Source organism: Colius striatus, chromosome 13 (genome assembly GCF_028858725.1).
Source record: "Colius striatus isolate bColStr4 chromosome 13, bColStr4.1.hap1, whole genome shotgun sequence".
Lineage (NCBI taxonomy): Eukaryota > Metazoa > Chordata > Aves > Coliiformes > Coliidae > Colius > Colius striatus.
In genome coordinates this window covers 22,053,694-22,114,641 of record NC_084771.1, presented here as the reverse complement: position 1 = coordinate 22,114,641, position 60,948 = coordinate 22,053,694, and the positions used below count along the sequence as shown (strand labels likewise).

Sequence of the window (60,948 nt, the reverse complement as noted above, 5' to 3'; positions counted from 1 at the left end):
CCGATTCAGAGTCTGTGAGGATGTTTATCTCCTTTCCCCTCCAATAACCTCAGAGACTTAATACAAAACAAATTTAAAAGATTCAGGAATGGAAGCCACTTAGAAAACTCAAGGGATTTTAATGACCAAATGAAGAAGGAACTACTTGTTATATTGAAGTAGCAAACAAGTATTTGGCTATCAAAGCACAAGCTAAAGAATTTAAAGAAGCCACAAACATTAGTAAGCCCAACATACAGAACTTTGATTAAGAAGGCATTTTACACACAAGAGTTTATCAACACAAAACTGTTTAATATTTAATAAATGACACAAAATACCTAGATAACAGACTCACTCTCTGAAAGGACATGTATTTACATTATTTACCAACTTAAGAAAGACTCTCTGTACCCATATCAGACTTATGAAACATAAAAAAGGTTTTGCTGCTTTTTGCATCGAAGGATGCAAGGGTGATACATGCCCTGTTTGCAAGTCTGCATAAACTATATCTTTTTGATGCAGTGAAAAAGCACAATTTCTTATTCTGGTAGCCGAGGGAAGAGGCTTCTGAAAAGTAACAGGGTTAGGTTCCCCCTCCCCTCCAGACATACTCTGAAGATCTGTTATACAAAAAGTATATTACATTTTTGAATGCTGCTGTACTCTTACAATTTTAGTGTAACGTTTCAAAGAAAATACTCTTCCTACTGTATGAAATCACTAAAAAAGTGGTATTTGAATGTTTCTTTAGATGTTTTTTTTTTCCTAAAGAAAGCATTAGGGCAAATGATATGTCTAGGAAAAAATGGAAGGCTGACAAAAAAAAAAAGAGCAGAGACCAAAATATGAAGAACAGCTAAAGCAACTGAACAATTTGCTAGCATTTGTTTGTCTTTATTAACTATTTACTTTGGCACCTTTGTGTAAACTATAGAACAAAACGACGTTTACAACACATTTGCAATTACAGCATTTAAACAAAATGGTCACTTTTTAAACCAGCCAAGACAAAAAAATAGTCCATTTATGGGTATAAAGATTACAAAACCTAAAATATATATTTCTAAGAATAAACTGCAATTTCTTATGAACAAGGTGCTATAAACTGCATGCAAGAGTAAAGGTTAAAAATGTGTGGCCAAACAGACAAACTGTGTTCTAGCCAGATGAGCTGTGGTCCAAGCCCACTTTAGTTCTTTTCCTACAGAGATATATATGGCTCAATAGGCAGGCACATGATCCCAGCAAGAAGTTGCAGTTGTACGGCTGGACAGTAGATCTTGGCTGCAGCTTTATCATTGACCAGGAATGAGTGAGACCTTAGTAGAAGAGATGAACAAGCTCTTGGGGAAAACCCGTGAAGATACAAGGAGAAGCCTTCTGCCCTCTCTCACCCTCTCTCTCGGCCTAGCCAGGGTTCTCAAAAGTCCATTCTTTGGGTTGCTTTAACTAGATTGCCACTGCGGGTCTGCCCCAGATCGTGGAAGTCTGATGTGACTTGAGGACATTTTCTGTATAGTATTTGATGCATGTAAGTTACTGAAATGGATGGGATAAAAATTAAATAAACCTTCAGACCTTTCTGGTTAGTCTGACTGAATGAACACACTTGTCTAATGAGGGAGGATTTTACCAGAGTAGGTACATGTTTAAAAACCATGTAGTGGTGTTAGATTTCTGTGCTAAAACAGACTGAATGGAACCAGTTCAATACTGATACTCATCATCTCCTGTCTCCCAAAGGCTTAGGTTTTATGCTCCTTCTCCAAAACACCTTTTTCTAAGGGATCTTTTGTTGGTTAAACTTACAAACACATGTAAGAAAAAGGAACACTGAATGCAAAATACACAGAAGGTTTTGAGAAGGAGGGAGGGCACATTTTTTCCTCCCCTGTGGATCCCTATTTAAAATACTACTTAAAGATTTGCAGGAGCAGTCTTCAAGTTTCTTACCAGATAACTCTACTGTTAGTATTTTCCTTACAGAAGAAAGGGTCGTCCTGGATGCCTCTCAGTGACTATGCTGCAATAGTGTCAGAGGATAAGGTAGGTTTTCTGCAGGTCAAAGAGCTGTATGATGGTTAGAAAAGGGTAACAGCAAATAATTTAGTCGGAGGAAAAAAACCCCCATCTGCTTCATCTGTCAGCTAAGGACTACATATAAAATAACTTGGGAGAAAACACAGATGGATAAAATATGGAATTAAATAGGTCAAAAAAGCAGCACGGATGGGATGTGTCAGATAAAAAAATACATACACATACACACACTCTCCCCCTCTCGCACATGCACATCCCTGAACGTGGGATCACAGTGATAAAAGTTGTAGATCATAGAGAGCTAAGTTACATTGCCATTAAAGAAAAGTAACATCTTGCTTTCAAGAAGTATCTGGTATTTCCCAGGACTATCAGTGCCTGAAAGAGGATGAGTTTTCTCATTGTGCTCTGCAACACAGCCTGTCTGGGTGAGGAAGAACTGTTATGTGGAGGAGTTACCTTTTCTGCTGACACCTTTTGTTTTCCGTATATTCCCGTCACATGCTGCTACAGCAATAAAACAATGCATTTTGTTGAAACAAAGCTCTACATTCAAGTGACTTATTCTCCCATGTCTTAAAAGATGCAAAGAATGCTCTCTGGTCATCTAAGAAAATATATTTTAGATGCCTGGGAGCAATATTTAACTTTCTATTATGAGAGGTAGGCTTCTGGGTTCTAGGAGGCCTGCCACATCTAGGGCTGAGTTCTTAAAGCTTTAAGTTAAAGCAATCCAAAGCAGGGTAGTCGTAGAAGAGCTGCCCTGTCTAAACCTTGAGGTTAGTTCAAGTTTAGAATGTTGCAAAGCAAAACAAGTATTAAAATCCATTTCTAATTTTTGTTCTTACGGCTTTACCACAAGAACAGTGTGGCTTTTCATGCTTTTCATAGATACCTGGAAATAGATTCTCCTTCCTAGAGTATTGCTGCCAAGAGGTGAAGGCCTCCTACCCATGACTAGTAAAAACTGTCACTTTTTCCATTATGGCTGTTTTATGCTTCAAATTTCCAAAGGTGAACACTAAGTCTTACAGGCAAGCCATATAAATCTAATCTGCACTTGTTTTGTTGTAGCAGTTATTGAAGAATGGTGTTTGTATATACAGTATATATACCCACACTGCAAGCTTTATATATTGTTTTATATTGGTACCATTTTGTCCTAACTGCAACCAAGAATATTTTCCATTAGATCAGCAATAAGCATAGCTTGGCTTATTCCCCATTTTCCCCTCCCTCAAGGGAAAAAATCCAAGTGTGGGTATCAACCAAACCAATGGTATGTTAGTAACTGAAATACATTCTGTACAGTAAATTAAAAGTTTGCATGCAGTTTAAGCATTTTAAAGGCTATTTTCTTATATTAATTAACCTTCTGTTTCCATTTAAAAGTGTGAAAGACATCTGTCATATCAAGGGACTCCTCTTCAGACCCAGAGACAAATGGAATCACAAAGACCAGGTACTTCCTTTCAGCTTTCGGCACATCTTACTAAATAACATGCAAAGAGTTCAACAGCATTCTTCTTAAAATGTAAATAGTACTCTTTAAATGGGCATGTTAACCACTGAAAGAAGTCCACTCTACTATACGTTTCCATTACACTGCTTTCATTCAATCATCGGTAGTATAAAAAGTCAATTAACGGGATCGACAGGCTAGTTTATCCACTGGCAACTGTGTATGACACCAAGTGTGCAGTAAAACAAAGGCCAACATATGTTTACGCAATATAGTTGTACTGATTCGGGTTTTCTTTATCTCTTTCCATGTAGTCCCTGTCAATTAAGGATTCTATTCTCTTCTTAAGGTCAGCAGGCTGTAAAATAAAGCAGATGTCAGCATTATTACTACTTTGCAGTCAATGTTTCCCATTTCTTTCTTCCTACTTAAGCCAAATGTCCACACTGTTGAAGATGGCTGAGGAAACACAGAAAGCATAGCTTAAAAAAATATCCCTTAAAGCATTAAAGCTTCTAATCAGTTATACCTTGCAGATATTAAAGAGAAAGTTACAAAATTAACTTGTCATCTGCAGCTAAGCTTAGACCTTTCCCAACAAGGAAGACGCTGCTGTTTTAACTGAACTCTGTTTTAAAGAACTGCAATTCATGTATTACCTACCAAAGCGTTTCTGAGTTCTGCCTAGTAAAAGATGGTAGAAGTTTCACTTTATGTTGATGCAAGTGAACTTTGCAGCAGTTGAGGTGCCCTGTGATTTTCTTGGGTGAAGGACTTCATGAAAATGCCTCTTGATAAAGTGCGAGGGAAAGCATTTAAATCATCCATTATAATCCTGCAAAGCCCAACTGCAGTTTATGCAACGCTTAAGGCCTGCACTGACTTAACACGGTAACAAAATGAGGCAGCAGTACTTTTATTTTACCTTTCCATTGATAGAAACCACTGTATACTTGAACTCCAAAACATGCATCACTGTCTACTTAAAAATCCATTTCCATTTGTACCCAATAAGTAAGCTATTCATTTTATATTGCAGCTGTGGGCTTCTTTGGCTTTGAGACAGTATCTCATTTTCATTAGACATGAATATATATGTGTGTGTATATCTGTATTAACCAATATGGTGTGTATCTATATTAACCAATATAATCTGTCTGGAAAAAGCATTATACATTTACTGGTTACTAATTTATTAAAAAGTATCAACTCAATTAAGAATCAAAACCAATTTTGTATTACATATCCAAGCCATTCTCCCTTTGTCCTCAAGAACACATTGCCAGAACACTTAAATGCATGAAAAACAGGGTACAAGAGCTGCCTTCACAGTTACTGCTAACAGACTCAGGGTCTAAAAGCCTTTGGTAATGGGCTTTATGAACTTACTAAAAGCCTGAGAGAATATTCAGATAAGGATTGCAACTGACACTTAAACATTCCTTAAAGTGCGTATCTGTCCTTCCCAAGAGGAACAAGATGCATGTTTTAGACAGAAACACTGCTTAAGTGAAGAAATACAAAAAGAATATAAAGTTTTAAAAGAAAAGTCAGTACTACACCTTTACTGGGAATTTCAGCTGGTTGTAGACCTCTGACACAAGCAGGTTGTGACTCAGTGTCTTGCGCATCTTCATGATTCGTACAATTGCAGCGTCAATCTGGTATTGCCGGTCCTGGAATACTCTCTCTGTAGTGCTTGCCTGTTCCTCTACCTGCAGATCCATTTAGAAAAGTTTTAGAGAGAACACTAGAACCGTGAAAACAATTCTTCTTTGCTACTAAGACAATTCTCAGTGTAAGAGTAAAGTGCCCACTGGGAAATATTTGACACAGATCCTTTATGAAGGCCGACTGTCTGTTAAAACACTGGTACGAGGAATTCAAATCTTTGCTTACATTTTACATTGGATGGCTGTCAGAAGATTCACTGTGAATTTGATTTGTGCTCACAAACCACTCAGTAAAGCTCCACGAAATGGAGCTATTAGAACTTTTCTTAAACCACCTTATTTACAGAGCTCTAGCATCACTGCTGTCTAAGTTAGCACAGGAGCACACATTTAAGTCAGCATTGTCAGGTATGTGTATCATCCAAATAACACATAACTTTTACATAGATATCAGCAGGCTTGTTACAACCAGGAGGAAAAAAGTCCTGTAAATGGGCAGGCAACAGGATACTTCACCCAAGGATCTAAAACCCAAGAGGATTAAAAAGGAATATACCGTTTCTTTCATCTGAATTTGGTTGATCTTTATCCTGAAGAGTTTATGTCTGAAATCATCATTACATGTGAATTTATCACCGTCTTCCACATCTTTGCCTTTGGGGCTTTTAGTCAGTACTCTGGCTTTGCCACAAGCCAGAGATTGAAGTGTCCTTCTCAGCTCTCCATCCTCTGAAGCAGAAACAAGTTGTTTAGGTTTTTTTAGCGAGAACACTTGGAAGCAGTCAGTTGTTTTCAATACCAACCTATCCCAGTGGCTTGCTTTATCTCCTCTAAACTGAACTCCTCTCCTTCATTAAACATGAGCAGCACCAATGTCTGGAACAAGGAGACCTGAAGTTCTTTTTTGCCCTGTTGCAAGGGAAATTAAGAGGCATCACTAGGCTGTTGGGTTTTTTTTGGGGACACAAACGTAAACAACGGGGGCACAGACACATAGGAGACGGACACACAATGATGCAGGGACTGAACAAGATCAATTCTTTCACATAAAATGTGAAATATGAAAGAATAAGTTACTAGTCACCTTGTGTTTACTGTGAAATGCAAAAATGGAAGTTTTGACTGTTATATCCAGTACCAAAACTCAACAAGATATTAATCAACTTACTCGAGACAGATCTCAAAGTGCTGAATATTTAAAACTACAATTTCTAAGACCTTTAAGTCACTGTGTACCAAACATTAGTTTCAGAAGCACAGGATTAGGAGGTACAGCATCTTTGAAATAACAAGGTTTGATAATACCTGTTTTACCATTAACATTTTTCTGAAAAATACAATTGGTAAGGATTCCTGTTCCAAGAGACATTTTCTTGGAATGTGTTTGTGCTTATGAAGAAGTTCTGAAAAGGAATAACCAGAAGCCCTTTAAAAACAGTTCTGTTCTTGTACAATTCTAAACTTTTCTTTATTTCCGTAGTGAAAAGCTTGCTGTAAACGTGCTTAATGATGGCATCTACAGAACATGGCCTTGTTTTCTTGTCCAACAGAAAAATCACTGTCATTTTTAATGTGGAACTAAATCCACTGGATATTTTCCCCAAGCAGTAGCCTACAACTTTTTTTCCACCGATACAGAAATCGGATGTATCTTCTTAGACCTTAATACATCTATTTCAAAAACTACCAACTCCAAAAATTATACCAAGAGGTCAAAAGTTAAAAGTAATTGCAAAAACAGTGCTAAGTTTTCCATTAGAACACAAAAAAAGCTTCGTGATAGATCCCTAAGGTACAACAGTCTTGTAATCAGCAAAGAAACAAGAATGAGAGAAACAATACACTTACCTCTTTAAATTCTGCTTTTAGTACACAGTGTCCTAATGTTGACTGCCACTGAAGTTTCCTGCCACTGTGTTTTCCTAAATAAAAGGTCTTGAAAATCTCCTGCAGTTTTACCATCTAAAAAAAATCCAAAACAGAAAAACCACAAACACTAAAACACTGTGTCTACTTTAAAAGCATCCTTCCTTCCTTCACAGTCAAATTAGTCTTAAAGGCTTAGAGATATGAAGGGAATTGCAAGAAAAGCAAACAACAGATATTTCTGCATTTCTTTCTAGGTACTATATGCATATGTAAACCCAAGTTGCCAGTTCGTATCAAGATGCATTACTGATAGGCTGATACTTGGTATAATACATCTATATTCATTACCTCTGGGGGCAAATGGACCTCCATAGGCACGTAGGTTGGCCAGTAACCCATAGTCAGAATATTCACCGTCAGTTCAATGTTGCCAGGTACATTCTGATTTTGCATATACTGCAGAAAGAAACAAAGTAAATTGAAATAAAAGAGTATTTCTTAAATGTATGTCAAGTAGAACTGAAAAGTTACTTAAAAGAGGCATTACTAGAGCACAGATGACAAGAGACCTCATGTAACCTTTGCCATATGAACTGCAAGTTGCATACAAGAAAATGAAGGTGTTGTGAAGGCACTTCCACACAGGAAGAACACAGCAGAAGTGTTTATAGCAGGCTGATGTGAAGATGTACCTAATTACAGCTGAATGGAAGGAATAATGTTAAAAATGTCTTCTAATCAAAACATTGCCACTAGAACTAATGGGCAAAAACTGAGAAGCCAGTCTATCAGAATATAGTAGTATTAAAACTGTTTTATGACCAGTGTTAGAGTGTTTTATAACTTCAGAATTCTTCTTTTATTACTGTGTTTGTGGGTTTTTGTTGTTTGTTTAAAACAAGCTTCTTGTTGCAGGTTTTTTGCTTTGTTGTTCAGGAAAACCATTAATTAGTTTAGTAAAAGTTTCAAAAGCACAGAATTAAGTGACGGATTCCAGCTGATTCTCTGTAGAGACCGTTTCCCAGTTGGGCTGTTGCGCACCACCTATACAGTCTTTTCCCTTGTAAAGAAAGAACATAACAGACAACTGGAACCATTCAAAAGTTTAACCTGGTTTACAACTGAAGACATCCTGCACCCTTATGTTAGGCTTTCTGAAAATAACTCATTCAAAAAGTGAGTAAATAAAGGATCCGTGGCAGGCTTTCCTGCAGTACCTGTTTAAATTGTATCATTATGTCTTTTGAAAGCTCCATATCTTTAAACATTCCTTCAAGTTTACTGGTGAAAGCAGCTCCACATTCTGTAAAAGAGAAAACGTAAATCTTAAAGATTGTGTTTATTTTCAGCACCACAGAGTAACTGTTTTGAAAATCAGAACATGCTTAGAAGCAAGATGACCTATTTCAGCCTATGTTCTTACATAAACACCTGGATTCTAAGATACAGAATAAGGTTATGAACAAGAAGAGGGAAATGTTTTGATGTGGCTGCTATTTGCAATGTAATTGTTTATCTATGTGGATATGACTGTTCATCCTAGGACTCCACTGGCAACCTGTCAATCAGACAGCAATTCTAATCTCTACCAGCTGCCTGCCAAACAGGCTCTTAACAGGAGAACAAGATCAAGTTCCAACTCTACTGAAAGACTCCATCCTATGAAACAATGAAGAGCAGACTTGAAGACTGCTAGCTGGCAGCTTCGTGTGTCAGACCTTATAAGGAATGAATAACAAGCAGAAGCCATCCTCAAGTTCTGAGCCCATCAGCAATTTATTCAGCAGGGAATTCCCATCAGCAGGGAATTCCACCAAGGACGAGATACACTGTGCATCTGAAGTTCCTGGTTTTTGCCTATTGCTGCTAAAGTACAAAACTAAAAGCAAATGAGTCCCTCAAAACCCACCAGCCATTCAAGACTTGCACATGAGGTGTTTGCCCTCATGTAAAGGGGAAATACAAACAGCATTTCTGGGAAGGTCTGATAAAATGACTATTTTTAAAAGAAAGCAAGTTGACAGATATTTACCATGCTTCAGCTTGGAAAGCATAGATTTTTCAGCATCTACTGATGCACTCTTCCCAACTAGTAGTCTCTTTGCTAGATCTTTTTTATAGAAGGCCTCAAAGACATCTTTTCCTGTAAGAGATGAGATTTAAGAGTGATCACAAATCATTGTTTGTTTTAAACAGACATTCCCTACAAGAGGCCCAATTCAAAGCCCAGTGAAACTAACAAGGGCCTTCAAATCTAGACTTCCACAGATATTTTGAGGCAAGTCTTTTTATACACAAACTAATTGAACAGCACTACACCAGCAAAAAGCAGAGAATTAACACTTGAAAATGCAGACTGCAAAAATTATTTCAAAGTGCATTTAAGTTACTGATCAAACAACTGTATCCCCAAAAACCCCAATACTCACCATATATGAATCTAAATATGATCATAATTTTATCCAACATTTTCTCAAGTTCTTCATCAGTAGCTTCTTTGTTGCCTGCACGAAGCTTTGAATCTACATATTTAGCTGAAAGTGTGGAGGAGTAGAGTTCAGCATATGCTTAGTATCACAACAAAACAATAATTTCATTTTTTAGATTAAAACAACCCCAATACTGTGAAATGTTTTGGAAATACAAAGGATCTCTGAAATCACCTTCAAATCAGTTTTACCACACCTCGCTTGATGTATTTTCATAGAAGCTAAAAGGTTCTAAAAACATTATAGTCTAGTTTCTTTTTTCAGCTAAGCAACTACTGCATCTTAATTTCATTACCACAGATAACATTAAAAATGTTTTTGCATATGTAAAGAAATCCTGGTCCACAAAGTAAACACTTACTATTGCTAGGGACTGACATGGCTGTAATAGAATCACAAAGATCAGAAGAAAAATATGCAAACCAGTTATTTAAATGTGTGGACTACGCTGCTGAACTGCTCCAGCAGATTACTGTTTAATTTCAAATGGTCTGGTAAGCACATTACAGTTAGTAAATTGATTTAAAAACAACCAAAACGGGCAGAAAGCATTACTCCACAAGCCAAACAGCACAACAGGTTGGAAAGCAGGTATTATTCACTGTGTGGGGAAATGATTAAGGAATTCAAAAGTGCAGAGCTCCAGGCTTGTAATGTACAAATGAGTAAACAAAGTTCTTTGTGAACTACAAAGGTTCTGTCCCCATAGCTTGAGATACAGCTCATCCTCCTCTCTAGTAACTTTGATCTATCAAAACATAGATATTGCTGTGGAGCCTCTAATAGCTCAGTGCACACGTGTTGGTGGCACAGCTATGTAGGCTTCTGAAAAAGTCAAATTATTAGCAGTATTCTCACATTTGGACACCAGTCAGCTGCTGGAATGCCTGTTCATTTCTCTATAGTCCAGCCAGTGAACTGATGAATACAGCTTATTCTTAAAAGTTCAGTGCCGTGCTATCAAGTCATTCACTTGCGTAATGCACAGCAGATCCCCAGTTTGACAGTGCATGGTGTACAATGTCTTGTAACACACAATTCCATCATATCCCATCTGTAAGCTGCATCAGCAACTCCCTCTTGTCCCCCACTCGAATTCTCACACAGGAAGAAATTGAAGAGAAATACCTATGAGTTCGGCTGGCTTGTTTGGTCTTTTGTTAATAAATGTTTCAAAGGCTTCTTTCATGGCATTTACAAACTTCTCATTCTTGAGAAAGCAAACATCAATAATGTGGTCAACTTTGTCTTTAAAATCAAGTAGCTCTTGGACCATGGTTTTGTCTTTTTCTGGATTAATTACTATGGTGCTACCAAATGCCTGCAAAATAAAACAATTAGCTTGAATAATGAATTTCAGTGGCAAGAGTTCTAAAAGCCTATGTTATCCCTGTAATGAATGCCTTGTTTCTAGCATTTGTATTCATTCCACTGACACAACAGAACTAACAGCATTATTAAGTATTTGCTAGATAATAATTTCCAGATCTTGTATGTTGATTCAAAACCAACTTGTGAATAAGTTAACAGATTCAGAACTTCTGTCTAAAGGAATAAATTTAGGCATGACAAAATGAAGACACTCTTTTTAAACACCCACATTCTCAGGTTTTGCACAGGTACAGCTCCCACTAAACTAATTTTTCTTTAACAGTACTCCTATGCCATTACAAAGCCTTCCTTCACAACAACCTTACTTTCTGGGAAAACATTTTCACTGAGTGGTAAGACAAAACATCCTAAGTGATATCTGAGTAGTTTTGGATCTCCAATTGTTTAGTGACTTAAACTACAACTCAAGACAGAAACAAGATAGAAATGTTCCACCTTAACACACAAACAAATCTATTGGACAAATATAGTTGTTGTCTTCCACAATTAACTACAAGGAAGACAAAACCTCCAAATTTATTGGGAGTTCACTAATTCAACTGAACATTCAATATTTTCTTGGGTAGAACCAGAACAGTCACTGTACTTTCCCTAACGCTGTTTCAAAAGCTGCCTATTAAATCTATGTTTATAAACAAACAGGCTTTAGCTCTTAGAGAAATGCAATAGTTCATAGAGAGGACTCAAATTTCTGTGTATAAATCCCACTGATACAATACTGGTATCTGTTCCAGAGTTCTAGGAACAGTACCTTTATGTACTCAATCCAGTGTTGCAAGAGAACCTGTACTCCACCTCTCACACGACTGAACAACTGATACAGAAGGGACAGGTCTTGAATTCGGTTTTCATCAAGAAGATGGTTTAAACCTGTAAATGAGAGAGTTTCAATATAAATTAAAGCCAGAGCAATTCAGAGAAAGCACAGCATATTATTAAAGTAATGGACCTTTTCAAAGCTAGTATTTTTTATCAAGCAACTAGTGGGTTATTTTTGGGGATTGTTTTTTTAAGCTACCTAATTTAACAGTAAAACACAGAATATCTACTTAATCTGACTCAGTTATTAAAAATCTTGTTATTGCACTTGATATCGTAGGCTACATGTACTTTAATTAACAGACTTAGCACAACATCTTTGTGTACTTCTGCTTTACTATCCACTCAAGATTTGAAAAGTTTGTGCTCTACTAATCTGCAGGAAAGTTTCCTTGGCAAAACAGAGCTCCAAGTCTCAATGCCATCTGTAAAATACATTTTGCAGATGTTTGAAGGCAAGCAGCTTCAAGAACTATCTTCACCTTTAACTTTTTAGCAGAGAAGGCCTGGTGCTCCACAGCAAGGTTCTAAGAAAGTAGATGGGTAAATATTGTAAACTTGATACTCTGCTCAATAAAGAGCCTGTTACAAGTGTGCAGGAAGATGCTCACATACCTGTTTAACCCAGGATCTGTCTAGTAAAGACGTCATAATTTTCTTTTGTTATTCAGCCACAATTATTGCTGCACCCATATCTATTTCCAGACCATCTCTCAGAGCAACAGAAGGTCACTTGACTCCACAGACTATTGCAGAACTGAAGCAACGTACTTCACTGCTCAAATTGTATTAAATTTTTAAAACAAGCTGCTTTTTGTGAGCAGCAAGTAATCAAGGTTTCCCTTTCGGTATACCAATAATTTGAGGACTACTCCTTTAACTCTGAGTCTTCAAAATGCTATTTAACACACTGAAGAGTCTCTCCTTCTAGTTTTCCTTTTGCTTTGGTGTATATCTAAAGACAACATTGCATCTCCTTACCTCTGACAAGGAGACTGGTACTTGCCCTCTTGCAAAATGGCCAATGCTATTTCATGAACTGAGTAGCAAAGGGCATTAAAGAATGATGTAGGCTGTGTCCTCCCCCAGCACCTGAATCTGTCACTTTCTTTTTCAGGACAGGAATTGAAAGCCCCGAAGCAGCAATTAGAAACATTTCTATAAAGAAGAAAGATTACCTTTCTGAAGAATGGCTGTTAAATGTTCACCTAGAAGTTGCTTTTCTACAGTAGCAATTAGTGGCTTCCTATAGAAAGAATGTTTAGAATTACTTTTCCTTTTTCCATTACTGACAGTTTTAAATCCCTTCTTTCATACTGTTACCTACACTTGTCATTGGAAGCACTCTATCTGTGGCCAAGGACTTGAAATCATTATACACATATTTATCTTTCTTCTCCAGTCAGAAATCATTTTTGTGTTTGCTGACTGAGGATTTAATTCACATTTGTACATGACCTCTAGGCAGGTGGACAGTGATTCCATCAGTGAAGAAATTAGGCAGTAATTTGTCAAATAATATAACTTCTCCTGTTTTGTGGAGGGAGATTCATGTCTTGGGAGACAAACCAGGGAGAAGAAAAAGCACAAGTCAAGAGGTATTAAAACAAAATAAGGAGTTGGCCACTAATAACGGTGTGGAAGAAGGAAGCCACTAAACAGCCTAAATGGTTTTTAACAGGTGAAGGAGGAAGAAAATAAAAATGTATAGCAGTAGCAATAAAATGATTCCTCTCAGAAATGCTCTGTACCTGCTCTTTAAGAGGTTGCTACCACCTGCTTGAAGAGTTTTGTTATATTAGTGACCTGCATTTTCTCTCAGACACAACAGTTGCGGCTTTATGTTAGGAGAATATTTCTTCTGTCCTACCCATCATGACCCCCACTTGATTGCATTTGAGAAAATCCTGCCTCTAAGTAGAAAGGTCTGAAAAGTAGTATTAGTCAATAATTTTCCAGACTCTCAAAAGGAATACACAACCATTTTAATGTAAATATTCAGAGCCTTTAGCCTGAGAACTCTCTATCCTATTAATTACATTTCAGTGAGCTATGTTTGGACAGGGGGTGGCAGCCTCCTTTACCCCAATCTCATGCCCAAAAATGTTTATGTCAAAACAACTTGGAGCTTAGAAGAAAAGGATCTTAGCTGTGTGAGCCAATACAGTGCTTCACTGTAAACAAAGAATTGTGGGAAGCGAGAAGCATTTGATGGTTAGTCAGTAACTGAAATTAGAGCTATTAGATGGTCCTCCACAGAAGAAGAGCCAAACACCAAGCAGAGAGAGATTGCACTTACTGTGTGCTCTGATCTAAATAAGTGATTATCCTGTCTGCTTCCTCTTCCAAGCGCTTGTTGACATGGTGAAGATATTCTGGAACCTGAAAATGTCAGAGTAGTTTGGTGTTTTAAAAAAAACCATCTCAAGATGGAGGAAAAAAAGAAAAAAAGACAGTCCTGGTGTGACCACAGCAGCAGCTCGTGTTTGCAGCTGAAACTGTTAGCACTGTGACTGAAGGCAACCGCTATGAGTTTCTTTTTTCAGAGTTCTATAAAACATAAAGGTCACATTACTGCCCTGTATGCTGGCTAAGGCAGCATAGTAGTGTCTCTCCCTGACAAATGATTCTTCATTAGGCATAAGAAGTACTGTTTAACATCCAAAATACCTCTCGTTCCTGCATAAGCCTCTGTCCCTCTGCTGCGTACAGGCGGTTCGTCTCTTCCAAGAATCTATGTTCAAAAGAGTCTTGATAAATCTAGGGAAACAACACAACAGCAATCCAGGGTGAAGCTTACTGAGCACTAAGTAAGAAACAGAGCTGTTTATTCGTCTAAAGGCAAAACAAGGTTACTCACCTGCAAGTCAGAAAGCATGCTTAGAAGGCTTCGCAGTAAACTCCTATCAATGGCCTCCCCATTTCTTTCCCTCTCAATCAGTAGAAGGATGCCATCAATAGTTTTGTTCTGAACCTTCTGATCGCTGATTATATGAGTTCTGAACAATTCTAGCCCCATATCCCTGAAAAGAAAATAAAGACTGTTCAGAAAATTACAAGAGAATGAACCTCAAATATTCTCTATAAAGAAAATGTTATGTAGACCAGGGAGGACAATTAATACTGGCATTCATCAAATGCCTCATTCCTCTGCTCCAAGATCACTCAAGAGAACACTAACCAAACACTAAAATAAACCATGACAAAGCATCACCACTAATACAGATTTTAAAGACCAAAGGACATTTTTTTTCCTAAATTGCTACCTAACTTTTGCAGAATCTTTATTTTTCACTCGATTGGCAGGATGATGGAAAGTGAATCAACAGCACCCTTCACGAGAAACGGATCACATCATCCTGGATCTCAATTCCATGGTCAGGCTGGTGGACTATTTTTTTTGCCTATTCCTTTCTAATTTCTGTTTCTTAGGCAGAGCTTAGAACACCTTAGTGATATGAAAGACTAGGACAACTTGGGCATCTGAGTTAAAACCTTCCATTAATTTGATACTTTGAGTCTGGACAGATTCAGGAAAAGTTGGGCCTTTCATCCATCACTCCTTCAATCTCTCAGCAAAGTAATTTAGGTAGTACCAATGGCACTGTAGAGTTTCTGCTGATTACTAAAACATTGTGAGGGAGGCACGAAGGTTGAAATCCAAATGGGATTCAGTTGCTTTTATTTTAGATATTTTTTTCCTCAACAATAGTTAGAGAACTTTGAATACTATGCATGTTAAATTCAGTAAGTGGACAACCCAAACCGTTGTGCTTCAACTGTTCAACTGGCCCTTTTCTTTAACTGTGCAAACTGGAGCTTGGTATCTACTAGCAGAGATTCATCATCACAAATATTCTAAAAGAATCCTGTAATGTTTGGCAAATACATCAAAACTTAAATCTCCCTTTGCAACCAACATGTATGCATTTACTGTCCAATTTATTAGTCACTATAAACTTCATATTTAAAAAACTCTGGAAGCCAGATATACGAAATAATTTAAATATATCTCCTAATGATTTGCTGCTTGATGCTCTTACCAAATAGATGGCAGCATTGAATTCTGAAGTACATAAGTTCGATCCAAGAACAAAAAGATACTTCTAATCATAATCTGTTGAGAAGGAATTAAAAAAAAAGCCACAATCATTAAACTTTGAAATTGAAGAGCAACACAAATCATGCTTAATGACAACAACAACCCTGACAGGTTTCAGGTAGTGCTTTTTTAGACAGCGTTGATTTGTTTAAAATATTGCGACAATTTCAGCAAGACGATCAGTGCAACATTTAGCACCTTTCTGTATAAAAGGGTAGCTCCTTTTATAACACCTATAAAAGGAGAAAGGTCTGAATGGAAACAACAGTTAGGAGTTGTCTCTGTGTCCATGATCAGACCAATGTGTCAAGAAATACACTACTGAAACATTTTCAGGGTTCTATTTCTAACAAATTAGACACAGTTGTATTTCATGAAGATGCCTTATATAAATTTAAGACATTTCAGAAGCACAATGTCTGTTTATAAAGGAACAAAGTTAAGCAAAATATAAGCTGATTAGGTAACTAGTTCTCTCTAGAAAGATAAAATAGCTTACCATTTGTCTGCAGTGATCTTGCCAACATTTGTCTATTTTCTTTAGAAAAAGGACACTATCCAATGAATCCATGAGGAAATCATTAAGGAAATTGTAATGAATAGGTAGTGTTAGCACTGACATGAACCAACATTTTTTTAAAGACACTTAAACGACAGCACAAACTCAGCTACTTCCCACGAGAACTAGTTAACTTCTTGCAAAATGTTTACTTCTATTTTTAATGAGGGTCCTTGTGTTAATAATGAGAAATCAAAATTATTTGAATGATTAAAAAAGCATCTAAACACTTTTAATGCTTTGTTTAACAATCCACAACACAAGGAAGTATCTGTGTAGTGATGGCTCTATAATTGCAGCTCATGTTAGAGGTAACCTTAAGAGAGAACTTTTGCCCTTCAAATTAACTTGTATTCAGCTCATTGCATAGTCCTGGTACTAACTGTTCTCCACTTAACAGGATCTCTATCTGATACAACTCAAAACTTTAGAATAGAACATTTTGATTCTCAGAATCACTAACACTATGTGCTGTCAGACCACTAGCACATCTCAAAAAGAAAACGGTAACTACTTGTTGGAAGACTTTTCTGTGCATGGCAAGCTCAGCACATAAAAAAGCCTGAAGTCAGACAGCCAATACAGCCTTTTAAAGACTTGCCCTAAGCTTAATACATCAAAGTGTTTCATAAATAACAATGAAACTTTATCATGAACTTTTCAAATGGTTACAAAGGAAGTAGCAGCATTTTCTGATGTCCCACAAAAAAAGTGAAAACAGACCCAATTATGCTAACAATAAAAGAATTCAGATTACCACAACTTAACGTCACAAACTAGTCAAAGATATCCAACACCACATACTAGCAAGTAAAAAGGCTCATCAAACAGCTGAAAAAAGGATATTCTCTGAATTGGTGAATTTGTGCTTTAATGTGGTCTTCACAGATCTGTCTCAATTGTTTGTACAAGTTTGCGGAAATCTTGTAGGAGCAGAGATTTTCAACAGCCTGATGTAAAAAGAAACAGACACTGTGAAATCTGGTTATATTCTTATACATTAATTTACATGGAAAGATGGGAAAAAAAAGCCAAAACAACCACAGAATTCTGCCGCTGCTCACTCAAAAACATATCAGCCTTTAATTGTGAGGCAGTTACCAGCTGCACACAAAACATCAGAGAGACAAGGCACTGAATATGATGGCATTATCAATGTAATAAGAAACAAAGGAAGGCCATGTCCTGAACAGCTTAGAGTTTACAGATTTCAGTTGGCATACCAATGTAACAAACTGCAACATGTGCATCTCTAAGAGCGAGGATGTTAGTTTAATATGTTCCAGCAGCTTGCTGGGTTTCATACTTCAAAGTAGACACTTCCATCTACCCCTTGCCTGAATCCTGAACAATTTTCAGTAGTTTGACTATATTCCAGACATATACAGTGACACATCTCAGATTTCTGGAGCATAATCAAGTATTAGCAGAATTGTCGCTGTGTTTCACAGTGAGAACTGAGAAGCAGCTTAATGCAGGTACATCTTGGAGACTGATCAAGCAAACCAGCATTCTTAAGCTTAATTCAAGACTATTCCAAAATTTATATCCAATGGCCAGATTGAAAAGCAACTGAGCAACTTAACTCTTTGCAGATTGGTGAAAGGCACAATATGTGATTACTCTGTAAAACATCTACAGAAGCTAGGGAGAGGTTTATATACCTTTCAACTAATGTCTCTTGATTTTATTTGATGGAAAATACTTCAGTTGCCAGTACAACCAACTTGCAGGAAAAAAACCAAAAGGACTGGAAGACTGAGTTTTTTCCCCAGCAACCAGAAGCTACCATGCAGGAACAGTATACACAGAGCAGATCTACTCAGTTACACTCAAGCCCCGCAGAACACTTCTTAACAGTCCAAACAGAAGCCACCAGCAAACAGTAAGCAGCCACCACTAAAACCACAGCAACAATTACAACAGCTAAACAAGTGGTTCCTCAGTTTATCGAAGGACATTGGCAGTAATCACTCTCAGTATCAACTGTATGTAATTCTCCAGAGCAAGTGTGTTAAAGCTAGTAGTGGCTCTAGGATATAGAGGAGTTTAAAAAACCTCGACCAACAACTCCACAATAAACAAAACCCCACAACAAAATCATCCCATGCTAAAAACATCAACAACAACAAAATCAAACCTGCAAGAACCTACTGTCAGAAAACAGGCCCAGCAAGAGAGTGACTGTGCCAATTAAGACTAAACAGGTCAGAACGGCGATTATTAAGAAAGACGGGATTATCACTGAAGGGTACTATCTTAATATCTGGAAATAGCAACAAATTCAACTCTTAACACTTGAGAAACTCTAAATACAGTGAGATGTGATAGGAAAACATATTTTGCAGTTCCCTGTTCAGAGTAGGTTATGAACATGCACACTACTAATGCTTAGTGAAGTGAATTAAGACGTCCTTGTTGGCAGTGCTCATATAAAGCTGTGCTTTCGCATTTGTGTATTGGAAACTGCAGTGTTAAACGTGTCTGCTTGTACTCAGTGTCTGAACATCAAGTGCAAAATTTCTGCATCTTCACTGGTAACATCCATAGAAATGCTTTAATTTGTGAATTCTGCTCAATTGGCTTTTTCCCTGCCCACCTCCCTTCCAACTTTTTTTTTTTTAAGGGATTAAACTTTCTAAGCACATCAATACCAAACTTTTTACTAAGACTTGCTCTCTGGGGCAAAACACTGCTGCACTATCGTGCTTTGCAAATCGAATTACCCGTGTTTCACAACAATAATTGGATCAAAAATTCCCAATGACTTTAAGGGCTCTAGTTTTTAAAATCATCTTGTTCTGAATTAGTGGAATAAAGCTTTCTGATCAGGCAATCTGTGTCTAGAAGATGGTCAGAACATCTGAAGGTGAAACACCATATCTCCTTTGTGTAACAGACATTCTGTTGGGGTTGGTTGGTTTGTTTCAATTGCAGCATCCACACATGGGTTAGTGGGCTGGTGGGAAGTAGGGAAAAAAACCCAAACACAGGTCTGATGAGAGAAAAATTAGAACTTGCTGTAAGTACTTAAAGCTGATTTATTAAAACAATCCCCACAAACTAGGGACCTGGCACCAAAGACCCAAATGTCTATTTTCTGGTACGAATCTAAAGAAACTTATTCTAATAAAGCAACTCCTGTAAGTGCCTGTAGTACTGCAGCTACTCAAAGATGTGCATCCTTTCTCTTGCTGGAGAGGAACAAAATAAGTACAAAATCAGCAACCCACAGAGAAATAATGCCTCAAAATGTTTGCTCAGTGGGATTTTCCAACATAGATAAGAGTTAAAACAAACTCAAGAAGCTGAACTCCATAAAGAAATTAACTTATTTTGAGGTGTGCAGCAGAAATTTTGCAGACTCCTTTGCAATTTCCCTCTGTGCTTGGATAATGGTGTCTGCCAAAGCATATTTGGCATCAGATCCATTTACCAAGCAGCAGGTCAGAAATGACACTAGTTCAGTTAGCATTTAAAAACATTAATGATTCCTAATCCTTTTTAAAAATAAAGACATTTATTTTTATATTGAAAAGGAAAACATTCATACTTAATTACACCCCATTTCACTGAAAAGTATCTAAAAGTGATTATGATGTTAAAATTGAGATCTAAAAGAAAAAGAAATCATTCTTGTTTTCTGAGCACAATGAACATTAAATTAAGCCTGAGGCAAAAGTGAGTGGAAACTTAAGTGATAACTGTGAAGCACAGGCAAGGTTTTCAATAGAACTCTGTATTTTAAAACAATTTTGGATATCTGTCAAGTATTTAATGAGCAGTGATTTGCTCTGTTGTTCAGTATCATTTACAGTAACAGTCAATGCAGTGGGTTTTGTTATTGGTTTCAATAAGTTTTTAAAAAATAACAATACTGTTATTTGAACAGTACTATGTATTATCCTGACAACACGATAAAAAGGGTATTTTTACTGAACATTATGAAAGATTAGAATGAACGTAAAAACACACCAAACTGAGGCACATGGCTCATGAGGTTCTTGGTCCCACAAGGAATGGCAATTTACCCTTCCCTACGTCTGTACCCAAACCTCGTGCTAACAGGGTTCTTTGACTTTTCACAGAAATCAGTCACACCTAAATGCAGCTTTTATTGAAAAGGGAAAGGCAGGGGAAGAAGAGGCACTGAACACAGATGGACAGAAGCTCTATACAAAGAGGAAGAAATCAGACTATCAGGTAATAAAGGCTTTAAAAGTAGAGTAAAAAATATCAGTGCTTCTTAATACCAAGTTAAAGCAGCAGTGTTGCTAGGCCACTAAAACTTCAAGTACCATGATGTTAGTAGGGAAAAGGTGAAGAGGAGAAGAAGTTTCCCTAACACATTCAGCTGAAAAAGCAGAAGTGGAACATACAAAAAGTAGTTAGGAAATAGAGTTAAAGTCTGATCACTTCCGAAAACATTGAGGGCAAAACAATCCGAGCTGCTGCTAGGAATAGATTTTGATCCTCATTGTTAGAATAGACAAATGCTGAATGACATACAAAAAAAACCCCGTTCAAACCAAAAAAATACAATTACTGAATAAAAATTATGTTTTAGTTACTTTTAAGATGTCAAACGAGAAGCTTCAGTTCTTCAATCATTTATGATTCTTTATCACAAACAGATACTGTCTTCAGATAAAAGGATTCTAATAGAAATCATCTTTTTCTTACCTAAACACCAATGGCTCAGGATTTCACATTTCTCCTTTAGCAATCACACCCCGTAACCCCCAAACAAGTAAAAGGAATATAACTCCTTGCCTGATTTAATTCTCATCCACTGTTGCAAGGGAAGCCATACCTTGCATATGTTGTGGCAAGTATAAAAACATTAAGTTCCATGTTACATCACGTGTTTACTGATGATTTTAAAATTGGATAAACTATTTGATGAAAAGGTTTTCAGTGACAAGAGCAGATATCAAGCAAAATGTCATATTCTTACCACTGTAACCAAACCCTTTTAAGCAAAAATAATCCAATAACAAAGCAAAAAGCCCCATCCCATGGGCTTTACCTAAGCACTTACCTGATAGAGCTCCTCTAGATTGTACTTAATTGAAGTACTGTTCTGGATAGCTTCTACAGCTTCTTTCAGTTTTTGCCAGGTTTCATCTGTGTAGTTTTCAGGCAATTTGGGTTTATCTTTAAAAGAAATTATGTAGAGTTTTAAAAATTATTTAGAAAAAGGAAAACATTTTACCTTTTACAGAATTGAAAAATGTAGCTTTGAGAGGAAAGAGTCATAGGTTGACACTCTACATGTAAATTTATAGTTACATGATAAGAAAGCATTTGTGTAAAAGCAGTATCTTATTTACATTTGAAATAGTAACACATTGTAAAAATTCAGCATTGCTCCTCACATACATCACAGCACCTGTAGCCCAAACAGCACGTGTGATTTATAAAAATGTCACAATACTGAGCAGCTCAAGATAGGATAAAAGGCTAAAAACCAGCAAGAACCATCTAGATCTTCGTTATAGTCTTTTCCACTACCAGGACAGCACAACTAAAAGAAAATAAATATAAAAGCTGAAAGTGATGGATTAAAACTTAAAAAATAATAAACTAAATACAACTCTAACCTACTGCTCATTAATTCTACTCTGCATTAGCAGTTAGACAGAAACCCTCAAGAAGCACGCATGGAAATACTGTAATTACAATACAGGCTTTATAGTCACAAGGAAAACCTTCCTATTTCAAAGTAATTCATTTACGTGTCTCTTGGGTTACGTCTCTCAGTGGGTATTTGCCAGAGTAATGTCCTCTTTTAATGTTCAAATAGCTCAAGCTTTGCCGATTTGACTCGGTTATTTTTTTCACCTTGTTTTCTAGAGATGCCCCTGCCATGCAGCATCTCCAGCTAGACTAAAGCATTTACACCAAGCTAAGAACGATTCCCCAAGTCACAGCCCCAGAAACCCAGGACTAATTTAAAATTCTGTGTGTTCTCATAACTAGCTAAAATAACCATTTATGGTCTAATAAGCACATTTCCAAATGGAGAGGAGGGAAAAACTTAGGGAGGAAGACACAGGCACATCCAGGCAACCAACAGGTAAAAGTGGCTCACAGTTTATGCTAAAAGCAAACTGTGAAGCTTTACAATTTCTCTAGAAGTAACAGAAAAAAGACATTTTTTTTTTTGTCCTCACAACTATTTCCCTAAAATACTGGCAATATCCCAACATGGTCTGTATCATAAGAACCTAGAAACACAACTAAATAACTACAGGTGAGACTTGTCTCCTTTCACTAGGAACTAGTGAGTAATGCTACTCAGCAATAAATACTAAGATTCTGGATTTTAGAAAGTTATTTAAGTTGTACAGGATGCTATTGCTGTCACACTGAGACGAAGACAATAACATTATTCAATTTAGCACCCAAATGAAAATCAAAGCTAGCAGATTCTTGAGACATCCTTTTTTAAGCCAGTGATTCAAACACATATTCATAAGCAATGATGATCTCAGCACCATGCAATCCATGACACTTGAATATTTTGAACAGGAAAAGTTGACTTCCCTTCAAGATAAAGGTGTAGAAGCAACAGAGGTGGCATTTATTTCTCTGACATGCCTAAGTGTAAATTTTAAAACCCTCAGACAAATTAAATGACAATGATAGGATGGGTGGAGAATATTTTTGAGAGTTTAGGAGGCCTTTAAAGCAAAAAGTGCCACTGTGACCACGAATTGCTGTAAAACATTGCTGTGGTTAAAATAACACTAAACCGAGCCTTCTATGGTATCCTGACAGATAATTTGTAGAAGACCTATATTAAGAAATTCATTTTCATGTGAGGAATATCTTTATCCCCCTCCAACCTCTTAACATACGGGGGGAAAAGAAAACCAACCCAAAACAGCAAGCTATGGGATGATTTCAGAAGAGAGCAAGAGACAAGAAGTAAGAAACCCCCATGATTTCCCCATCTTCATATGGAGAAAAAGGTCGGAATTTCAGCTCAGATTTCTGCCTGTATTTTTGTTTTCTAGAAAATGAAGTAGCATCACAGCAGAAAAGCTGCATTTCTGTGTTTCAGTTGGTCTCTAGTAACAACACTCAAGAGTCTCAAATTCATCTTTTGAGAGAATATAATGCAAGCTTGTAAAATGAGAGCATGTTAAATGTTAAATAACTAAAGTTACAGCAAGAATATTGCAAAGAAAACACCCAGCAAAAACCTGAACTACCTACTGTAAAGGCAAGTGGGGAAACCAGAGAGGAAATCCATCATAATAGCCCGATAATCATCTTAGTTTCAACATTTAAAGCTAAGCACTGGCAGATTAACCTATAAACAGACAAAATGGAGAGAGGCAGACATACAGGTTCAGGCTCAATAAAAAAAAAGCAAAAGACTTCTTATAACTGGGCTAAAATATACACTAAGCCCTGAATCAGAATTGCTAGAGAAGATACCAAACCTTAGAAGTTTGAAGAAACATACTGTACACACTTCTGTAGTAAAATCTTTCCTCTAACAAAGAAGTTAAGGCCTTCTCAAGAGGCTGAGTGGAAGAACCCTGAAAAATAATGCCAGGCAATGAAGTGTTGCTCAGGATGTGTACATGACTGGGCAAGCATGCATCGTAACATCACTCCCCTTCTACTTAACTATGGAAACAATTCACCACAGAAAAGCACTTCCTGTACAACTTGCAGCTATCTGAAAGCCAACTGGTTTTCACAGCAGAAACAAACCACAAAGCTGAGTGTCAGCTCCCTGCAGGTTGTGACAAAATATGGCCTGTTACCTTTAAAGTTCTTGATCACTAATTTCTTAGCAGAGCCAGGTTTACTGTTGGCGAAACTGGAAACAGTTGAGGAGGCAGCTTTGGTCAGGCCGTTTGCATGATGCCCCACAGCCACTGATGAAATTAAAAGGCTTTTATTTTTAAGCTGCTGTTGGTGCTGCTGTTGAGAAGAGACAGCAGGAGAGGAGGAGGAGGATGAAGACTCCTCAGCCATCTTCACATCGAGTCCAATAAAATCCACGGAGTCCTCAAAGCGCAGCTTCTTCTGGAGGTGATGGTTAGAGGAGGCAACCCCTGCAGAGGAGCACGAGGAGGTGGTGATGATGGAGGAAGATGATGAGGAGGCGTTTTTGGAAGGAGAAGAGGCGCAGGAAGAAATGGAATCAAATTCTTCTCTTTCAGAATTGCTGTTGCTGCTATTATTTAACTTTCTCTTCTTGCAGGAGGAGCTGCTGCTGGTGTTACCATCAGTGGCAGGTCTGACCTCCTGGGCTGCAGCTGGGGGGTTGGGGGAAGAGAAACCTGTGGGAAACATGAACACACAGAAGTGAACAGGCTGAGGGGCATCAAATCCTTGTGGTGTGACAAAGGGAGAGAGAGTTTTGGACTCAGTCTCTGTTCAGTGTCGCTCGGAGGGGAGGTGTCTTTCAACTCCTCTCTCTCTTCCGTAGAGTCCTTCCGTATTCTCTCTCCTCCGCCGCCTTCTTTGTCGGAGGAATCACTTTATCCTCTTTCTTCCCCTTTTCTTTATTACTTTGTTTCTTCGCGTAGTTTAGTCTGCGCTTTCCTGCTTTTACTCCTCTCTCGGCGGAGCGTCTCCGTTCCTGCCTCTCGCCACCCACCAGTTCCTTTCAGTTCTTCTCTCCAACACCGGTATCTCCCCGCGGCTGCCCGCTCGCCCGGCTGTTCCTTGCGCTCCCCTCCTGTCCGGCCGCCGCGTCTCCGCTGAGCAGCAGCGGAGAGGGCTGAGCGCGGCTCCCTCACGCCTCGGCTCCAGCCCCTCGCCCCACACGCCTCCCCGCTCCCTCGGCGCCGCCCGGCCCGCTCTCCCCCGGCGGCTCGCTCTCCTCGGGCTCCCGCCTCCCCCCTCTCTGCCTCCTGCTCGCGCTTCCTGAGGGGGACGGCCCGGCCCGGGGCTTGTTATTGTCAATACACGGCACAGAGGGAGCCTAAAGATGGCGGCACATCCGGTCGCCGTGCATGCTGGGGCGCAGCCGCCCGGAAGCGTGGCGGGGCAGCCCAGGTAGGCGGTGGAGCGGCCCGGGGCGAGGCGGCGAGTCCCGCCCCCGCTGCTGCGGCCACGCTCCCGCCCGCGCCGCCCCGCCCCGCGCGCCGCTCCGCCGCCCTCTGACCTACCGGAAGTGAGCATCGTCACGGACCGCTCCTACCGGGACCCGCGGAACGGCCCCATTGGCGCGGGGCGCGGGAAGGGGCGGGGCCGCCGGCCTCCGCGTGGCGGGAGCGGGGACGGGCCGGCGCATGCGCCTGGCGGCGGCGGGAGCGGGGACGGGGCGGCGCATGCGCCTGGCGGCGGCGGCGGGAGCGGCCCCTCGGCGGCAGCTGCCCGGGCGGCGGCTGCTCGGGCCCCGCGGGACGCGCTGCAAGTCGGAGCCCCGCTTGTCGCCTGCTGCGCGGACTGGCGGCGGAGGTAAACGCGGTGCAAAGCGGGGTTTAACCGGAGCTCGCGGTCAGGCGGCGTGCCCTGAGCCGGCGTGCCCTGAGCCGGCGGGCGAGCTGAAGCCTGCTGCCTTGAGTGTGAAGCGGTTTTCGTTGCACTCGCCTAAAACACCCCTCATGTGATATTAATATATACGGGCCTGTGCTGGGCGAAAACCCAGGGTTGTTGTTTTGGGTTTCTTTTAAACGTTTGAGAGCAAGAATAGAAACCACGGACCTTTAGCAGCATTTTGGACGCTGATGTATCAGTTACCAAAGGCCATGTGAGTTCTCTGAGAGCACTGATGTGATTCAATTGCTGCTGAGAAACGGCTACAGGGGAAAACAAACAAGTAACACACCAGGCAATGAGGTTTTGTTCCAGCAGAGATTCTCCCAGGACTTCAGCTGAGTGCTTGCACCTGCCTTCCTGACAGCAGAGCTCCTCAGGGGAAGGCTGTCGGCAGTTCTGTTTGATAGAAAAAGGTGCGCTAACGTATCTTGACAGAAACTGGTTCATGGAGGTATGAATGTAATTTTACTGAGGGTTTTCTGAAGCATGTTTTCTGACTGAGTAACTGGCAGGCAGCTCCTGAGGCCTGAAGTGGAATGCCAGTGATGTGTAGATAAGTACTTTTTCCAGATTAAAAAACCCCAAACAAACGTAACAAATCTTAATTGTTTTTTTTACTGGTTTTAGAACAGGTTGCCTAGTTCCCAAGGACTAGTTATACTCCAAGGTAGATGTAACGGGAATAAGCAGATTTGCTAAATAAATAAAACCTACATGATTACGCTCACAAACTTTCATCTGCTCCCAGTAACTGTCATGTTCTCTTAAGTTAAACTAGGTAAGAGGTGTAGAGAGGTAAGAAATCTAAATTTCTACAGGTTTTTGGTGTCGTGGTTTAACCTCAACTGACAACTAAGCCTCATGCAGTCGCTCTCCTTCCGTCCCACCTGGTGAGATGAGGGAGAGAATGGGAAGGGTAAAAATGAGAAGAGTTGTAGATTGAGGTAAAGAATTGGTAAAGCAGAAGCTGTGCACAGGCAAAGCAAAACAAGGACTTAATTCCCCACTTGCCATTGGCAGGTGGATGTTGAGTCATCCCCAGGACAACAGGGCTCCAGCATGGGTAACAGGGACTTGGGAAGCCAAAAGCCATCACGCTGAACGTCCCCCTCTTCCTCCTCCTTCCCCAGCTTTATATGCTGAGTGTAACCTGTGGGGTCTGTGGTATCCCTGGGGTCAGCTGTCCCGGCTGTGTCCCCTCCCAACTGCTTGTGCCCCTCAGTTTCCTCACTCATGGGATGGATGAGGAGCAGAAAAGGCCTGGGCTGTGTGTGAGCCCTGCTCAGCAGCAGCACAAACATCCCTGTGCTGTCAGCACTGTTTCCAGCACAAATCCAAACCACAGTCCCAGAGTAGCTCCTGTGAAGAAATTGAACCCTATCCCAGCCAAAACCAGTATGCTTGTTTTATGAAAGCAGTTGGATTTATAAAAGAAGGAGCAGCAAGAAGTGTCCCTTTTCCTGGGGAGTTATCCTGTCCATGCAGTAATTCGGGTGGGAAAGAGTCAGTATCCCATCTGAATATGTGGCTCCTGACCAGTTGTGTCCTGGTATATGTGAGAGAGCAGGTGAAGGCAAGATAAAGCACTGGGGACCCAGGAGGAAGCCTGGTGAAATGGATTTTTCCCTTTTCCTGATGAAACATACTGAGAAGGAGATTGTAGACACTTTCTATTTAGCATATGATCCCGAGGAGTGATTTCTGTCAGGGCTGGACGGCTTGGAAGGCCATTTACTGGATGTGCCTCTTGCTTTGTCTATCCTGTGAAGGTATCATGGTCTTAAAATTCCATCACTTAGAAATAACACTGCAGACAGAGCAAATGCCTCCAGCTTTTTGGCTGAACAATAATGAGCACTGTGTTATAAAATTCCACTCTAGGCGATTGAAGCCTACAAAAATCCTTAGTACAAGCAAATTTAGATGGGGCAAGTGCTCAGCTGGCCTTGGAAGTCTCTGCAGCTACACCTACAAAACGCATTTGGAAGAGAAGATGGAGATGTTGAGACCAGAGTCAAAGTCAGCTCAGCCCTGAAGGGAGCCAGTGGTCTAGATGCTTTAAGGTGGAAGGAGAATGGACATATGAGCTTCCTGTTGGCAGAAGCCATTTTGGAAAATGAGGAATTAATCTTGCTGGTTTAGGCTAGCATGGAGCCAGTGGTTCAGGTGGCTTCAGGGAGATGTGCAGTGAGCTTGGCCGTCATGGAGAGCTTACCTTATGTTTTTAACACTCACGGTGGGAGTATGATGAAGTTTTCACTATGTTTTTAAAAATCTGTGAGCACACCTGCAAGAAGTGTTTAACTTTGCAAAGTGTTATTTAATAAAAGTTATTCTGAGAGCAGAAGCAATGCATGGAATAGTTTGTTGGCGTGATAAACTCCCGTTCCTGCTTTCTAATCTGGGCACGAGCAATGTTGTGTTTCAGTTAAAATGGAATGCTTAATTATAGCTTAGGATTTTTTGTGATGCTACAAAGTAGGTGGAGGTGGTGTTCCTGAGTTAAATGCCTGAATGTTTATGTAATGACATAGTTAATTCCTGTACTTTTTAAAAATTATTAGTGTGCTCCCGGCTCTGTCACTGTTGGAATAAATTATACTATGTGTAAAGGCTTGATTTTCCTTTGTATGACTAATGTAACTCCTATGTATGAAGTTCTAGTTAGTTGTGATAGCATCAAAGCTGATTAACTTGTTTTGTATGGAAAAAAAAAAAAACTTGGTAGTTAGCATAACTGATAACCTGGTCTTTGGCATCCTCCTTTCTTCCCTTTATGCCAGTTGTGGGATTTCCATTACTCTACGAAAACAGGGAGGTTGCCTGTACATAGGAATGTACCTGTCTGAGGAACAAAAATGTTCATGTCTGCTCTTCAGAGTCTAAAAGCACAATGGTATATTCCCTCTGTCTACATTTTCTTATTAATATCCACAGTTCCTGCAGTCATCACCAAACAAAACCTAATTTGATTCTAATAAACACTGTGAAGCATCATCTTCAGCAGAGCCCGCTCGCTCTTTCTGGCAGCTGAGATCTTGACTTCAAGACCAGTTTCTTCTGCTCCTTCTTCACACTGAAGGGTGCGGCCCAGTCGCCTCTGAGTGGTTGGCTCTGGGATCTGCTGTTTGAGGAGAAACACGGTGTGTTCTTTGCTGAGGGTGCTGACAGGACCCCGTGTGCTGTTCTGAACCAGGCCGGAATACGGCTTCTGCTGCTTCTCACTGGAGGTGGCGATATTTTCTCTGCTGAAACAGATTTGGCTTTAAATGATGTTAGTAATTAGCACTTTGACTTTGCTTTTAAACGATTCATCTTGTTTAAAAGTGGCACAGCCAGCGCTGCAGGTTCCAAGCCCCTGGTTCCTGCGAAAGCCAAATGGAGCCGCTCCTGTGCGGCGGGCAGTGGTTTGGCAGCGACGTGCAGCCGCCTGGACAAAGGGCGTTTTACACACACCAAACGTCTTTAACATGTTCAGTACTTCGGTTTCACAGCGGGGAGTTGGACTCCTCAGCGGTCCCGTAGCTCAGCGCGGCGGCCGGAGCCCGGGGCGAGCCGTGCCGAGCCGGCCCGTGCGCATGCGCCAGGCCGTAAAGTGCGCGGCGCTTCCGGCTGGCGCGGCGCGGCGGGGAGGCAGCGCCGGGAGCCTCGTGTGAGGGAGCGCGGAGCCTGTGCGTGCCCGCGCCGCCGCCCGCCGGCCCCACGCACCCGCCCGCCTCGTCCGCCCGGCGCCCACCGCCCCCAGGATGTTCAAGAAGTGAGTGGGGCCGGGCCCTGCCGTCCCCCAGTGGCTGGGGCTCGGGAACGGGGGGGAGGGGAGTCGAGTGGGGATGGGCCCAGTGCCCCTTTTGCCCCGGGGCCCGGCTCTGGCAGCCGGCACCCAGCGGTACGCTCGCAGGCCCGGCCCGGCCCGGCCTGGCTGAGGAACTGGGGCCGGGGCGGCTCCCCGCTGGCCCCCGCGTCCGCCTTAGTCTCCTGGGGCCGCGGGGCAGCCCTCGGCGTCGCCCTCGGACGCACTGGCCTGGGGTCTTGGTGCGGTTGCTGTTTAAACGAGAAAAACCGAAAAAGCAAGCTGAGTCATTAACTTGTCTGAACTTTAGGGCAGTACGAAGTACAGTTCATACGTCTGTGGTAAAGCTGAACGGCTCATAAATGTGTCTGAACAGGGCTGTAGGTGTTCATGTTATCAGCAAAGCCTGCTCCATGAGTTGAATGAATTAGAGCTGTGTGCAAAGCTGTATGAGACTAAAAACGTGTTTTGTGGATCTATGCAAAGTAGGGAGAAAGGCGGCTTACTAGTGTGGACCACTCTGCCATCTCGCAGCCCCATGTTCCCAGGGACACATTTAAGCATCATGAAATGCTGAATTTGAAAGCTGGGCAAATGTACTGCTAGGTTTTTATAGTGAATTTACAGTCGTTTTGGAAGACTTACGACTGAGATACTGCGTCGTTTGTACAGCAAGTTGTGTATTTCTAAAACACTTATTAACTCACTTGACAGATTTGATGAAAAGGAGAATGTGTCAAATTGCATCCAGCTGAAGACTTCAGTTATTAAAGGTATTAAGAATCAACTGGTAGACCAGTTTCCTGTTATTGAACCATGGCTAAACCAAATTATGCCAAAGAAAGATCCAGTCAAAATAGTAAGATGGTAAGTTTCTTTTCTCCTAAACTTCCAGGGTACTAGGGTTGCTTCCTTTAAATGTTTATTTGGCTTTGTAATAGAGCTTAGTGTTTTTGAAAAGCATCTATCGTTTCTTAGTAGATAATAGCCGAACTAGAGAACTTGCGTGTGCTCATCATGCTGTGGAAGGCATATACCAGTAGGATGTTTGAGGAAAACAAAAATGCTGCATAGTAATGCATGTGCAATGTAGCTGAGGACTCTTCAAGGTTCAGCCTGTTGTTGAGGGGAAACATTCTGCTCTGTGGATGCAGAGGCTCACACTTGTTTGGATAACTTCCAGTAGCATTTCTTACTATTTTAGGGCTTCCATGTATGACCTGGATTATCTTCTTTCTTCCTTATCCACTCATATTGCATTTAACAAAACCCAAAGAAGTACAATTTGTGAGCAGCTGGATGTTTGTAGATTTGATTTCTTTTTCTGTTCTTAAAGGAGGAAGAAGGTGGCTACTGTTGAAACAAGTCCTAAAAAATATAGTATTTCTGGTTTTAATTCTCATGCTAATTGACTGTCTTAATTCTCAGATGCCAAGATGGACCAGGTTTTGAAGTTAAATGTTTCATTTAAACTGTAAAAGAGTTAGGTGGCTACTGGAATATTTCTTTTTTTCAATCTTGCAGTCATGAACATATAGAAATCCTCACTGTGAATGGGGAATTGCTGTTCTTCAGACAAAGAGAAGGGATTTTTTACCCAACACTAAGGTTGCTTCACAAATGTAAGTTTCCTGAGGATGGTGTTGGTGGGGAGAGAGGGGTGAGCATCTGATTCCATGGGAGTTCGGTACAGCTTAATTGACTTACTACTTTCATGCGTATAGATATTCCAGGATAGAACTTGAAGATATAGTATACTTTCTCAGCTGTAATGTATTTCTTTACTGTATGTCATGGTTTAATCCCAACCAACAACGGAGTACCACGCAGCCACTTGTTCACTTCTCCACTCCCAGTGGGATGGGGGGAAGAGTAAGGAAAATAAGTAAAACTTGTGGGTTGAGATAAGGACTGTTCATTAACAAATATGACATAAAATAGAGTAATTAAAATAATAAAATATGATAGTAGTGCTATTGAAAAGTAATATAACAAAAAGAGAAATAAACCCCAAGAAGGACAAATGCTGCACAGTGCAGCTACCCAGCACCTGCTGACTGATGCCTGAGAAGTGATCCACCCCTCCCTTCCAGCTCCCCCCAGTTTATGTACTGGGCATGATATCCTATGGTATGGAATAGCCTTGTGGCTAGTTCAGGTCAGCTGTCCTGGCCATGCTCCTTCCCAGCTTCTTGTGCACCTCCTGGCTGGCAGAGCACAGGAAACTGAAAAGTCCTTCGCTGAGGATACGCACTGCTTAGCAACAACTAAAACGTTGGTGTGTTATCAACAGTATGCTCCCACTAAATCCAAACCACAGCTCTGCACCAGCTACTGTCCTGGCCAAAACCAGGGCACTGTATCAGGTGCCTGTGTAGATTGCTTCTCCCAGAATTATTGTAATGCTATATATTACTCAGTCTGATTTCTACAAACTGTGCAAAGCTCTGTGAAGTATCTTGGGAGAGGTTTCCCTGAAACAGAAATCTGAGTTTTGTGCTGTTAGTCCCTGAAAAATATTCTTCGATCATGATTTTAATGGTGTAATGTATACTTGTCTCCTGTAAGAATTTATGATGCATGCTTTTTGCCTTTTACAATTTACTATCATATTTTTCTGCTGTTCTCATTGTTCTGTTTTGGATGAGTGTAGATGTCCTTAAAAATGTTATTCAGTGTTTGGAGTACTACCAGAAGGTGTGTGTGCGTGAAGGGTGGCTTGGAAAGCAGGAAGCCTTTGTGGATTTTGTCCATCTTTGCCTTTTTCTGTCCTGTTAATGCTAAACTCTTTCTTTTCCTGTGTTTCTTTTTCTGTGATTCCATATAAGAGGTTATACATGTAATTTGAGGGACCCTTTGGTTTTAAGACCTCTTAGTATGTGGACACTTGTGTGATTGTTTTCACTGGGAGAAATTGCTACATTTGTTACTTGGTATGTGAGTATGCAGGAGATATAGATGTAGTGTTGGATTACCCTTTGGTTGTCAGATTAAAGATGTGGTCTGGGAGAACTGTGCTTGTCTCCTTTTGGGACATTAGAACCCAGCAGGAGCTCCAGTAATTGTTTTTCAAAGTTCTTTCCCTAGCAGCACACTCTTTATCTAATTACTCCATCTAAACTGACTTGATAATGAGTTATTCATGTTGTCATCTTACCATATTAATTGTAATGCTGTGTCTTTTCCCCTCCTAGACCCATTTATTCTACCACATCAGCAGGTTGATAAAGGCGCCATTAAATTTGTACTAAGTGGAGCTAATATAATGTGTCCTGGCCTGACATCTCCTGGAGCGAAGCTTTACCCTGCTGCTGTTGATACTGTTGTTGTATCCTTCTTTAACTATGAATGAACTATGAATTACTGCTTGCTGTGAGATGAGTTAAAGTTCTGTTCCTGTGTTCCTCAGCTGTTTGTAATGTGATCGAAATACTGTGAATTTCAGTGGTATTTTGTGGAATAACTAGTAATTTGAAAGATGCAGAGGTTCAGATGTTATTTGGCAGGGTTAAAATGGTTCTTTTTATTTTTTTACTTAGTGTGATGTTCCAAACCAAATTCCAAACCCTTGCTGTGCTGTTGGGTGGGATGTCAAATTGCTCACCGGAGCTCTGTTGTGATTTTATGCAGAAATGTAAAAATAGATGAGGTATGGTGTAATATATGCCCTGCCTTCTTAAGCAATCTTGTGCCTCCTTCAGCAATAGGAGAATTGGAAAGATGTTTAGGATCAGCTTTGCTGTAGTCAGCATCTGCTCTATGTCTGATGAAGTTAACATATGTAAAAAGGAGGAAACTATGCTAGTTTTCTCCTGCTCATTATATTCCTGGGAAAGAAACCCTGAGCAAATACAACAGTAATGATACCAAGCTGTGCTGTTGCTGTTAGTTACATGCTATAGGAAAAGATCAGCAGTTAGCATCACATGTTGTTAAGCTTTCAAGAGGGCATGTCTGATTTCAGTACTGGATTTTTAGATTTTTGTCTGGGTTCTTCTGTACCTTGGGATCTAAAATAGCCTCACAAATGTGTGTTGTTTTGTTCCAGAAGGAGTGAGGCTATTGTGTCCAAGCTTAGGCACAAAGGAAGAAATGGAGTGTAGTGCTGAGAGGTCTTTTTCAGTAATTACTGTTTCAAGTTAGTAAATACACGCTTTGTTCTGCACACTGTGATGTGGTTGTTAAATGCCCTGCGTTGTTTTGCTCATCTTTAAGAGCTAGAGCTCTAGAATTACTAAAAGGGGAAAAGTTCAACACTGGATTTTGAAACTTCTTTGTGAAGTCATTTCCTCGTGTTGCTTGTGCTTTTCTGAAATAGTTTTTTTAAAAAAAATCTGTTTTCCTTAACAATAATTTGTAGGCAATAATGGCAGAGGGAAAGCAACATGCATTATGTGTGGGAGTAATGAAGATGTCAGCTGACGACATGTAAGTGTTTAAAAAATGGAAATATAACCTGTCCTATGTCATTATTCCTGTGTTAGCTTGGAACATGAACACCCCTGTTGAGGTTACTGCACCCCTGTTGAGGTTACTGCACCACTGTTGCAGCATATGTTGTTCAAGTACAGGTTTTTTAAAGCTTTCATTTTGTTGATTAACGTTGAAGGAGAGCAGAGGAGGCAGGTATATCTTCCCTACTTATTTGTTTACCAAACGGAATAAAAATAGCTGCTTTCATGTGAATATGGATTTGAAAATGCACAATATTAGTACTACCCCTGAATGTTACTGTTTCTTGCACCCTTCCTGAATAAAAAATACTTGTATGGTGTACTTACTGCTCAGGCTGGGCATGGAATGTAATTTGGATTTGAGAGGGTTGAAAACATTGAACTGATTTTTGTCTGCAGGGACAGCAGAGACTGAAGTCCTGCTGGTATTTGGCCAACCAGCTAGACTTTCCTCTATGACCCTCTCTTTACCTTTACCTTTACCTTTACCTCATACCCCCATGTTGCATTTCTGTGACCTGATCTAGGTGACCCTGCTTCTGCAGGGGGGTTGGACTAGATGATCTCTAAAGGTCCCTTCCAACCCCTACCATTCTATGATTCTATGTGCTTACTATCTTAGCTGAGCTTGTGAAATGTAGAAGTCTGCTCAGGGGAGAAACATCAACTGAAAACTATTTGAGAGGAGAAGAGACAGAAAATGAAAGCTGATATTAGTTGTTCTAAGCATTCAGATAGTGCTCAATTGTAAGTGGCTAAATCACTTTGCTATTTTGAGTTCTGTAACATGTTGCAGCAGGATGTGAGATGTGCCCAGCAGCTTGGGTTGTGTTAGTTCCAGCCCCATATAGCACTTGTGTGGATGAGAAAGCTGATTTTGATGTAAACAAATCACCCGTTCTTGTGGGGATAATTCTTGTCCGGATCATCTTCTGCACTTGATTGCTCTGTGGTCCTAAGCTGTAATGGTAGCATGAGAGATAGAGGTGGCAATGTGTTAGGAGTAGAGCAGGACCATAGCAACCTGGATTTGGATGTGCTGCAGCTGCTGAAGCATTTCATTCTGCAGGATTCTTTCCAGTGTCTTGAAAAGACTCCAAGAGTAGGTGGAAAAAATTGCTCTTTTTTTCCAGTCCTACATCTGCAGTGATCTGCTGTGATCGCTGCAAACTGGGATGATCTGTATGCCTAATCCTAGCTTCAAAAACAAGAGCCTTGCAGCTGAGTACCCTGGTCCTGTAAGAAGTAGCATGAACTGGAGAGGAAAATGAAATTATATGAAATGATCTGTGCAGCCTGTTAGTTTCCTTTTTATTTGTGTGTGATGTTGTTGAAATAACAAAATTGTGAAACAGTATGATTTCAGTCACATGGTGTCATGATAGGTGATGTGTTAATGCAATTAACCTAGCAGTGTTTTCCTTCCTTTTGGACAAGTTGTATAGGAACGCAGCAAATTGTATTTTTCAGGGGAATGAAACTTGTTCTTAGTCCTAGAGTGATAAGGCTTCTTGTTTATTGTGATAAAACTAGATTTTTTTTTTCCTTGAAGTAATGTACTGGGAAAAACTCTCAGAAATCCACCAAAGCAATCATTTTTAAAAGATGACAGGACTCAATGTCATCATTGAGTCATGGATAGTATGTCTGCAACACGCTGCAAGTCCTCGGCACATAATTTATAATTCTTTATTAAGTGAGTAGATGTCCTGCAACTAGAAACAAAGCAGCTCACCTGCACTTGATTGTGTTGGTGGCATACTTGGAAACAGGACTTGTTCAATTCCACATTCCAGCCACGTTACACCACCTCCTATACTGTAAGGAGAAGAGTCACTTGGCATTTCTCCATCACAGAAAGTTGTAAAATTAAGAAAAGCAGTGTGTTGTCTGAAGAACTGCCTCCCACAAAGAAGTAGTTAAAAATATTGTGGAATGTTGTTGAAAAAAATATGTAGGGCAAATGAAGTCCTCTTCAGCAATGTGGATAAAGTAATAACAACCATTGTTTCTTGCCCACCTGCTGGTGAAGATTAGCAAGATGTGTGGGGGACAGCTTCCCCCTTTCCAGCTGACAAATGTTGAATTTTCTACTCTAAGCATTGTGTTTGCACCGCTCTAATGTTTAACTTAGCTAATACTTCTCTACTTTTTTCCTCCTCCTACAGTGAGAAGGTCAACAAAGGGATTGGTATCGAAAATATCCACTATTTAAATGATGGCCTTTGGCATATGAAGACATACAAATGAAACAAAAGGAACTGTGTTACTCCAAAGGAATGCACTTAGATTAAATGTGGACTGCTTTGTAATTCCTTGTTTTTAATGTGACTGAATGTACAAATTATTTTGTTCTGTGGCTATGCTAAATAAATAAGTGAATGCGAAAGTCCTGTTAGGCTACAATAGTTTTCTAGATTTCTTTTTATTACAGTTCTTTTGTTTTGTCTTAAATCCAAGTCTTCAGGGACTGAAGATACCTGATGGAAAGATCCTGCATGGACTGTGAGTAGACTATTTCAAACAAAAAGGAGGAAAAAGCCAAGAAATGTTTACATTTTTATGCTCTTTTAGAAGAGCAGTATGAAGTGTATGTGAAATATAATTAATATGGTTTATAAAACCTCTGAAACATTTCAGATTTTTTCTTCTGATGAACATCTTGTCAGTCTACATGTTTCTTGAATGTGGAGAAATCAGTTTTTTTGACATTTATTTTTTAACTTAATTTATTAACAGCATTAACTTCAGTATTTTACTTAAGGGTTTTCTCTTTTTAGTATGCATTTATCTATAGAATTTATGAACTTAGACTGGTGTGTGGACTAGAAATTCTTTTCTGCTAGTTCATATCTGAAGAATACATGTATGTTCAAGTTTCTACCTGCCAGCACTGTTTGATACCGCTCTCCTTATAGTGAAGCTTATAGTTGTGGTGGGCGTACTCCACGTGGAGGGAGTGCCAACTCGGTGCCTCGTGCTCTACTCCCTGTTTGCCTTCTTTACTTTAGGAGCAGAAACAAAGTCACTGTTTAACAAAGGCATGATGGCAGAACACGGTTATCAGTGTAGCCCGGAGTGACTTCTTCAGGTGGAATCTGGAAAGAGCTCTGAGCCCACTGCCACACGTCAGTACAGGCGCGGGGCAGGGCACCGTGTGTGTGTCGGGATAATCCGGCTCTTTGTTAGCAACTGCGTACCCAAAGCCATGCCTATGGAAAACAGCCTGTGCCATGGAATCATCTAATAAACTAAGGAAACTTTAAGGTCTCACACTCATAACTCTGTCTCTGGAAGCATTTATTAATATTTCAGTTCTCTGTTCTAACACTTGTGATTTACAATGGCAGAAGGTTATTTTCTGTTCAGGTGCCTTATCTCGAGGCTGTTATGTTTGGTTTCCCCACCCTGGGACTTTCAGGGAAGGTAGTGGCAGAGGTGTTCTCATCTGATTCTAAAGCCAAATTAAGACATGGGAGATGGAATGTCTTACCTAACACATGCTATTTAAAATTTTTTCTTGTAGAGTTATTGACCAGACAGGGTAAATCTGAAACTGTTGGCTTAGGAAGATGAAAACAAAGTGATTATTACAGCAGTATTGCAGAACGAAGTTTGGTCAAACCTCAGGCATTCTGAAAGGAAGGTTAGTGGACATTTTCTTGCATCTTGAAGACCCTGTTGTACTAATTTCTTGTTAGTGCTATGAGGAATCAGTCTGGGCTTCAGTGGCTCGCTCTTTTTTGTGTGTAAAACGAGCTCATGTCGAGTTCTGTGGCTTGCTTTTTTTTTCCTTCCGTCTTGTATTCTTCTGTTGTGGTACAGTACTTAAATCTGTGATAAATGGGACTTGTTCTGGTTTGAATTGTTAACTCATTCTTTTTCCTTGACTTGCCCTATAACTTCTGTTGTTGCAGTGGAGTCAGAACCGGTTTTAATATCAGAAACACCACTGAAATCCAAACTATGACTTTCTTCATGTGGCTTTGTCAGAGTATTCCCAACTGTGGATCTAGCCTTTTAAAAATGATTCTGTAAGATGCAAGTTAAATCATACCTAAATCAAATTGAATATAAATTTTACACAATGTAAAAAATGCCGATTTAAGTTTTTCCTAGATGTTGACAGCCATGTATGTGTCTGTCTTGCTGAGTCAGCTGAGCTCTGACTGACGTGGAGGATAATGTGCAACAATGGGCATCTTCTGAGACAGCTGAGCTGTGGCACCTTGCCTGAGGGTCAGAGCAGTTTTCTTACTAGTCTTGTAAAAACTGAAGGACTTGACGCTTAAATGGAGAGATGTGGACATTTTTGTCAGCTCTGAAGCAGCTGTTTCACTGCCCCTCGCAGTGTGGGACAAGATGAGACACTTCAAATAGTTTGTTAAAGAAAAGTCAGCTAACGTACTATCTTCTCAGGTCTTTTATGGATGTTGTAGTACCAGCAAAGCTCTGGTACTCCTAAATGTAGCAGATAGAAGTCCCTTTCTCAAAAGTCTTAAAACATCCAGGTCAGTGAATTCTAAAGTGGAGTAAATTTTGAAGAGCTGCTTATCTGTACTTGCTGTGACTGGCAGGGAGGTGTGACGTGGTAACTTGTATGCAACTGATTTCAAGTGCACTCAATATTAACTAAAAACATTAAAGAAATTACAAAGTAAAAAAGCATCCCTCCTTCCCCAGTATTAGGGAGTGCTGCATCTTGCTTTATTGTGCACCTAACCTGTTTTGCATAGTACTCAAAGAAAGGCTCAGAGTGCAACCCCAACCTTTGACAGTCAACCAGCTTCTTCCTTGTAAACACCATTAGCACCACGAACAGGAGTGATAAGAATACTGAACTTTTATTCTAATATGTTTATAGAGGAAGGGAAATTTTAAATGAGCAATTACTCTTGTGCTAATTCTATTTGAACAAATATTAACATGGTCAGGTAGTGTGTTATCTCTTTTGTCTGCTTAAAACCAGCAGTCCAAAGGTCTCTTGATATTACTCTGCTGTAAATTTTGAGCAGAACTGCGGTTGGCTTGCTTCATGCTGTTCCCTACTGGGGTGGGAGGCTGTATGTAAAGCAACAGCTACTGCCTAGACAGCAGAGCTGTGGTGTAGTTTAGTGTAAAGGAAATAGCTTGAAGTTGGACTTTGAGGCTGCATCTGGAGTCAGTTTTATTGGTACATCTTGGATATAAAGACATTCTAGAAATGCGTGGAAGGATTGAAATAATTAAACTCTTACAAAAATATATTTGTAACAGTAGACTAAAGTTCACTTGGGTTTTCATTAATAAATATTTACATGTTCAAACCCCCCATATAAACTTCATTTCCTTGTGTCATAGACATTAACAACTTCTCTCTCATTTCATGCCAGAAGCATTTCTGTATAAAAAACTTACAAAAAAGTTCTCCTCCCACATTTTTAAAATGAAGAGCTTTACTAAACCTCAGTGTGCAAAAAAAACGCCCTCCAAAATGTACACCAGTACCACAGGTACAAAAATGGGAGTCTGTCAGTCTGAGTGCCAGCTGGGAGGAGAGCTGGCAGGGCTCATCCCCGCAGCCCTCAGTCGTTGTCGGAGCCCGGGGGCGGCAGGAAGACGAGCGCGTCGGTGTAGGTGTGACCGTAGGGCCGCAGGCGGTACACGCCGTACATCATCACGTGCATGTGGTTGGGGGCCAGGCCGCTGAAGGTGATGGCCATGTCGGAGCAGCAGCCGTCCACCACCTGCTGAGGGTGAGTGGACATGGCCTCCTTAATGAGAGCACTGACTGATTTCGTGTTAAAAACGTCCTTTCCTTCCGAGTCCTCTGCGTTTTCGGCAAACACGCCGGTGTACTTGAGGCAGATTGCTAGCTGTTTATCCTCAGCAAGTTTCCAAATCATACCTCCCTGCTCTGGACACTTGTCAGGGTCTTCAAGAACACGGGAGAGTCGTCTCAGTGACTCAATGCTTAAGACTATTCCTCCCTCGCCATCTACATACTCGAGGTCACCAGACTTTACAGTGTGGCCTATATAAAAAGGCTGCGAGGGGTCTTTTTTCAGTAAGAAATACTTGAGGTTCTCAATAATAGCAAATGTCGTTGGGTATGCAAGGAAGAACCAGCTGAATTCATCTTTATAGCGTTCATAGGTCATCTTGTAGGCTTTTCTCATCATCACCCAGATGTCGTTTGTGTTGAGGGCTACAGAATCAAACACTTTGACGTTTTCAGAGCTGTAGAACTCCACCTTGTCGCAGTGCTTGCTCCACGTCTCTCTCACCGCAGCCCAGTGCCCCAGATCTTTGGGTTTCACCAGGATGATGCAATAAACACGGATACTTTTACTAAGCTCCATGCGTTCGCCTTCAGAAAGGTTTAACACATCTTCTTTGTTGGGTGCCTGGATGTGATGGTGCTGGTGGTGATGTGCTTTAGTCCCGTGGCCCACCTTAATATGCCCGAGGAGTGTAACTAACATGCAGAAAGCTCCTCCTAGCACCACTCCCTTCATGAAGGAATTGCTTTCAGAAATCATTTTTCCTAGAAAGGAGACACAGGGTAAGAACGCACAAGGCCGCGTTTAGCGCTGCACAGTCTGTACAGCTTTGCGTTATCCCATTTGTAAATCCTGCTGCGGTTCCCTCAGCTCGCATACCCAGGCAGCGCTGCTGAAAGACGAGTGGCGAAAAGAAAGCTCCCGCCCTCGGCTCTCGCTACCGGTAACGCCGCGGCGGCGCCCTGGGGCAGGGGTCCCGTACCCCGGAGCTGCTGTCCCGCCGTGACCGCCCGCTCCCCTCGCAGCGCCCCCCGGAGCACTGCGCCGCGTCGCGGCCCGAGCACGGCGGCGCTTCCCGGCGAGAGCCGCCGCAGAGGCCCGGCGCCGCCGCTCCCGCGCCCCGGCGTTCGGGACCCTGCCCGCCACCCCGCTACTGACGGCCGGAGCCAGCGCGCCGCCGCCGTGCCCTGAGACACCTGGAGCGCCGGAGGAGGCTCACAGCGGCTGGGGTGGGTGCGGCGACCTGGGGCACGGCAGCGCCCGCTCCAGCCTCCTCCGCCGCGGCGCTTCCCGCTGCCGCCCGCGCCGCGACGCCCGTCACCCGCCCCGGAAGCGTGCGGCCCCGAGCCGCTTCCGCTTCCTCGTCGGAAGCAGCGCGCGCGGCCCCTCGGGGCACGGCCCGCTCGCTGGTTGCGGAGGCGCCGCCTGTCGGCGCGGATGCCCGAGCGCCAGCCCCCGAGCGCCAGCCCCCGAGCGCCAGCCCCCGAGCGCCCGCCCCCGAGCGCCAGCCCCCGAGCGCTGAGGGAGGGAGCGCGGCCGGCGGCGCCACGGAGCCCGGACGGCCCGGGAGAGCGGTCCCGTGCCGCCGCTGGGCACGGGCAGGGCGGGCGGCTGCCGAGCACACGGAGGAGCCGCGGCGTGCTGCCATCTCGCGGGGAAGGGCTGCCGGGAGCTTCTCCCCGGCGGAGCCCCTGTGAACCGCGGCGGCTGTGGGGAGAAGCCGGGGTTCTCTGTGGGGAGAAACCAGAGTCCCCTGTGAGGAGAAGCCGGCGTTCTCTGAGGGCAAGAAGCTGAGGCCACTGTGGGGAAGAAGCCGGGGCCGCTGTGGGGAGAAGCCGGAGTTCTCTGTGGGGACAAACCAGAGTCCCCTGTGAGGAGAAGCCGGGGCTGCTGTGGGGAAGAAGCTGAGGCCACTGTGGGGAAGAAGCCGGGGCCGCTGTGGGGAAGAAGCAGGGGCTGCTGTGGAGAAGAAGCCGGGCCCTCTGTGAGGAGAAGCCGAGGCCGCTGTGGGGAGAAGCCGGGGTTCTCTGTGGGGAAGAAGCCAGGGACCGCTGTGGGGAAGAAGCCGGGGCCACTTTGGGGAGAAGCCGGGGCTGCTGTGGGGAGAAGCTGGGGTTCTCTGTGGGGAAGAAACCGGGGCCGCTGTGGGGAAGAAGCCGGGGCCACTGTGGGGAAGAAGCTGGGGCCACTTTGGGGAGAAGCCGGGGCCACTTTGGGGAGAAGCCGGGGCCTGCTGTGGGGAAGAAGCCGGGGCCACTGTGGGGAAGAAGCCGGGGCCACTGTGGGGAAGAAGCTGGGGCCACTTTGGGGAGAAGCCGGGGCCACTTTGGGGAGAAGCCGGGGCCTGCTGTGGGGAAGAAGCCGGGGCCACTGTGGGGAGAAGCCGGGGCCACTTTGGGGAGAAGCCGGGGCCTGCTGTGGGGAGAAGCCGGGGTTCTCTGTGGGGAGAAACCAGAGTCCCCTGTGAGGAGAAGCTGGCGTTCTCTGAGGGCAAGAAGCTGAGGCCGCTGTGGGGAAGAAGCCGGGACCGCTGTGGGGAGAAGCCGGGGTTCTCTGTGGGGACAAACCAGAGTCCCCTGTGAGGAGAAGCCAGGGCTGCTGTGGGGAAGAAGCCGGGACCGCTGTGAGAAGCCGAGGCCGCTGTGTGGAGAAGCAGGGGCTGCTGTGGAGAAGAAGCCGGGCCCTCTGTGGGGAGAAGCCGAGGCCGCTGTGGGGAGAAGCCGGGGTTCTCTGTGGGGAAGAAGCCGGGGCCTGCTGTGGGGAAGAAGCCGGGGCTGCTGTGGGGAGAAGCCGGGGTTCTCTGTGGGGAAGAAGCCGGGGCCACTGTGGGGAGAAGCCGGGGCCACTGTGGGGAGAAGCCGGGGTTCTCTGTGGGGAAGAAGCCGGGGCTGCTGTGGGGAGAAGCCGGGGTTCTCTGTGGGGAAGAAGCCGGGGCCACTGTGGGGAAGAAGCCAGGGCCGCTGTAGGGAGAAGCCGGGGCTGCTGTGGGGAGAAGCCGGGGTTCTCTGTGGGGAGAAACCAGAGTCCCCTGTGAGGAGAAGCCGGGGCCACTGTGGGGAAGAAGCCGGGGCCGCTGTGGGGAAGAAGCCGAGGCCGCTGTGGGGAGAAGCCGGGGTTCTCTGTGGGGAGAAACCAGAGTCCCCTGTGAGGAGAAGCCAGGGCCACTGTGGGGAAGAAGCCGGGGCCGCTGTGGGGAAGAAGCCGGGGCCGCTGTGGGGAGAGGCCGGGGCCGCTGTGGGGAGAAGCCGAGGCCGCTGTGGGGAGAAGCCGAGGCCGCTGTGGGGAAGAAGCCGGGGCCTGCTGTGGGGAGAAGCCGGGGCCACTGTGGGGTGCCTCGGTCCTGATGCTGCTGCACTGTAAGGTGTGCATAGGCCCATTGGCGTCTTTGCTGTGTTCATCCGACTCTTTCTGTGGACATGTTTGCATGACACTGACATTTTCTAATACAACATCTGTGCGTTCAAATTGGGTGGGATATTTCCTTCACGGTAGTGAAGGAAAGGCAGAACCAGCCTTAAACCATACCCAGGGTCAAGTGTGCAGGTTGGGTGTATTGCCCTCGGTTTCCAAACTAACACAATAAACTGTTGTACACCGTACATTTCACTTCCATTGCCCAGGACAGAAGACTACACACGCAAACAAGATCAGTAAATATTTAAAGAGTAAAGCCAAAACATTTGTTTGCTAATGTAACAACTTCTTTCCTTTAGTGAGCGTTATTCCTCAGCTCCAGACTGAAAGAATTACATCAGAATCACTTTCTACACGTCTCAAGAACTTAGAATTGATGCCTGCTTTGAAGGAGCATCAGTGAACTGTAGCTTGTTCCCTTTTTCCATCAGCCTCTTGGAGAATAAAAAAAAGGTTTTACATGTTTTATATCTTTATTAGCTGATTGCAGTGTAACCTTAGGCCAACACAGTGGTTAGGATAAAGTCCCGTATGGATTTTCCATATATTGCAAAGCACGCTCTGGTTGGCTGAATTGACTGGGTTTTGTTTAAGCCAACTGATGTGCTCTGGCCTCTCTGAAACTTGACTGTGTTCCCCAGATACCTCAGTTACTCAGTTAAGTTGTGGATTTGTTGGTTTCTGTTATTTTTCTTCTTTTTTTTTTTTTTTCTCTAGGCTTGTGGTTGTTCTGTAGACATCAAAGCTTAATGATGTTATCTTTGGCAAAACGATCCATAAGAACGCTTGACTCTTCCGGAGCTGGGGAACCATTGCTCGTGGTTCAGGTGAAAATGTTACAAAATAATGATTTTGGTTGGATCAGTGTATGTCCAGGATGGTTCTATTCAGTGGAACTAAACCCCAATTACACGCTGTGGTAGGAAAATACTGTCAGTCTATATGGTTGGGTGGTTCTGTTACTACACTAAGAGAACATCACTCATCATATCTTTTCCCACCTGAGTGCTTTTAAGGTATAAATAAGTGGACATTCAGGTTGTTATCCCATACCAGAAATTGAAGTTCAGTTCAAAGTTAGTTTTACCTATCTCCTGTTTGCAGAATCAGTTGTGGCACTCAAGGCTTCAGCAGTTGCTTGATCGTGTACTTTAAAGAGATTTGAATGAGTTGCGACTCAGTGCTTCAGCTGATGCTTCAACAAATTCTTTTCCTGTTTGACTTCAGTGAGATTCTGTCCAAGACTGACTGACTAATGTAGCTATGGATCTTGACAGTTGCTTTTCCATATTTTCAACATGGCTTTTATCCAGCAGCAGGTCAGTGAAGAGAAAGTTTAAGCAGCATGTAAAGCATGTTATAAACCTGAAGAGAGTCTTCTGGCTTCTGTGTTGCTTGAAGTTTTTGCTTTGTGTTAAAAGGACAGAGAAGGCATAGTGGTGCATAAGATCTCACAACAGCCATTGTTAAGTATCCTGAAGCTATATTAGAGCTCATCTAGACATACATCTGTTCCTATAAACTATCCATCACTAATTACTACAAGAAATTGCTTTGAAGAATTGCAGGAGATAAGTGTTTGAAGTCATTCTGCTGTGGGCTGGGAACCAGTCAAATGCCATAACCAAGGAAAGTCCAGCCCTAAGGTGGAAGTTAAGTGAGAAAAGCCAAGGGAGATGCTTGGACACACGGTAAGAATGAACCAGGAGAACTGACTCCTCTAAGATCACCACAAACGGCTATGCATTAGTTCTGTATTAAATCATGCAGTAATATGTGCACACATTATCAGGTTTAGGTTTGAGTGCAGATTTCCTGTCCATTGAGATGTTTGTTTGCCGCAGCTTCACCCCCTGCTTCCTACTGATCCTCTCTGCCACACTCTCAAACAGTAGCTTGTGAAACCTACAGACCTGCACCAGGATCTAAACTGCTGACATGGCTGAGGAGCTCCACAGGTTGTCTCAACAGACAGCTGATCCCCTGCTGTTTTCTGTTTGTCTTTCCTTGCTGGTTGCAGCTGCATTTGCCTCCAAAGAAAGACATCAAACATTAAGTTTTCGCTGTGTGATCCAAAATGTCCATGAGAGATTTGCTATTGTTACAACATATTTGATAGGAACTTTGTACCAATTAATGCAAAAATGTTTCAGCTAACACGAGTTGTCATTTTTTACAGTGACTGCTTGTTAATGATCACAAATGACTGTCCAGTCTCTCGGAAGGAGTAATCTGTCTCTGTTATGTAAGTGTGCAGCATAGAAGCTGGACTAGAGCAGTGCAGTAACATTCAGAACAGGGAACTGAAGCTGAGAGTGAGTTATTGCAGATGTTTATGGGCAGATAAAACACCAGTTGAACTATGTACTATATAGAAAGAACTCCTCATCAGAAAATACTGTTGAAATGATGAGAAGTGTAGAAGTGTGGTTGAACTGGAACAGCTGACACTGTTGTCAAATCACCCATATATTTACAATGATGAATCTACTGGAAAAACACAAGTTCTGCCTGTCCACCTGAGAAGAGGGGAGGTCAAGTGTGGTTATGGTCTGAGGGTTGCAAACTCATCTTGAATAGCTGAACTCCCTTTGGGGCCAACAGAGACAGTGATGGACAGGGGCTTTCATGAAGAGGACAGCTATTACTGTTCTGTTACATGCCTGGTACTTCCACCATTTGGTTTAGACTGCAAAGTGCATAATTGAACAACCATGTCTGCTGAGGTCTTCAATCCCTTCGCTGGAAAAAGTTTGGGAATCCTTGTTCTAAAGTAATAAAATAGTGAGGTGGAGATTCTGGTTTATGGGTAGGTAAAGCCAGATTTCTTCATTCACTTCACAGGAAATTGCTCAGCTCAGTGTTTCTTTTGGAGGAGGATGGGTTCTGGAGGCAAACTTTACCCCCCTCTTCTGAAAATTTTGCCCTGCATCCTCTTCTTCACTTTAGTTTCACACTAAAACCCTGGCATCTGGAAAGACATGGGCTCTTCATAGGTCATATGCACCTTGAGCAAGTGTGCATGGCCACGTGTGATACCAAGACCTTGTCACAGGAGTAGGCACTGAACAAAGGAGGAAAGTTTTAAAGGCAATGAGATACAGTGTTATATTTCTAATACTAATTTTAAAACTCAGGTTGAAATATTTGCTTATGAGAAAGTGATCTCTCCAGTTGTTGGACAAATGCTGCAGTTATAGGATGAAGTTATGTAGCCCACCTTTTATAGGACATAATGTGATCTTTTAGCCTTGAAATCTGATAAATTGAGTAACTATGTTAAACAATAGCTTTCAATCACATTTCTTTCATCTTCAATCCATGAGCATCGCAAAGGAAGGGCTTGGCATTGAGACAGCCATTATTTAAACAGTACGCTCAAGCACAGGAAGATATATGAGAAGCAAAAGATGTGTCACTCCAAAAGAACTTACTGACTTTGGACTGCTTTGTAATTTCTTTAGTTTTTAATGTGTGTAGCTGAATACAAACCTTATCTTATTCTCTGAGTATGCTAAATGAATCAAGTGAATGTTAATGTCCTGGTAGCTCCAGCAATTCAGCTGGAATTGGACTAGCAGAGACAATGCCCAGAGCTGAGCTGACATCATTGTGAATAGCTCCAATGCACAAATACAACAGAAAGAGAATAGGAACTAGGCATTTTAATGTCAACTCTCTTAGAAGCACAGGAAAGAAAGGATTATAATTGATCAAATAGGAACAGACAGGGAAAAAAAGGCAGAGATAAAGAAATCTTATTTTTCAAGCTCCCAAAAGAAAAAAAAAAAGTGGAGATGAAGATAGAATTATTTCAGAAAGAATGGGTTCTTAATAGTCCCTTAAAATAAAATGCATGAAACAATGATGAAATCATTTTGCTGCATCTTTAAGGAGCTTGCTTTTGTCAGACTGAGGTTATTTGAACAATAGGCCTCTGCAGAAAATTAAGGTCTCAAATTATGTTTCTTCAGGCTCAGATTGCATAGGTGAGAAGCACCATTGTGAGCAGCAGTGACAAAGAGAACCCCGTGGCACACAGAGAAGCCAAGTGGAGAACCTTGTTCTTCAGGCACTGTCTTGACGTTTACTGACAGTTTGTGGAGCTTGAGCATAGGACTAAGTTACTGTTTTGATTTACAGGAGTTCTGGTACAGTGTCTGAGAAAATCTTCAGACATTGACTCAGTTTTGTTGCCTGAAACCTGGAGATACACAAAAGCTTCTGTATGGTATTTATTGTAACAGGGATTATGATGAGGAAATAGTTATTGTTGCTGTGAGATCCGTGAAGTTCTTTTGACGTTCGCCCACTATGGGAAGAGGAAGGATGGAAATAGAGCATTTGACAGGACTGAATGCCAGTAGCTTCCATGAGGTGCTTTCTTGTATCAAATGGTGACTTTCCTTCATTTTTCCAAGGAAAGTAAGATTTTGAAGTATAAGATTCTCCAAGCAGACATTTGCTTTCCTACACCGATGTTGAAATAGGAGAATCCTGAGCTCTATGTGCAGAGGCAAAACAAAAATGTGCTACATATGTCTTTGCAACAACCTGGAATTATTAACAGTGTTAGAGCAGCAACTCAGAGCCCTGTACTGCAACTATAAATCTGTGATTTAGCAGAGAGATGTACCACAAACTTCATATGCCTGGTCCCGGGGTGACTAAAGAGCTATTTCATCTTTAGCTGCTAGCTGAGGATCCATGAAAGAAGGAGCTTGTTCTTTGTAGGAGGGCGTGCTGTCACCCTAGCACAGCAATCAGATGTAGGAACTTTATGCTTTCTGGTGAAGCAGGGCTGTAAGCTATGCTAGTGGTGTGTGCATGTGAGCAGGGAGCAGCACAGACTGCAGGCAAAAGAGGAGTGCGCACAGGATCTGAGCTTGCGGCATTGGAGATCAGTTGGTGTGTCAGAATTTAGCCTCTTTCTCTTTCGGTCAGATGTTGCCAGTGTGTGCTGTCTCACGGGGGCTTGGCTTGGCCAGTCCTAGTGCACTGTCTGGTTTCTTTCAGTTTGGTTTGTAAATAGTAGGCTGTTCAGCCTTGTGTTACTGTAGCTACTGTGCTGCTGTCAACAGTTAAACTGCAGCGTTCCTGCACTCTGTCTTTTATTGGCTGTTGTGGATCCCATTAACACATACAAAAATGCAAAGGTGCTACTGCTCCTCGGCACTCTGGTAGTGTCTACAGCATGCCACAGGTGTGATCCTATGGGAGAAGGCACCAGGAGGAAGGCACCCGGGTCATCCGTGAACCTACAATGCCCAGCATTGCTCCTGGCTTCCTGTTGTGCTGTCACGGAGAATGGCAGCGGTGCAAAGCAAGTATTAGGTCTCTTCACACCAGCTGCACCTCTCAGCAGCCCTTCCAGGGCAGGGACCAAGCCATTGTCTCTGCTACGTGGCCAGCAGGTACAGATAAGTTGTCACATTTCCTAATTCCCAAGGGAAAGAATCCCAGGTGACAAACACAGTGGGGTCTGTTGAGGGGCAGGGGACTCTGCAGCAGCTGTGTGCTGCGTAGTCTTGTCTGTTCTCCCCTCATTTCTATAGAGCTTCCACGGACTTTATACTCTGTGTGTGGGGTTTTTTTTTCTTTAAATATGTACAATTCTGACATGCTCATAATTCTGAGAGTACACTCATAGTTCCAAATAGTGATATGCTGATACATGGATAATTGTGCCCTAGTTCACACTCATATTGGAACATTAACCGTAAAGTAGCTGATTGTTAACACTTTTTTTCATCTGGGCTTAATTTTGCTATCTCATTATTCAGAGGATTTTTCTTGAGGAAAAAAATCTTACACATGTTTTGTGTCAGCTATGTCAGTGCAAGAGGCTGTGAGGTTGCTGTGAAGGAATAGAAAAATCTCTTTAGGAGTGTGAATTGTCAGTGATGTACAGTATCAATTCACACTCTGAAAGACTGAATTAAAAGTGATAATTATGTGCTAGTTTTTCTGCTTAAGTGGTTTAATACCATTATGACTGTGCTACTTAATGGAAAAGCTTAGAATCAGACTAGCATGGGAATACTAAAAATTTTAATGGATTTCTGCTCAAGTCATTCTTCCTATTAGGAAACAAACCCACCAAAATATATAACTACATCTTTGGATTCAATTATTAATCCTCTCTCCTAATTTGAAGAGCAAAATTATCACTTAACAGCAGTTCTCTGAAATAGAATTTTAATGATACTAGTCATCTCACAGTTGAACATGATTTTTGCTGATCAGAATAAAGTTAGAAGATTTTCAATGCAGATTCAGTTTAAATTATTAATCCTAAGCAGTTAAAAAATATACTGTCAACTGCCTGTCTTGAACATCTATCAAAGAGGCTGTCAGAAATGCTTCCAATGAGTTCACCTGTATTACCTGGCTTCTCTGCATGAGGAAAAGGCTTTGAATCATGGTAATTAGGATGGGATTGTAGAAATAATGTATAGAAAGAGAACTATGCTGTGCACTTGGAAGGATTCTTATGGGCTGATCCTGAAACTTTATAATTCTAAACCAAATCTGATGGACTCCATCATAATGTGATGCAGTCTCCCCAAGGGAATTTGCAGTATTATAGGTGAAGCACTTGTTTTGAGCGTGAAATGATATAAGGAAACAGAAGACTGAACAGTTATGGATCATCATTTTATGGGTTGGTGCTAAAACAAATGGTGAGGTATTTAGGTAGTTTAACTCCTGTTCCTTTAATATGGATGGAAATATTAATAGATTATAGGGAGGTGCTACTGGTTAGAACTCCTATGGCAAATTAAAAACCAGAAATAATTGCTAGTAGAAGCTCTGCAAAACTCCTCTGGGAGGAATACAGATAAAGATGGGAAGACACAGTTCAAAAACCTATTCTCTTTTCATGATCAACCACTATTTTCCAGCTGTTCATGCCTCTGATTATTCCCTGGGATTTTTTACATCCCTTCAGAAGACTATATCAACTCAGGGGAGAATTTCCTCTGTGGTATTAACTACCAAAGCAGCTTGTTCCCAGAGTCTCATGGCAACTATTTGTGCCTTTTGATTCCTATCCAAGAAAAATATGGTTAGCAAGTATTCTACAGAATGCGTGTTATTCGGGAGAAGAGTATCTTGCTGGGATCAACTTCTTGACAATCAAATCACCTTTTCCAGCCAGCAAGATGTCAATCCTTTCTCACTGCTGGTGTTTTAGTGTTTTATACAATGTAAGTCAAGTTGATACTGACCAAGAGGCTTGTTTGGCTTGTTAATAGCAGCAAATGCTAGGCATTTGTGACAGAATACCCAGTGTTACAGTTTGCCAATCTGTTTGGATTATCACATAATTTTCCTTTTATATAGATTTGTATTTTGTTTCGCCTCTTTCTGTGCTTTAATGACAAATAAAAAAGTTTAATAGACTCAGTGTATTACCTAGGTCTTCCTGAAGCAACTATTGGGACTTCTTTACAGTTGTACTTAGTTTTCCTGAGTTTGAACAGGACAACAGAGCAGAGTCTTACCACTATGAACAAATACTGTGAGGCTGAATTGCCTTCCCTTTGAAATTGAGAAATGATACAAGTTGGCAGAAATGCATATATGCAAACAAATGTCCTGAAAGTGCACTATGAGGTTCATGGATGCTACTGGGATTAACAGAAATATTGCTGCTTCATTTTCTGCTACGATCCCAAATTGCCTGTCAGCAGCAGCCAGGCTAATTGTGGGAGTTTTCTTTGGTGATTTTTCTGGTTGGAAGTCCATCAGAAATACCACCACGAGCAAAATGAATACAGGTCTTGATAGCGCTTCCCCTCCTCAATTTGAAGTGAAAGGGAAGCTGCAGTGTAGGATCAAGCCTTTAATTTGTTACTTACATTTGATTTGAGGCCTTGTGTCCAAGGTTGAGCTAAAAGGGTAGTGCAATAACTCAGGCCTGTGAACAACTCATCGTGTTAGACAGAAAGCAATTTGGTCCATGGCGCAGCATGTCGGAAGATTGCCACTTCCTTTCTCTTTCAGTACCGTTCTGCATTCTCACTCCTGTAAACAGTCTCTTCATCCTTTTCTGTGGGTAACTGGGCTTCCTTCCTGAAACCTTCCCAAATTCAAACTACATTTGGCAATAATTTTGTATTTGTGTTTGATACAAAAGTTTTCAAAAGAGATTCACAGACCCTAATCAGGGTAAAAATGCAAATCTAAAATCTGTCTTATTCTAATGTTTCCTTTGGAAACCATTTAATTTCTTACAAGTACACTTTGGCAGATGATGTGGCCCTTATAGTAATAAATCACAGGAACATAAAACACTTCACTGCAGCTGCGACGTGGCTAGTTAGGATCCTATTCAAGAAAAAGGCTTAGGCAGTGTATTTTCTTTCCTATACTCTGCTGTACCATTTCTCCCCCTTATAGATCAAGTGAAAAGACTCTCAGAATGCTCTTATAATTGTCTCCTTAGAGTTATAATCTGCAAATGCTTTTTTTCTAAAAGATAAAAATACCCAAATCTTAATGGAGCCTTTTTAAATGGCACATCATTAACTCTCCAACCTCCTTCACGGTTTTGTAAATCTCTTTAATAAGGCTGAGAAGAAGCTTAGAGAGGTCTCTTTGATTAAAGGTTTGACCTGGAATTACTTTGAATTTGTATTACGGAGTCAGCAGGTTTACTGTGGTAGTCTTAACAGAGAATCTTTTGAAGTACTTTGCAGGTAGAGCTGTAAAGAGAGTAAGTATTATATAAAACTTGATAAAAAGAGAGGGGGACCAGTTAAGCGTTAGGGCACTGTGTTGAAAAGCCGTATCCATAGAGCACTGGGGAACAAGCCACCTTGCTAGTTTAAAGCCTGAATTTGAAAGTCTTGTGAGTGGGATTATATGGTGGAATTTCAAAAAAAGGAGGTTGGATTCAGTGATCCATGAGGTCCTTTCAGCCCTATGCCCATGGTTCCTGCAAGATTATAATCACTAAAAAATTACCGAAATCAGCAAAAAATATTGTCAAGACAGTGAGTGCCATGGATCTTAATGTGCCCAGTGCTTCATGACCACACATGTCTTGACTTGACCAAGCTTTCAAGTGACCAAGGACACAAAAGTGTGAAGCCTTTTAACAGTACTAATTTAGAGTCTTATGGATATAAACTTTTTAGAAGGTGGTGTTCCCTTCAAGGTCACTTTACTCTTTGCTAACACATTTGTTGTATTTGTCAATGGTGATACCAGACTATGGAGATTTCTTGTTTATAGACACTCCCCCAAACCCCCATCCCTGCTCTCATGTACTACTCATTTACTCCCATATTTCATACAAGCATGATTTGAACTTTTGAGTGGTGAATGGTGAGAGATTTGCAAGCAAAGGGTTAAAAGTATTTAAAAATGCCAGTACCTGCTTATCTGTTGTGCAGATACCTGTGAGGGAGAGGCCTTTGAAATCAGTAAGTGACTCAGGGAGGGACTCTTAAGGGAGCCTTAAGTCTGTAATACAGTCCTGTTTTGGCTATAGACAGTGGGACTGAGCAGACAACCAACTTCAAAACAATTTCAGCAAGACCACAGTGCCCCAAGTGAGATCATTGCTTCATTAACTGTGAAATTAATGTTACTGTTAACACCCCTTTGACACTCCTAAATATGATAATGAGCTAAAAGAAGTACATGCTAAACATATATGAGTGTGTTCCTTAACTCTCCACCCAAATCATGTTAAACTTTATTGCAAATTTAATAGGCACGTGGGGAGTTCCTTTTTGTGTGAAGTATATCAGCAGTGTTCTTTAGGATCCCCCTGTGCACCCTGCACTGCAATAAACTAATGTTGGCTTTCTGAACTATAAAACCTGCTTTGGAGAGTGCTTTCCTGTTACAGATTTTGGTAACAATGGTGGCCCTATAATTCTGATTGAGATGCTTCTCTGTAGAGTGGATGGCCTCCTCTCTGCTATAACTTCCTGCAGGATCTGTAGAGTTAGGCAAAACTTTCAGTATGGGGCAGTGAGTTTACACTGGATTTATTGTACCATATTTAATGCCTGACTTTAGGAGTACTTAGAACCAGAACCATCCAACATCTACAGTACTTGTGATACATCAAGGCCTCAGAAAAGTCAGATTTCTTTATCAATGTCCTTTTTCTTTAGTTTTTTCTTTTTTTTGGAGAGTCTGTTTGCTATGCCCATATGTCAAAGGTCATCATGATGGGTCATGCCTTGTATGTAGCCAAATTTTCAAGACCTATAGCAGAGCCATAATGTTGACAATACCATTATGAAGTCAACAGGGAGGTCAATCTAAATTTGCTTTGCTTGCTTCCTCTTCCTGGTTTTCATACTCTGCAGAAATGCAGAGTGTGTGTGTAGAGCAACAAGTGTGTGCACATTTGAGCTACCCATTCATTGCATGATGACAGGTGATGCCAGCTAAACCTCCCACAAAAACACCACCATCTCACTAGAAGTGATGATATTTTCCAACCTTTCAGACAGAGGTCAGGACTTTCCCGAATGGCTGCACCCATCTGCTACTGCTCTGCTTTTGCCAAGGTGTCTGGATGTATTCTTAGAGATGTTCCTTATACTGGAGGTTTGTGGGTGAAGTAGCCAGAGGGAGCACTGGTTCTCCTATTGTCTCTCCCACCTACCCTAGGCACAGGACATGTCACCCAGAGCAGCTCTTCCCTTTGACACACAGGACAGCTCCACATTGGCTATTTGCTGGACAGAGAGGGAACCACTGCTGGTGAGGAAGGGGAAGAGGTAAAAAGAGAGGAGCATGTTTTTCCTCTCCCAGCTGCTAGAACAGAAAGGTTGTTCAAAGAGGACCTAGATCTGGAGAAGGGAAGCAGGGAGGACCCCCAGAAGTAGTGGACAGAGCAGAAGTGGTGAAAAATGGAACATGAAAGTGGCACTACAGAAAATTCTTTTAGCCTCAAAGAAAAGTGAGAGGTCTTTGTGGCTTCTGAAGGAAATCCTTCTCAGTGGCTGTGGGTAGGGTTTATTGTCAATTTTCAGGCAATGTTATAAAAATAAACTTTCATTGCTTTTATAAAATGTTCTTTTCCCCCTGCAATGCTAGCATTAGAGACATTACAGGTGAATTATTAGGCTCTTGTGTACAACATGTGTGCATCCTACTCTGATATTAAATGGTTTTAATCTCTCCTGAGGTCAATGACAGAGGAGGCTTCAGCTTTCATCAGAAGTCCTTAGCTCCTATGAAGACAGGCTGAGAGAGTTGGGATTGTTCAGCCTGGAGAAGAGAAGGCTCCGGGGAGGGCTTACAGCAGCCTTCCAGTCCCTGCAGGGGCCTCCAAGAAAGCCAGAGAGTGACTTTTTACAAGGTTATGTAGGGATAGGACAAGGGGTAATGGCTTGAAACTGAAAGAGGAGAGATTGAGGTTATATACAAGGAAGAAATTATTCCCTTATGAGAGTGGTGAGGAGTAGCTGGTATTCAAAGCACAGCTCAGATTTGTACATCCAACACATTTGATGGGCCAGGGCAGAGGACATGGTAGAGCAGTAGCAGTGCCGCATTCAGAGAGCAGTGCCAGACACACTGTAGGCTTCTCGAATGCCTCTGAGTTTTTGGATATTTGAAGTTCTGTTACTATTCATTTTGAAGAAAGATAGTAGATATAAATTCCTTAAAGAGCAGCAGCATAGTACCTGACTCCAAATCTTGTCAAATAGGATGCTTCAACAAGAAGTTAATTTCACTGACTTTGCTCTAATTCTGGGATGCATTTCCGTAATGACTCCCCAGTAATCTGCCTACATCCTGCTGGAGAGAGGTGATTATTCCTGCCTGTGACAGCCTAGCCTTTTTTGGAAAGAGTACTGCAGTATTTAAGTCTACTCAAATACTGGATGACCTTAATCTCTGTGCAGTACTGATGTAATTGGTGCGATGGTCTGGTGGTAGTGAGATGAAAAGGCTCCAGGTCACTGTTGCCCTTTGTCTCATTAGGGAATGCTGTCCTTCAGCCTGGGTTTGATCCCTCTCTAATTAATATGATGCAAGAACACCCACAAAGCTTTCTATTATAATATGTATTTCTATAAAAAAAGATCAGAACCTTAGTATTCATTGCTGAAGTATGTGGTGCTACTTGTGCATTGTCTTCACAGATATCAAGAAAAGCAGAAGATAATCCCATCTTGTTAGGAAAAAGTCAATATCTGGCGAATGTATGTTCTGTAACTTATGCTCTGCAGCCCTAACATATTCCTTGTGTGGACCAGCCAAAGGCTGCTTGAGCCATCTTGTAGTGTGCCATTGCCTGTAAGAAGGAATACGTGGCCCCATGGATGTGCCACTGCTGCAGGGCATTACGAGTGTATGATGAAAAATGGGCTAAACATGTGCTGTTTTTCGCATGCTGCACTTAGGGGGAGTTAGCTTGTGCTAAGCTTTCTCTCTCTCATTTTTGTTATGGAGTTTCAAAACAGTAGTAGAGTATATAAAGGGCTCGTGCTGAGGCAAGTCCAGCTGCTTTCCAGATGAGGGGATTATTCACTCCTTTTAGGCACATAATCTTTTTGGTTCTCTCAATCACCACTGCTGTTGGAAATACCCTCCTCTTTCACCTTATGTTCTCCTGGGAGAATATAAGCCCCTGCCTTTGGATACTGTGTTGAAAGCAGAGTCCATGTGTGTCCCTTCATGTACAGAAAGTTGGAATAGGAAAAATAAAAAAATTATTTTCTCTTCCTTGGAACTCTGACATCTGTCTCCTATTCTCTGATTTTCATATGATGCCATTTTCTAATCTATTTTAGTGGCTGCGTAGGAGCCTTTATTGCTTCCAATATTTAGATAGAATGAAAACTATTGCTTAAATGAATAGCTCCTGAAATTGTTTCCTTGCTGGGAATTGTTAATATGCCATATGGATTCAACTCATGTATCTGAGCTAATATTGCACCCAGAATTGCTAAAACTATTTATTTTGAACTCTTAACCCTTTATTGGATAGGAGAGGGTGATTTTTTTTTCCTTTTAGTAGCTGTTTTTTCAAATAGATATATGTTGCAGTCATTCAAGATGTCACATGTGGACATCTTCTTCTCCCAGAGTGTTACAGATTTTATTGTCTCACCAAGGATGTCAGGATATTTTCAGAGTTATTCTCAGTTCACATGTGAGGAAAAGGAAGCATAAGAAATGTCAAAATTTCCCTTGCAGAGCTGAGAATAGAGCTGCCCTCTGGCTTCCTAGGGACATGAGCCAAGCCTCTTCTCTTCTCTTATGGTGGTCCAGAAACCTGTGTTGCTCAGGAATACACCTCTCTCCAGAACTCAGAGGTTAGTGGGAAATTCCCCAGGAACTGGCTGGAGGAGCCAGTGTTGTGAGAGTTAGAAAAGGCTGAAATGAAAATGTGATGTAAGGACAAGTGATTGCAGTTGCTGGAGATTTGAAGGCAAGTGGCTGTAGGTGGTTGACAGTGATCTCTCAGCTTACTGCAAATACTGAATTTGTCTTTAGTCACCTTCCCCAAACCTTTCTGATGTTTACCTGCTACATGTGAGGAAGTAGTCACTCTGCCTCTGCTGAAAAATGGCAGTTCATTAGTATATGGGAATTTGATTGCTTGTCATTGCCTTTCTTTGCTTGTAGTATCTGAGCAAGAAGAGTGTTCTAAATTGTAAGGGAAATAATCTGTCCTGATTTATGCCACCAAAAACAATCCCAGAGGAAGATTAATTCCAAGAAACAGAAGTGTCTATTAACATAAATGACTGTTAGCTATAGTGAGAATTAAACATATCTGCTCTCTCCATGTGGTGCCACAGTTTTTAGCATAGAGGCTCAAGTGCTACATAAAGCTGAATGAGGAATAGTGGAAGCTTTATAGCTCAGCATTGAAATGGTACCGGTTCGGAAAGCTTGACAGGTGAGACAGGCTTGAGAAAAACAGGTGAATCAAAGCTGTAGTTAGGAAACCAACTCAGCCCCAGAACACCCATTTCTTCTATGGTTTAGTAACGATAGTTCTGTTGATTTACTTGCCTCACCTTGTCTCAGGAGATGAGATCTATAACAATGATAGAGAGCTCCGTTTTGAACTTGAGTGAACTCACTCAACAAAGGGATTAAAATTGGATTTCAGCTTAGAGGCTCTCATGTTGTCTAGCATCAGGAAGTATTTTGCTAGCAGGATAGATATCTTGCCTGGTGTTCGTCTGTGTGTCCTTGAGTATTCATGTGCTACAGAGATGCCTCCCATTTTAGGGCAGGGTTGCTGCTTGAAGGGCTGTTGTGGCTGAGACTATTCCTCTGTAGCTGTTCTCAGGCCAAATGGGTTGTGCTGGTACCAACTCTCTCCTGCTCTCTGCCTTTGCTGGGTAACTGCCATCTTGGCCGTGGGAGGACAGAGCTGTGCATTTGCAGTCGCTGTTATGTGTGCTGGCAGGCTGCCACAGGATTTGTGTCTGCTTGCACTGCTTCAGCTCTGCAGTAAGCCCAGCATGTTTTCCTTAGCTGAAGAAGCTAGTCTTCTGCACTTGCAGAGTGAAGTACTTTTGCTTAGGAGGTGTCAGGGCTGTGTGTATGTACAGTCAGCCCAACATGGTAGGAGGAGATGTCACTATGGTCTTTGTCATTTCTCAGGCTGAAACTAGGGAACTGACTCAGCTAATCAAAGACAGGGAAGTTGTGTCCATGATGCAAGGTGAAACAGTCTTCAAGGGAAGCTTTGCATGCTGAGCTCTGTTCCCTCCATTTACATTGCTCTGGCACATTGAGTGCTGAGAGTCAGGAATTATTTGCCCAGTTGCAGCACTATCAGTGGTGTTAAAAGAAATGGGAAAAGCAGCAAAAATACTTGAGATAAGCAGATGCAATAATGCAACATAACTCTCAACAATACCAAAAAATGTGGTGACTTCCACAATTAGCAAACCTCCATTTTCAAGGAGGAGTCAAAATATTTTGCAAATATCCTGAAAAGGATGCTGGACAGGCAAGAGTACAAAGATGTCTGTGTTAGGTAAGGCCTGGTAGGAAAATCTGGAGCCTACTACAGCAGGCAGCTGTTTAACAGGCAGCTGTTGGAGGAAACTGAGAGCTAGGGACTGTTTCTGGTCTGATGAAATAGATTTTTCCTTTAGGATTAACTTTGTGGAGGCAAGTGGGGCAGTGACTACTTCCTCCTCTGGCTGCTACAAAATCTTCAGCTAGGTGGTTACATCATTTTTCAGTCCTGGACCGAATAAGGAGCCTGATTTTTTTAATTTATTTTTTTTTAAACCTGAAATGTCCTTTGTCTCATATAAAATACATGTGATAATAGCTCTTGAAGTATAATGTTGGAAGACAGCTATTTGTAACAGCATGTTCAGAAAGGAATAGAGTTCTACTCTCTCTACTAAAGTTCCTAGCGCCGGCTCTTGCTTGTTCATTACTGTTAGAACACTGAGTAAGAATAAGTGAAAGCTCAGATTGTTTGTTGAACTTTATCCTGGTATGAAAAAACCTAGATGAGGCTGCAGAACAGCTGCACAAGAGGGAGCAGTGTTGCTATCAGAAAGCACCTCAAAGTAGACTATGTGTTCACCACAGCTATCAGAATTTAAAGAACAGAAGTTCCTTGGCTTGAAGGTGCTCACTGTACTACTGAAACAGAAAAGTATGGTAGAAACAATTCTGGCCAAACAGTATATTCATAAGGCTATTCCATGTATTGTTTTTTGGTACCATTCATCCTAAGAGAGGCTGTTCTCTGCATTGTGGCTGATTCTGAGAGCTATTCACTTCTGATTCTCCCCACTGGAGGATAAGGTAGATGTATGTAAGAGTTGCTTCTGGATCTGCTTTTACATAGACTTAAAAGCTGAAGAAAAGGAAATTTTTCCTCATATTTAGTTAGAGAAGCTGGGAGATTGCTTGCTACATCTGAGTTTCTTTCCATCTGAAAGAATGGTCAGTAGACTGGTGTCTGGATTGCATTTGTTTTTAAGCAATTATCTCTTTGAAGGGGAAAAGTAAAATAACAGCCAGCCAGCTTCACTTCAGTAAAAAGAATGCTGCTCTTTTCCAAGCTTACTGTCAGCACTATCTCTTGTTCTGAGCCAGCCTCAAGCCTTTACAACATACAGGCAAAGCAGACCCCAAAGGAGCCAACTGTATTTTGGAAGAGGAATAACTGAAAGCTTCAGCCTTTGTTAAGGTATGGTTTAGTCTATTGCTTGTAATATTTTAACTCCAGTAGTCCTTCAAACACATATCTCAACTCTTGCCAGTAAGAAACCTTGTAAGCCATTTCATTCTGACTGCTTGATATCTGCTGTTGAAAGACTAGTGATAAAGTCCCTTGCATTAAATTACGTTGGAAAACTAGCAGCACGATACAGAATAAACTGCAGTGTTATATGCATATGGCTCTTGGCACAATATTGGTCTTGGTCTGTGAGGAGGATTGCCACAAAGTATATTTTAAAAATGCACAAAATTTCCCTATTCAAAGCATTTATTCTACCTCTGTCAGCTCTGCAGCACTCTGTAAAAGTCTCCAAACCAGACCTGTACATGGCGCAGCTGAACAAAAGCAACTGGGGAGAGACCTCTTGTTAAACCTTTTCTTTAGTGCTTGACTGCAGAATAGATAAAAGGTTTGTGAGTAAAAGGAGGAATGATGTTTTCCCATTTGTCTGGTACTTCCTTTATGATCACTAGAGGCAGAAGTGGATGCAGATACACCTTTCAGCATGGGGATGCACAAAAAGGTAAGTGCTGACTCCTAGTTACTACTTCTGTCCCTTCTGAAGGAGAAGATGACTATACTGCTGCACTGCAGGAAGGTAAGAACTCCTCCTGCTTGGGAGGACTGCTGCTACTCCTCCCATTTCCTAATCATGCAATTAGAAAGAGGTAGCATTGGTCTACAGTCCCTGCGCTTGGCCTCTTCTACATCTTGAAATGATGTGGAAGCTGAAAGGGCCAGGGCTGCTTTAAGACATATCTCTTAACTCTAGAGGCTGGGGTACAAGTTGTATGACAGAGGGGTTGTGAATGACGAAGGATGACTGTATTGGTGATGGCTGTACAGGAATTTGGCAGGCAGTTCCCACAGCAATTAACCCAGAGCTTTGCTGGCTCCAACTGGTCTGGTTTGCCGTGGGTGTGTTTGAGGTGTAGTGGAAATCATCTCCACTCACAAGACATAGTGGAACACAGTATCCTATTTTAACAACCAAAGTTGGATTTTTTTAGTACAGTTAATGGACTGAATGTTTGGTATAGAGCCCACACAGGTCACTCAGTGAAGCTGACATAACATAATGAGTCTTAACCTGTAACGGCTTCCTGGTTTGATAGTGGCACTGGATATAAAAATCCGTCTTTCTGATTTCTAGTGAGTGCCAGGCTGCATGCTGTGTGCTCTCACAGCACCCCAGTACCAAAACAAGTGCTCTCTGGCAATAGGATGGGATGTTAGGCAGTAGAAAGTGTGGGTAGGAAACCTCTCCTGGGCTCTTCTTCCTTTCTTCTTGCCAGATCAAACAAGCAACCCTGAGGCTTAGGAACACTGTACAGAAAATAGCAGGTGTGTATGGGTCAAGCCTAACTGTTCTAGTTGGAGTAAAGACTATTGTGTTTGAGTCAATTTTTTTTCTCTTTCATTTTTTT

At 41.8% G+C, this 60,948-nt stretch overlaps 3 protein-coding genes across 5 annotated transcripts; 1 reads left to right on the top strand and 2 right to left on the bottom strand.

The window, feature by feature from the left end:
- Positions 1–273: 273 nt before the first annotated feature.
- CUL4B (cullin 4B) lies at positions 274–25,599 on the bottom strand. The gene is made up of 21 exons (XM_062006467.1): positions 25,531–25,599; positions 24,175–24,696; positions 21,432–21,547; positions 17,237–17,340; positions 16,331–16,400; positions 15,773–15,846; positions 14,590–14,752; positions 14,400–14,489; positions 14,029–14,111; positions 12,908–12,975; positions 11,662–11,780; positions 10,647–10,839; positions 9,459–9,563; positions 9,062–9,172; positions 8,247–8,332; positions 7,378–7,485; positions 7,009–7,122; positions 5,964–6,069; positions 5,717–5,889; positions 5,050–5,202; positions 274–3,845 (listed from the first exon to the last, which is right to left on the bottom strand). The coding sequence occupies exons 1-21, from the start codon at positions 25,541–25,543 to the stop codon at positions 3,750–3,752; spliced, it is 2,667 nt and encodes an 888-aa protein (XP_061862451.1). The 5' UTR covers positions 25,544–25,599; the 3' UTR covers positions 274–3,749.
- Positions 25,600–29,509: 3,910 nt separating this feature from the next.
- MCTS1 (MCTS1 re-initiation and release factor) lies at positions 29,510–36,536 on the top strand. The gene is made up of 6 exons (XM_062006476.1): positions 29,510–29,660; positions 30,408–30,560; positions 31,218–31,315; positions 32,888–33,021; positions 34,054–34,121; positions 36,316–36,536. The coding sequence occupies exons 1-6, from the start codon at positions 29,650–29,652 to the stop codon at positions 36,395–36,397; spliced, it is 546 nt and encodes a 181-aa protein (XP_061862460.1). The 5' UTR covers positions 29,510–29,649; the 3' UTR covers positions 36,398–36,536.
- A 2,761-nt stretch (positions 36,537–39,297) lies between these two features.
- On the bottom strand, positions 39,298–41,220 carry C1GALT1C1 (C1GALT1 specific chaperone 1). Of its 3 annotated transcripts, none has more exons than XM_062006474.1 (2): positions 40,789–41,220; positions 39,298–40,673 (listed from the first exon to the last, which is right to left on the bottom strand). In XM_062006474.1, exon 2 carries the CDS (start codon positions 40,666–40,668, stop codon positions 39,712–39,714), a length of 957 nt encoding a protein of 318 aa, XP_061862458.1. In that variant the 5' UTR covers positions 40,669–40,673; positions 40,789–41,220; the 3' UTR covers positions 39,298–39,711. The 3 variants fall into 3 exon arrangements, with proteins under 3 accessions (XP_061862458.1, XP_061862457.1, XP_061862459.1); XM_062006473.1 differs by having other exon boundaries at positions 41,106–41,220; XM_062006475.1 differs by having other exon boundaries at positions 41,129–41,196.
- Positions 41,221–60,948: the final 19,728 nt, after the last annotated feature.

Excerpts from the sequence above, each read along its gene's own strand:
- CUL4B (XM_062006467.1), bottom strand. Across the intron at positions 16,401-17,236 it reads CAAATTCACCAATTCAGAGA|GGATTCATTGGATAGTGTCC; the intron begins ATATCCTTTTTT and ends TGATTTCCTCAT. Across the intron at positions 10,840-11,661 it reads ACTGGATTGAGTACATAAAG|GCATTTGGTAGCACCATAGT; the intron begins GTACTGTTCCTA and ends TTTATTTTGCAG.
- MCTS1 (XM_062006476.1), top strand. Across the intron at positions 31,316-32,887 it reads ACTAAGGTTGCTTCACAAAT|ACCCATTTATTCTACCACAT; the intron begins GTAAGTTTCCTG and ends TTCCCCTCCTAG. Across the intron at positions 34,122-36,315 it reads AAGATGTCAGCTGACGACAT|TGAGAAGGTCAACAAAGGGA; the intron begins GTAAGTGTTTAA and ends CTCCTCCTACAG.
- C1GALT1C1 (XM_062006474.1), bottom strand. The coding sequence starts at position 40,668 with ATGATTTCTGAAAGCAATTCCTTCATGAAGGGAGTGGTGCTAGGAGGA.